The 72,089-nt window shown below is 41.9% G+C and overlaps 1 protein-coding gene across 3 annotated transcripts; it reads right to left on the reverse strand.

Annotated features, from left to right (window-relative positions):
- Positions 1-19,650: 19,650 nt before the first annotated feature.
- LOC106599998 (NLR family CARD domain-containing protein 3) lies at positions 19,651-55,939 on the reverse strand. 3 transcript variants are annotated; one of them, XM_082972446.1, is made up of 12 exons: positions 55,858-55,939; positions 53,676-53,774; positions 46,353-46,469; positions 44,615-44,668; positions 36,292-36,527; positions 34,352-36,140; positions 33,977-34,150; positions 32,100-32,273; positions 25,848-26,021; positions 24,603-24,776; positions 24,243-24,289; positions 19,651-23,857 (listed from the first exon to the last, which is right to left on the reverse strand). In XM_082972446.1, the coding sequence occupies exons 2-12, from the start codon at positions 53,756-53,758 to the stop codon at positions 23,307-23,309; spliced, it is 3,573 nt and encodes a 1,190-aa protein (XP_082828572.1). In that variant the 5' UTR covers positions 53,759-53,774; positions 55,858-55,939; the 3' UTR covers positions 19,651-23,306. The 3 variants fall into 3 exon arrangements, with proteins under 3 accessions (XP_082828572.1, XP_082828573.1, XP_082828574.1); XM_082972447.1 differs by lacking the exon at positions 44,615-44,668; XM_082972448.1 differs by lacking the exon at positions 32,100-32,273.
- Positions 55,940-72,089: the final 16,150 nt, after the last annotated feature.

The following is a 72,089-nucleotide window of genomic DNA, read 5'->3' on the forward strand; positions in this document are numbered from 1 at the left end:
GTGGATGATGTGTTGATGAGGATGATGTGTTGATGAGGATGATGAGGATGATGTGGATGATGTGTTGATGAGGATGACGTGTTGATGTATGATGCAGCTAAACAGCTTGATACAATCATTTCTGAGGTAGAGCCTCTACTGATTGAAGATATCATCAATGAGGACACTGATCAGGATACAGATCTTCAAGATAGGTTTCTCACAGATTCTCACAGGGCTCTAAAAGACAGAGAGGTCCAGTTACTAGATAGGTTTCTCACAGCCTTTTACAGGACTCTAAAAGACAGAGAGGTCCAGTTACTAGATAGGTTTCTCACAGCCTTTTACAGGACTCTAAAAGACAGAGGTCCAGTTACTAGATCGGTTTCTCACAGCATTTTACAGGACTCTAAAAGACAGAGGTCCAGTTACTAGATAGGTTTCTCACAGCCTTTTACAGGACTCTAAAAGACAGAGAGGTCCAGCTACACAAACAAACGGTTGCTTTACTAAGACGTCAGTACAGTCAAGACCTATCCATCTGGCATAAAAACATACCATGCTTGATAAGCATCAATCTGATTAAAAAACACCCAAACAAACGATAAAAGCCATATGTAACATGGATACTTCTAGAATAACGCCAGAACTGATCTCCTTAATTAACCAAATTAATGAGCTCACCCCTCCTTCAACACCACCCCCCCCACACACAACACCCCCATCCTATAACTCATACACATGATCACACATTATCACAGGTCCCCCCACAACTGATCTCCTTAATTAACCAAATTATTTAACCAAATGAATGAGCTCACCCCTCCTTCAACACCACCCCCCACACACATCCACATGGCCCCTACAACCCCAAATTAATGAGAGCACCCCGCCTTCAGCAGCCACACACACACATACACACCCAACTCCAATAACCCGTACACATGATCACACATTATCACAGATCCCCAATGAACTTATATCCTTAATTAACCAAATGATTGAGAGCACACTGTCTTCAGCCCCCCCCCACACTCCTATACCTATACCTATAACTCCTATACATGAGGACAATGAGCAACCACACACCTCCTATACATGAGGACAATGAGCAACCACACACCTCCTATACATGAGGACAATGAGCAACCACACACCTCCTATAACTCCTATACATGAAGACAATGAGCAACCACACACCTCCTATAACTCCTATACATGAGGACAATGAGCAACCACACACCTCCTATAAATGAGGACAATGAGCAACCACACACCTCCTATAACTCCTATACATGAGGACAATGAGCAACCACACACCTCCTATACATGAGGACAATGAGCAACCACACACCTCCTATAACTCCTATACATGAAGACAATGAGCAACCACACACCTCCTATAACTCCTATACATGAGGACAATGAGCAACCACACACCTATAACTCCTATACATGATGACAATGAGCAACCACACGTTGATTTTGATGAATTGGTAAATTGTGTAATCAATCAAATTGGGGACGGTCTTGATAGAAGTGTCCATGTTTTGTATCGCAATAAATTTAACAATACAGAGATTCGTCAGTTTTCTAATTTCACATGTATGAATCAGAGACATGATTTTGCAGTTTTTTTATGTGATGATTTTGGATAGTCTAGGATAACTTTTAGAAAGGACTACAGATTTAGCTGAACCTCAGGATGTCTTACAGCTTGAAATATGTGGTGATAGTCTGCAGAACACAGTATCACTTGTTTTACCTCACGTCTTGTTCAATCTAATTTATCCATCATAGCTGATAGGACCTTAGAACTTGTTATACAAATAATCTGCCGACCCCTAGGAGGAGGGGGTCAGAGAAGGAAACTAGATAGTCTCACGCAATCAGAAATCATTAAAAATATGAAGACATATCTCATAAACGTTAACAATCCTGGTAATCAGTTATGTTTTGCAATATGTCTATCACATTTACTCCTTCCTGGATGTACTGATCTAGAAGCTTTACAAAAGGCTAGTGACCTCCAAAAGGCTGTAGGTCTATCACATTTACTCCTTCCTGGATGTACTGCTCTAGAAGCTTTACAAAAGGCTAGTGACCTCCAAAAGGCTGTAGGTCTATCACATTTACTCCTTCCTGGATGTACTGATCTAGAAGCTTTACAAAAGGCTGTAGGTCTATCACATTTACTCCTTCCTGGATGTACTGCTCTAGAAGCTTTACAAAAGGCTAGTGACCTCCAAAAGGCTGTAGGTCTATCACATTTACTCCTTCCTGGATGTACTGCTCTAGAAGCTTTACAAAAGGCTAGTGACCTCCAAAAGGCTGTAGGTCTATCACATTTACTCCTTCCTGGATGTACTGCTCTAGAAGCTTTACAAAAGGCTAGTGACCTCCAAAAGGCTGTAGGTCTATCACATTTACTCCTTCCTGGATGTACTGCTCTAGAAGCTTTACAAAAGGCTAGTGACCTCCAAAAGGCTGTAGGTCTATGTATACAGGAGCCTGTGGCTTCTCTGACATAGTCACATTAGAACATTTGATGAACATCAAGATTGTGGTTTTATACCATAGTAGAGTTAATTCAGCTCGCTTGAAATCCCAGAACAACCCTCATCCTCATATTCTGTACTTTTATGTGAAAAACAACCATTTGTTGTATGGTATTACCAACATCAGAGCTTTCTAAGGAGCTCCCTGTGTTTGTCCAACATGTCATTCAGGCTACACCAGACAGTATAACTGTTCAGTTTGTCAGGATGAAACATGTCTGATGCAAACCGTACAACTAACACCTTGTGAGGATTCTCATCTGACATGTCGTTCCTGCTACTGCTACGAAAAACACAAACTTGAAACATGGCATCCCAAGGCATGTAAATCTGTCAGCAGTTTTGACATTAACAAGAAATGTCCAAAATATCATCGCAATTACAACGTTAAAATAGACAACCCCCAACCTCACGTATGTGGTATCCTACACTGCCCTGTCTGTAAAGGTATGTGGTATCCTACACTGCCCTGTCTGTAAAGGTATGTGGTATCCTACACTGCCCTGTCTGTAAAGGTATGTGGTATCCTACACTGCCCTGTCTGTAAAGGTATGTGGTATCCTACACTGCCCTGTCTGTAAAGGTATGTGGTATCCTACACTGCCCTGTCTGTAAAGGTATGTGGTATCCTACACTGCCCTGTCTGTAAAGGTATGTGGTATCCTACACTGCCCTGTCTGTAAAGGTATGTGGTATCCTACACTGCCCTGTCTGTAAAGGTATGTGGTATCCTACTCTGCCCTGTCTGTAAAGGTATGTGGTATCCTACACTGCCCTGTCTGTAAAGGTATGTGGTATCCTACACTGCCCTGTCTGTAAAGGTATGTGGTATCCTACACTGCCCTGTCTGTAAAGGTATGTGGTATCCTACACTGCCCTGTCTGTAAAGGTATGTGGTATCCTACACTGCCCTGTCTGTAAAGCTATGTGGTATCCTACACTGCCCTGTCTGTAAAGGTATGTGGTATCCTACACTGCCCTGTCTGTAAAGGTATGTGGTATCCTACACTGCCCTGTCTGTAAAGGTATGTGGTATCCTACACTGCCCTGTCTGTAAAGTTATGTGGTATCCTACACTGCCCTGTCTGTAAAGGTATGTGGTATCCTACACTGCCCTGTCTGTAAAGTTATGTGGTATCCTACACTGCCCTGTCTGTAAAGGTATGTGGAATCCTACACTGCCCTGTCTGTAAAGGTATGTGGTATCCTACACTGCCCTGTCTGTAAAGGTATGTGGTATCCTACACTGCCGTATCTGTAAAGGTATGTGGTATCCTACACTGCCCTGTCTGTAAAGGTATGTGGTATCCTACACTGCCCTGTCTGTAAAGGTATGTGGTATCCTACACTGCCCTGTCTGTAAAGGTATGTGGTATCCTACACTGCCCTGTCTGTAAAGGTATGTGGTATCCTACACTGCCCTGTCTGTAAAGGTATGTGGTATCCTACACTGCCCTGTCTGTCAAGGTATGTGGTATCCTACACTGCCCTGTCTGTCAAGGTATGTGGTATCCTACACTGCCCTGTCTGTCAAGGTATGTGGTATCCTACACTGCCCTGTCTGTAAAGGTATGTGGTATCCTACACTGCCCTGTCTGTAAAGGTATGTGGTATCCTACACTGCCCTGTCTGTAAAGGTATGTGGTATCCTAAACTGCCCTGTCTGTAAAGGTATGTGGTATCCTACACTGCCCTGTCTGTAAAGGTATGTGGTATCCTACACTGCCCTGTCTGTAAAGGTATGTGGTATCCTACACTGCCCTGTCTGTAAAGGTATGTGGTATCCTACACTGCCCTGTCTGTAAAGGTATGTGGTATCCTACACTGCCCTGTCTGTAAAGGTATGTGGTATCCTACACTGCCCTGTCTGTAAAGGTATGGGGTATCCTACACTGCCCTGTCTGTAAAGGTATGTGGTATCCTACACTGCCCTGTCTGTAAAGGTATGTGGTATCCTACACTGCCCTGTCTGTAAAGGTATGGGGTATCCTACACTGCCCTGTCTGTAAAGGGCCTTTGAAAAGCAGAGACACTGAAGTGGTTCAAGAAGTGGAACATGAGTGCTACCTTCAACCATTGGATGAAGATGAACATTCAGAGACATTTGTCTTTTATGACTTTGAGAGTAATCAACAATCAGGGGTTCATCTGCCTATTGTTGTTTCCACCATGACTTTAAGGCTGAAATGTGGTCAGCAGACGGCCTCAACTGTGCACTACTCTGTCTAAAACACTTCTAAAACACCAGTACTAAAACTTTTATTTTTAACCCAATTCTAGATCCTATGATTCCTATCTTCTTTTGAATCCCTTGATCAAATCAAATCATATTTGTCACATGCGCCGACTACAACAGGTGTCGAAATTACAGTGAAATGCTTACTTACAAAACCTTAATCAACAATGTATTTTTAAGAAAAAAGATTTTAAGAAAGTAAAAAAAAAAAAAATAGAAAACAAGTTAATAATTAAGGAGCAACAAAAATAACTGTTGTGCGGCAGTACAGAGTCAATGTGGAGGCTATATAGAGGGGGTACCAGTACAGTGTCAATGTGGAGGCTGTATACAGGGTATTACGGTACAGAGTCAATGTGGAGGCTATATACAGGGTATTACGGTACAGAGTCAATGTGGAGGCTATATACAGGGGGTACTGGTACAGAGTCAATGTGGAGGCTATATACAGGGGGTACCAGTACAGTGTCAATGTGGAGGCTGTATACAGGGTATTACGGTACAGAGTCAATGTGGAGGCTATATACAGGGTATTACGGTACAGAGTCAATGTGGAGGCTATATACAGAGGGTACCGGTACAGAGTCAATGTGGAGGCTATATACAGGGGGTACCAGTACAGTGTCAATGTGGAGGCTGTATACAGGGTATTACGGTACAGAGTCAATGTGGAGGCTATATACAGGGTATTACGGTACAGAGTCAATGTGGAGGCTATATACAGGGGGTACCGGTACAGAGTCAATGTGGAGGCTATATACAGGGGGTACTGGTACAGAGTCAATGTGGAGGCTATATACAGGGGGTACTGGTACAGAGTCAATGTGGAGGCTATATACAGGGGGTACTGGTACAGAGTCAATGTGGAGGCTATATACAGGGGGTACTGGTACAGAGTCAATGTGGAGACTATATACAGGGGGTACTGGTACAGAGTCAATGTGGAGGCTATATACAGGGGGTACCGGTACAGAGTCAATGTGGAGGCTGTATACAGGGTATTATGGTACAGAGTCAATGTGGAGGCTATATACAGGGGGTACTGGTACAGAGTCAATGTGGAGGCTATATACAGGGGGTACCGGTACAGAGTCAATGTGGAGGCTATATACAGGGGGTACCGGTACAGAGTCAATGTGGAGGCTATATACAGGGGGTACCGGTACAGAGTCAATGTGGAGGCTATATACAGGGGGTACCGGTACAGAGTCAATGTGGGGGCTATATACAGGGGGTACCGGTACAGAGTCAATGTGGAGGCTATATACAGGGGGTACCGGTACAGAGTCAGTGTGGAGGCTATATACAGGGGATACCGGTACAGAGTCAATGTGGAGGCTATATACAGGGGGTACCGGTACAGAGTCAATGTGGAGCCTATATACAGGGGGTACCGGTACAGAGTCAATGTGGAGGCTATATACAGGGGGTACCGGTACAGAGTCAATGTGGAGGCCTTATACAGGGTATTATGGTACAGAGTCAATGTGGAGGCTATATACAGGGTATTATGGTACAGAGTCAATGTGGAGGCTATATACAGGGGGTACCGGTACAGAGTCAATGTGGAGGCTATATACAGGGGGTACCGGTACAGAGTCAATGTGGAGGCTGTATACAGGGGGTACCGGTACAGAGTCAGTGTGGAGGCTATATACAGGGGGTACCGGTACAGAGTCAATGTGGAGGCTATATACAGGGGGTACCGGTACAGAGTCAGTGTGGAGGCTATATCAAATCAAATCAAATTTATTTTTATATAGCCCTTCGTACATCAGCTGATATTCTCAAAGTGCTGTACAGAAACCCAGCCTAAAACCCCAAACAGCAAGCAAAGCATGTGAAAGAAGCACGGTGGCTAGGAAAAACTCCCTAGGAAAAACTCCCTAGAAAGGCCAAAAACCTAGGAAGAAACCTAGAGAGGAACCAGGCTATGAGGGGTGGCCAGTCCTCTTCTGGCTGTGCAGGGTGGATATTATAACAGAACATGGTCAAAATGTTAAAATGTTAAAATGTTCATAAATGACCAGCATGGTCAAATAATAATAATCATAGTAGTTGTCGAGGGTGCAACAAGCACGTCCGGTGAACAGGTCAGGGTTCCATAGCCGCAGGCAGAACAGTTGAAACTGGAGCAGCAGCACGGCCAGGTGGACTGGGGACAGCAAGGAGTCATCATACCAGGTAGTCCTGAGGCATGGTCCTAGGGCTCAGGTCCTCCGAGAGAAAGACAGAAAGAGAGAAAGAGAGAATTAGAGAGAGCATATTTAAATACACACAGGACACCGGATAAGACAAGAGAAATACTCCAGATGTAACAGACTGACCCTAGCCCCCCGACACATAAACTACTGCAGCATAAATACTGGAGGCTGAGACAGGAGGGATCAGAAGACACTGTGGCCCCATCCGATGATACCCCCGGACAGGGCCAAACAGGCAGGATATAACCCCACCCACTTTGCCAAAGCACAGCCCCCACACCACTAGAGGGATGTCTCCAACCACCAACTTACCGTCCTAAGACAAGGCCGAGTATAGCCCACAACGATCTCCGCCATGGCACAACCCAAGGGGGGGGGGGGGGGGCGCCAACCCAGACAGGAAGACCACGTCAGTGACTCAACCCACTCAAGTGACGCACCCCTCCCATGGACGGCAATGGAAGAACACCAGTAGGCCAGTGACTCAGCCTCTGTAAAAGGGTTAGAGGCAGAGAATCCCAGTGGAAAGAGGGGAACCGGCAAGGCAGAGACAGCAAGGGCGGTTCGTTGCTCCAGCCTTTCCGTTCACCTTCACACTCCTGGGCCAGACTATACTTAATCATAGGACCTACTGAAGAGATAAGTCTTCAGTAAAGACTTAAAGGTTGAGACTGAGTCTGCGTCTCTCACATTGGTAGGCAGACCATTCCATAAAAATGGAGCTCTATAGGAGAAAGCCCTACCTCCAGCCGTTTGCTTAGAAATTCTAGGGACAATTAGGAGGCCTGCGTCTTGTGACCGTAGCGTACGTGTAGGTATGTACGGCAGGACCAAATCGGAAAGATAGGTAGGAGCAAGCCCATGTAATGCTTTGTAGGTTAGCAGTAAAACCTTGAAATCAGCCCTTGCCTTAACAGGAAGCCAGTGTAGGGAGGCTAACACTGGAGTAATATGATCAAATTTTTTGGTTCTAGTCAGGATTCTAGACAGCCGTATTTAGCACTAACTGAAGTTTATTTAGTGCTTTATCCGGGTAGCCGGAAAGTAGAGCATTGCAGTAGTCCAGCCTAGAAGTAACAAAAGCATGGATTAATTTTTCTGCGTCATTTTTGGACAGAACATTTCTGATTTTTGCAATGTTACGTAGATGGAAAAAAGCTGTCCTTGAAACAGTCTTGATATGTTCTTCAAAAGAGAGATCAGGGTCCAGAGTAACGCAGAGGTCCTTCACAGTTTTATTTGAGACGTACTGTACAACCATCCAGATTAATTGTCAGATTCAACAGAAGATCTCTTTGTTTCTTGGGACCTAGAACAAGCATCTCTGTTTTGTCCGAGTTTAAAAGTAGAAAGTTTGCAGCCATCCACTTCTTTATGTCTGAAACACAGGCTTCTAGCGAGGGCAATTTTGGGGCTTCACCATGTTTCATTGAAATGTACAGCTGTGTGTCGTCTGCATAGCAGTGAAATTTAACATTATGTTTTCGAATGACATCCCCAAGAGGTAAAATATATAGTGAAAACAATAGTGGTCCTAAAACGGAACCTTGAGGAACACCGAAATTTAGATTTCTATCTCACCCCTAACCTGCTAATGTGTACTCTAACCAAAGATGTCCACTACCTTTGTCCTAGCAAACCATTTGTCAGGGATAACACCGAGCGTCTTTGTGGTATTAAAGCTATCACCAGCGAAGAACGCTGTAGAGCCAAACTAACAGCCAGGGATGGGGCCACCACCACACAAGTGGAGGTGGTAGGGAACCGATGGTTGGTCAACACACCGTTCGCGTCCGCCACTATGACTTACGAACGCCATGACTCCATCACCCAATTGAACCTCCCCAACCAGACTGTTTTTGTTACGGTACCAGAGGGGGCGATTATTCACGTAGACGACCTCGCTCTATACCACCTTCCCGAAGACCGGATAGACACAGAGATTGAAATGCCGGACGCTTTTGCTAAACGTTCCCTTGAGTTACCACAAGCCATTCAATACCAAATCCAGTACGAGGGACCCATGACTGTTGATCTTAGCGTACTGGATGAGGCACTGTTAGTCGACCCGACTGACTACAGACCAAAAGATTGGTCTGTCGCCCGCTCTTGGACGGTGCCGGACAGTATCCTGACTGTTACTATGATCCTTGGTCTCATTTCCCTTGGCGTGTGTACCTACTACGTACACAGGCGCACACGTGCAATGGAAGACCTAATGAGGTCTTATACTAGGATCACCCGTGGGACGGAAGCGATCCCGATTTTTGGAAAGTTGGCAATGGACCCGGAAACCCTCTTACAGGGCCCAGTCCCAGCCTCCTCTCCCGAACTCGCTAGGTCAGCCCAGTAATGTCCCTGATGTAAGCTTTGGCCTTCAGGGGCCAAGTTTTTCCAAGTGCCTTAACTACCCACCTGCAAGTAGGATCACCCTAGACATGACATTAGAGACAATGCCATGATAGAGCTATTTAGCCTAGACCTTGGACATATATAGAACATAGTCCATATTAGATGATTAAGGTGTGGTAGACATATTTTGTATACTTTTATGTTTTTATTCCAATTTTTCGTTTCATTACCTTTGACACTTAGGAAGCCTTAGAGCCAAGACGCCGCTCGTTTGGGGAGGAAATGTAATGATGTATTGCCTGAGTGTTGTGCATTATTAACGTCTGCCAAGTTACTGCCTAGGTCCACTAGCCGGGATAACCGGACGACGGGCCGGAACACAGAGCCACTGCCAGACCTCCTAGGTCCATTCTGGTGGTGATCCACAGCTTGCGGAAAGCCTACCAGGGTGAACCACCAAAGGGGGGGGGGGCTGCTCTGATGATCCACAGACCAGGACATCCGATGGTCATTCTTATGGTGGGTTGCAACATGCAGAATCATTCCAAGTTGAACCTACCAGAGGGGGACTGTCATGACTGTCCTGATCAGGTCAGGGTACAGGAGACCACCACCCTACAGATTATCTCCCAAACCCCCAACAGAGGAGGAGAGATCTAGGGGTCTGAAGATGTGGGGGTTTTATGACCCCTCACGCCCATAATAAACCTTAGGCCACAGAGAAATTCCTTTGTCCTCACAATGGAAAACTGGCCTCAGAACATTAAACATGCAATAAAGGGACTTTGGAACAATGGTTTCCGTCAGCCACAATGGTGGTCAGGACGAGAGGTGCAATATGAAAATGTATGTAACTTTTGTATTGTTATTAAAGGTTAAGAGATTACGTTATTATGAAAACATTGTACCTTTAAGAGTTTTCCCAGTATATGCCTGATGTTTATACATTGTACGTTGTGTGGAAAATATCCAAAACAAAGAGAATGTTTTGGTAAAGATGAGATGTGAAGGTAGTGTCTAAAATAGGATTTTAGTCAAATCTAGGCCTTGCCCCTTAACTTGGTCCGCCCAGAGAATTGCCCTAAAGGCGGTTACGCCCACTTCTGACCTGAGGGTATAAGACAGGAGAGTGAAGAATTAACATATCAGACTAATTGACCCCAAGCTGCAGCGAAGGTCTAACAAAGTCAACGAACCCCAAAACGAAACACAAGGTTGAAGACAAAGAAATCTTTTCTACACGAGCTACGGACGAGTAGCTGTGTCTAAGCGGGTGAATTCAAGCCGAACCACCCAGCCTCCACTCTCCATTGAATCGTGGTATCTACACCGTTCGAGTCCGAAGTTGTGAGCTCTGAGCTACAGAGCTGTCTGTCCTCAGAAGACCCCTTTCAGATCAAGGGCGAGGGATCAGACCACTTAGCCAAGAAGGACACTGACATCGTGAGGACAACCAGAGAGTTGCGCCGGAGAAGTGCGTCATTGAGAAGCCTAAACGACACACGCGGAGCTTCCCACCTGAGACCTCCAACACGTAATTACATCATTATATTCTGACCCATAAGAGCGGCAGTTCGGGGCAAGGCTAGGTTTAAATAAGCATAGCTGACAAATGAACCCAAATGTATATTTCTCTCGTGTACTTCCTTTGTTTCTCTCTCTTTTAAATCCCCATTTTGGGTAACACGCGCCATAGTGTGTTGGCCCGTTATACTAAGTCCTAATCAATAGCTAGACTGTGTTTTGTGTATGTGTATTTTTATCATCATTTTAGCTTGCTAGTAAATAAATAATCAACTAAGATTGGTGTGGTAAACTCATTGGTGAAGCCCGGGTCCGTGCAGATTCCCGGATTATGCGACGTTCAGAATGAGACTGTAGAGGAAATTGATTAATTTAGCGACTGTTGTAAAATCGATATTCTGATATCCTTTGAGTTAATTTGGGAAATAGAAACTCAATCAAAATAATTTTCCCATGGTGCCCCAGGTTGATGAGTTAATATTTGCTTGATTCATTGCTTAATTCATTTAATCACGCAATTATAAACCGTTAATCATTCGATGAGCAACAGTCGTCACATTAACTAATACAACGTCACGACACCTGTCTTACTTTCTGTCATGTTGAGATTGGTTTCCCTGTCTTACTTTCTGTCATGTTGAGATGGGTTAGTTCTTCTTGAGAGAACTAACCCAAAATTAGTCCAATTAACCCAAAATTAGTCAAAAGGCTAAGGGATTCTCTAAATAGCTCAGTCTTATCACTCAATATGAGTCAAAATCTGTCACTTCCAGGAGTGCTCATTTTGTCAAAAATGAAAAAACGAAAAAAATAACAACTCACAGCTGTGTTAACCTGTTGGGGCTAGGGGGCAGTATTTGCACGGCTGGATAAAAAAATGTACCCGATTTAATCTGGTTACTAATCCTACCCAGTAACTAGAATATGCATATACTTATTATATATGGATAGAAAACACCCTAAAGTTTCTAAAACTGTTTGAATGGTGTCTGTGAGTATAACATAACTCATTTGGCAGGCAAAACCCTGAGACATTTTCTGACAGGAAGTGGATACCTGATGTGTTGTATTACCTTTAAACCTATGCCATTGAAAAACACAGGGGCTGAGGAATATTTTGGCACTTCCTATTGCTTCCACTAGATGTCACCAGCCTTTACAAAGTGTTTTGAGTCTTCTGGAGGGAGATCTGACCGAACAAGAGCCATGGAACGATGATGGCCCATTAGACACCTGGCGTGCGAGTTCATGTTGGGTACCCTCGTTCCAATACGTTATAAAAGAGAATGCATTCGTCCACCTTGAATATTATTCATGTTCTGGTTAAAAAAGGCCCTAATGATTTATGCTATACAACGTTTGACATGTTTGAACGAACTTAAATATATTTTTCCCCCTCGTTCATGAAGTGAAGTCCGGCGGGCTTAGATCATGTGCTAACAAGACGGAGATTTTTGGACATAAATGATGAGCTTTTTTGAACAAAACTACATTCGTTATGGACCTGTGATACCTGGAAGTGACATCTGATGAAGAGAATCAAAGGTAATGGATTATTTACATAGTATTTTCGATTTTAGATCTCCCCAACATGACGTCTAGTCTGTATCGCAACGCATATTTTTCTGGGCGCAGTGCTCAGATTATTGCAAAGTGTGATTTCCCAGTAAGGTTATTTTTAAATCTGGAGAGTTGATTGCGTTCAAGAGATGTAAATCTATAATTCTTTAAATGACAATATAATATTTTACCAATGTTTTCTAATTTTAATTATTTAATTTGTGGTGCTGACTTGAATGCCGGTTATTGGAGGGAAACGATTTCCTGAACATCAACGCCACAGTAAAACGCTGTTTTTGGATATAAATATGAACTTGATAGAACTAAAAATGCATGCATTGTCTAACACAATGTCCTAGGAGTGTCATCTGTTGGAGATTGTAAAAGGTTAGTGCATAATTTTAGCTGATTTATGGTTTTGGTGACGCCTGTCTTTGAATTGGCACAACATTACACACAACTCTTGTAAATGTACTGTCCTAACATACTCTAAATTTATGCTTTCGCCGTAAAACCTTTTTGAAATCGTAAAACGTGGTTAGATTAAGGAGATGTTTATCTTTCAAAGGGTGTAAAATAGTTGTATGTTTGAAAAATTTGAATTTTGACATTTATTTGGATTCAAATTTGCCGCTCTTGAAATGCACCTGCTGTTGATGGAGTGCACCACGGGTGGCACGCTAGCGTCCCACCTAGCCCATAGAGGTTAATGGAGCCAAAGGTCTAACGTTAAATTATAAACCTGATGAACTGGGAACCAGATCTCTCTGATCTGATTAACTGTCTGTTAATGAAGCCTAAGGTCTAACGTTAACTTACACAGCGACTCAACTTCCATAAAAGTTGTTCAGGAAAACTAAACCTGATGCTAAACCTGAAAACTTACTTGGACATGGACTGTTTCCTCACCTTATTCTCCTTGTGGTTATCCATGGTTGTTGGTTATTTACCAGGTAACAACAAGTGAAAATGAAACAAGGACTGAAGCACTCCTTATTTTAGTCAACTAGCGACTGAATAAAAATGGTGTTTCTTTGAAAAGATGGGCGTGTCTGATATGAAACATACATACAAGGGGAAAGAATCCACAGACACAGAGTCTGATATGAAACATACATACAAGGGGAAAGAATCCACAGACACAGAGTCTGATATGAAACATACATACAAGGGGAAAGAATCCACAGACACAGAGTCTGATATGAAACATACATACAAGGGTAAAGGATCCACAGACACAGAGGCTGATATGAAACATACATACAAGGGGAAAGGATCCACAGACACAGAGTCTGATATGAAACATACAAGGGGAAAGGATCCACAGACACAGAGTCTGATATGAAACATACATACAAGGGGAAAGGATCCACAGAGGCTGATATGAAACATACAAGGGGAAAGGATCCACAGACACAGAGTCTGATATGAAACATACATACAAGGGTAAAGGATCCACAGACACAGAGGCTGATATGAAACATACATACAAGGGGAAAGGATCCACAGACACAGAGGCTGATATGAAACATACATACAAGGGTAAAGGATCCACAGAGGCTGATATGAAACATACAAGGGGAAAGGATCCACAGACACAGAGGCTGATTATCTTTCTGCACATCTCTTTATTTACAACGCTGGTTGCCATGGTTAACACAAACACAGGACATTAAGTGCTACCTGAATTGACTCAGAATAGTAACATAAGTGTAGTCCTACAGTGAGGTCACAGAGAGGTCAAACAGGTGTGTGTGTTAGTCAGATTACCCAGTGTCCACAGCAACACTATTGATGATTCTCTACTCCCAGTGTAGTGGTGTACTGTGGTCTTAGTCCCCCCCTCATTACCATTATTTACCATGACGTCTCTATGAAAAGTCATCTGACCATAGAGTCTTGAAGTGTTAATACTTTCTGGGTCTTGTCAGAGCCTGCTGGACATTAAAACTGGTTCTTCCCTTATTGAAATGGTGAATAAAGAAACACACAGCTTTCATTTTGTCACGGCTGTCTGAAGGATTGGACCAAAATGCAGCGTGTTCGAAGTTCCACATATTTATTTATTCCGTATAACTAAATGCTATACACTAAATACTAGAAATACAACAAACAAAAAAAAACTTGACGCAGAGAGGAAAACACACTACTCAAAATGAATCACCCACAAAAACAGGTGGGACAAACATCAACTTAAATATGACCTCCAATTAGAGGTAGCGAGGATCAGCTGTCTCCAATTGGAGATCAACCCAAACAACACCAACATAGAAATACAAAACTAGAAACTGAACATAGAAATACAAAAACAGACAAACACCCCCTGTCATGTCCTGACCTACTCTACCATAGAAAATAACAACTTACTATGGTCAGGACGTGACACATTTTCAATGAAGACAAAATGAAGAAAAGTTAAGAGAGTTAATGTACGATTTAAGACGGCCTGTATCTCTGTATTACAGCAAGTCAAATAAAGATGAGTGGAAACAGGAAGTGTGACTTCTTTCCCTAATGTGGACATTGGAGACATGCCTCTGATCATTCTCCTGTATAGATACTGTTCCTGTTATAGTGGAGACACGACCCTGATCATTCTCCTGTATAGATACTGTTCCTGTAATAGTGGAGACATGACTCTGATCATTCTGCTGTATAGATACTGTTCCTGTAATAGTGGAGACATAACTCTGATCATTCTACTGTATAGATACTGTTACTGTAATAGTGGAGACATGACTCTGATCATTCTCCTGTATAGATACTGTTCCTGTTGTCACGTCCTGACCAGTATAAGGGTTAATTGTTATGGTAGTTTGGTCAGGACGTGGCAGAGGGTATTTGTTTTATGTGGTTCGGGGTGGTGTTTTTGTAGAAGGGCGTTTGACTTATTATTTCCGGGTTTTGGTTTATGTTCTATGTTTATGTATTTCTATGTTTAGTCTAGTGAGTGTATTTCTATGTTAGGTTAATGGGGGTTTGGGACTCTCAATTGGAGGCAGGTGCTTCCTCGTTGCCTCTGATTGAGAGTCCTATATATGGGTAATTGTTTGGTGTAGGTTTTGTGGGAGATTGTTTTGTTAGGGCTAGGGGGCAGCATTTGCACGTCTGGATAAAAAAAATGTACCCGATTTAATCTGGTTACTAATCCTACCCAGTAACTAGAATATGCATATACTTATTATATATGGATAGAAAACACTCTAAAGTTTCTAAAACTGTTTGAATGGTGTCTGTGAGTATAACAGAACTCATTTGGCAGGCAAAACCCTGAGACATTTTCTGACAGGAAGTGGAGACCTGATGTGTTGTATTGACTTTAAACCTATCCCATTGAAAAACACAGGGGCTGAGGAATATTTTGGCACTTCCTATTGCTTCCACTAGATGTCACCAGCCTTTACAAAGTGTTTTGAGTCTTCTGGAGGGAGATCTGACCGAACAAGAGCCATGGAACGATGATGTCCCATTAGACACCTGGCGCGCGAGTTCATGTTGGGTACCCTCGTTCCAATACGTTATAAAAGAGTATGCATTCGTCCACCTTGAATATTATTCATGTTCTGGTTAAAAAAGGCCCTAATGATTTATGCTATACAACGTTTGACATGTTTGAACGAACGTAAATATATTTTTTCCCCTCGTTCATGACGAGAAGTCCGGCTGGCTTAGATCATGTGCTAACAAGACGGAGATTTTTGGACATAAATGATGAGCTTTTTTGAACAAAACTACATTCGTTATGGACCTGTGATACCTGGAAGTGACATCTGATGAAGAGAATCAAAGGTAATGGATTATTTACATAGTATTTTCGATTTTAGATCTCCCCAACATGACGTCTAGTCTGTATCGCAACGCGTATTTTTCTGGGCGCAGTGCTCAGATTATTGCAAAGTGTGATTTCCCAGTAAGGTTATTTTTAAATCTGGCAAGTTGATTGCGTTCAAGAGATGTAAATCTATAATTCTTTAAATGACAATATAATATTTTACCAATGTTTTCTAATTTTAATTATTTAATTTGTGACGCTGACTTGACTGCCGGTTATTGGAGGGAAACGATTTCCTCAACATCAATGCCATAGTAAAACGCTGTTTTTGGATATAAATATGAACTTGATAGAACTAAAAATGCATGCATTGTCTAACATAATGTCCTAGGAGTGTCCTCTGATGGAGATTGTAAAAGGTTAGTGCATCATTTTAGCTGGTTTTATGGTTTTGGTGACCCTGTCTTTGACTTGACAAAACATTACACACAACTCTTGTAAATGTACTGTCCTAACATACTCTAAATTTATGCTTTCGCCGTAAAACCTTTTTGAAATCGTAAAACGTGGTTAGATTAAGGAGATGTTTATCTTTCAAATGGTGTAAAATAGTTGTATTTTTGAAAAATTAGAATTTTGACATTTATTTGGATTCAAATTTGCCGCTCTTGAAATGCACCTGCTGTTGATGGAGTGCACCACGGGTGGCACGCTAGCGTCCCACCTAGCCCATAGAGGTTAATCTAACCACGTTTTACGATTTCAAAAAGGTTTTACGGCGAAAGCATAAATTTAGAGTATGTTAGGACAGTACATTTACAAGAGTTGTGTGTAATGTTTTGTCAAGTCAAAGACAGGGTCACCTGTCTTTGTCTGGTTACCACTCCTACCCAGTAACTAGAATATGCATATACTTATTACATATGGATAGAAAACACCCTAAATTTTCTAAAACTGTTTGAATGGTGTCTGTGAGTATAACAGAACTCAAATGGCAGGTCAAAACCTGAGAGATTCCTTTACAGGAAGTGGCCTGTCTGACCATTTCTTGAACTTCTTTTCCATCTCTATCATTTACTAAGGATCTCTGCTCTAACGTGACACTTCCCACGTCGTCCATAGGCGCTCAGAGCCCGGGAAAAAACAGAATGTCGTCATTCCAGCCCCAGGCTGAAACACATTATCGCCTTTCTCAAGTGGCCGATCAAGGGACACTGGGCTTATATTACACTGGAATATTATCGCTTTTCTACGAGAAAAATGTCGTAAAAATTGATTTTAAACAGCGGTTGACATGCTTCGAAGTACGGTAATGGAATATTTAGAATTTTATTGTCACGAATTGCGCCATGCGCGCGACACTTCTTTACTATTTCGGATAGTGTCTGGAACGCACGAACAAAACGCCGCTATTCGGATATAACGATGGATTATTTTGGACCAAACCAACATTTGTTATTGAAGTAGCAGTCCTGGGTGTGCATTCTGACGAAGACAACAAAAGGTAATCAAACTTTTATAATAGTAAATATGATTATGGTGAGTGCTAAACTTGCCGGGTGTCTAAATAGCGAGCCCGTGATGCCTGGGCTATGTACTTAGAATATTGCAAAATGTGCTTTCACCAAAAAGCTATTTTAAAATCGGACATATCGAGTGCATAGAGGAGGTCTGTATCTATAATTCTTAAAATAATTGTTATGCTTTTTGTGAACGTTTATCGTGAGTAATTTAGTAAAATGTTAGCGAATTCCCCGGAAGTTTGCGGGGGGTATGCTAGTTCTGAACGTCACATGCTAATGTAAAAAGCTGGTGTTTGATATAAATATGAACTTGATTGAACAAAACATGCATGTATTGTATAACATAATGTCCTAGGGTTGTCATCTGATGAAGATCATCAAAGGTGAGTGCTGCATTTAGCTGTCTTCTGGGTTTTGGTGACATTATATGCTGGCTTGAAAAATGGGTGTCTGATTATTTCTGGCTTGGTACTCTGCTGACATAATCTAATGTTTTGCTTTCGTTGTAAAGCCTTTTTGAAATCGGACAGTGTGGTTAGATTAACGAGAGTCTTGTCTTTAAATAGCTGTAAAATAGTCATATGTTTGAGAAATTGAAGTAATAGGATTTTTAACGTTTTGAAAATCGCGCCACAGGCTGCCAGTGGCTGTTACGTAGGTGGGACGAATTCGTCCCGCCTAGCCCAGAGAGGTTAAATGGGTAATTGTTTGGTGTAGGTTTTGTGGGAGATTGTTTCTTGTCTAACGTGTGTGAGCCTGAGAAGACTGTTCGTTGATCGTGAGTTCGTTTTGTTATTTTGGTGTTCATTTTGAGTCTAATAAAAGTTCAAGATGAGCAACCACATACCTGCTGCATTTTTGTCCTCCTTTCCCAACGACAACCGTGACACCTGTAATAGTGGAGACATGACTCTGATCATTCTCCTGTATGAAACTAATTCCTCCAGTCTATGGGTCTGGTCCCCTGGCCAGGATGGAAACTAATACCTCCAGTCTATGGGTCTGGTCCCCTGGCCAGGATGTAAACTAATACCTCCAGTCTATGGGTCTGGTCCCCTGGACAGGATGTAAACTAATACCTCCAGTCTATGGGTCTGGTCCCCTGGCCAGGATGGAAACTAATACCTCCAGTCTATGGGTCTGGTCCCCTGGCCAGGATGGAAACTAATACCTCCAGTCTATGGGTCTGGTCCTCTGGCCAGGATGGAAACTAATACCTCCAGTCTATGGGTCTGGTCCCCTGGCCAGGATGGAAACTAATACCTCCAGTCTATGGGTCTGGTCCCCTGGCCAGGATGTAAACCAATACCTCCAGTCTATGGGTCTGGTCCCCTGGCCAGGATGTAAACCAATACCTCCAGTCTATGGGTCTGGTCCCCTGGCCAGGATGTAAACCAATACCTCCAGTCTATGGGTCTGGTCCCCTGGCTAGGATGGAAACTAATACCTCCAGTCTATGGGTCTGGTCCACTGGCCAGGATGGAAACCAATACCTCCACTCTATGGGTCTGGTCCCCTGGCCAGGATGTAAACTAATACCTCCAGTCTATGGGTCTGGTCCCCTGGCCAGGATGTAAACTAATACCTCCAGTCTATGGGTCTGGTCCCCTGGCCAGGATGTAAACTAATACCTCCAGTCTATGGGTCTGGTCCCCTGGCCAGGATGTAAACCAATACCTCCAGTCTATGGGTCTGGTCCCCTGGCCAGGATGGAAACTAATACCTCCAGTCTATGGGTCTGGTCCCCTGGCCAGAATGGAAACTAATACCTCCAGTCTATGGGTCTGGTCCACTGGCCAGGATGGAAACCAATACCTCCACTCTTTCAGGTTTTTGATGAGGTCACATGAAGAAGTACATGGTCCTAGCCTGCAAAGAGGACATCATCCAAGAGGTATTAGAAGTCTGTGATCAGAGATAAGAGAGGACAACATCCCAGAGGTATTAGAAGTAACTGTATTTATGATATATTTATTTATGGATCCCCATTAGCTACTGCAGGAGCTACTCTTCCTAGGGTTTGGCAACATTTTAAAACATTACAATACCTTCACAACATATTTCACAACACACAATGTGTGCCCTCAGGCCTCTACTCCACTACCACATACAGTTGAAGTCGGAAGTTTGCATACACTTCGGTTGGAGTCATTAAAACTCGTTTTTCAACCACTCCACAAATTTCTTGTTAACAAACTATAGTTTTGGCAAGTCGGTTAGGACATCTACTTTGTACATGACACAAGTCATTTTTCCAACAATTGTTTACAGACAGATTATTTCACTTATAATTCATTGTATCACAATTCCAGTGGGTCAGAAGTTTACATACACGAAGTTGACTGTGCCTTTAAACAGCTTGGAAAACTCCAGAAAATGATGTCATGGCTATAGAAGCTTCTGATAGGCTAATTGACATAATTTGAGTCAAATGGAGGTGTATCTGTGGATATATTTCAAGGCCTACCTTCAAACTCAGTGCCTCTTTGCTTGACATCATGGGAAAATCAAAAGAAATCAGCCAAGACCTCAGAAAAAAATTGTAGACCTCCACAAGTCTGGTTCATCCTTGGGAGCAATTTCCAAACACCTGAAGGTACCACGTTCATCTGTACAAACAATAGTATGCAAGTATAAACACCATGGGACCACGCAGCCATCATACCGCTCAGGAAGGAGACACGTTCTGTCTCCTAGAGATGAATGTACTTTGGTGCAAAAAGTGCAAATCAATCCCAGAACAACAGCAAAGGACATTGTGAAGATGCTGGAGGAAACAGGTACAAAAGTATCTATATCCACAGTAAAATGAGTCTAATATCGACATAACCTGAAAGGCCGCTCAGCAAGGAAGAAGCCACTCAGCAAGGAAGAAGCTCTAAAATTACCATAAAAAAGCCCGAGTACGGATTGCAACTGCACATGGGGACAAAGATCATACTTTTTGGAAAAATGTCCTCTGGTTTGATGAAACAAAGGACCATCATTATGTTTGGAGGAAAAAGGGCAAGGCTTGCAAGCCAAACACCATCCCAACCGTGAAGCACGGGGGTGGCAGCATCATGTTGTGGGGTGCTTTGCAGGAGGGACTGGTGCACTTCACAAAATAGATGGCATCATGAGGCAGGAAAATTATGTGGATATATTGAAGCAACATCTCAAGACATCAGTCAGGAAGTTAAAGCTTGGTCGCAAATGGGTCTTCCAAATGGACAATGACCCCAAGCATACTTCCAAAGTTTGACAACAAAGTCAAGGTATTGGAGCGACCATCACAAAGCACTGACCTCAATTCTATAGAAAATTTGTGGTCAGAACTGAAAAAGTGTGTGCGAGCAAGGAGGCCTACAAACCTGACTCAGTTACACCAGCTCTGTCAGGAGGAATGGGCCAAAATTCACCCAACTTATTGTGGGAAGCTTGATGAAGGCTACCCAAAATGTTTGACCCAAGTTAAAAATTTAAAGGCAATTCTACCAAATACTAATTGAGTGTATGTAAACTTCTGACCCACTGGGAATGTGATGAAAGAAATAAAAGCTGAAATAAATCATTCTCTCTACTATTATTCTGACATTTCACATTCATAAAATAAAGTGGTGATCCTAACTGACCTAAGACTAGGATTAAATGTGAGGAATTGTGAAAAGCTGAGTTTAAATGTATTTGGCTAAGGTGTATGTAAACTTCTGACTTCAACTGTATCTACAACACTAAATCCATGGGTACGTGTGTGTGTACAGCATCATACAGTAGTAGAAACAGAATAATTAGTGAGTGTGTGTACAGCATCATACAGTAGTAGTAACAGAATGATTAGTGAGTGTGTTTACAGCATCATACAGTAGTAGAAACAGAATAATTAGTGAGTGTGTGTACAGCATCATACAGTAGTAGTAACAGAATGATTAGTGAGTGTGTTTACAGCATCATACAGTAGTAGAAACAGAATTATTAGTGAGTGTGTGTGAGATAAAAGCTTCCTCCTTAACTGAATACGACCCATTTCTATGTACTGAACACAACCCCTATTACTGTACTGTCATATTGTGATCAGTATTAAAACATGTCCACCTCTCTTCTTCCATCTATTACTGTACTGTCATATTGTGATCAGTATTAAAACATGTCCACCTCTCTTCTTCCATCTATTACTGTACTGTCATATTGTGATCAGTATTAAAACATTTCCACCTCTCTTCTTCCATCTATTACTGTACTGTCATATTGTGATCAGTATTAAAACATGTCCACCTCTCTTCTTCCATCTATTACTGTACTGTCATATTGTGATCAGTATTAAAACATGTCCACCTCTCTTCTTCCATCTATTACTGTACTGTCATATTGTGATCAATATTAAAACATTTCCACCTCTCTTCTTCCATCTATTACTGTACTGTCATATTGTGATCAGTATTAAAACATGTCCACCTCTCTTCTTCCATCTATTACTGTACTGTCATATTGTGATCAGTATTAAAACATTTACACCTCTCTTCTTCCATCTATTACTGTACTGTCATATTGTGATCAGTATTAAAACATGTCCACCTCTCTTCTTCCATCTATTACTGTACTGTCATATTGTGATCAATATTAAAACATTTCCACCTCTCTTCTTCCATCTATTACTGTACTGTCATATTGTGATCAGTATTAAAACATTTCCACCTCTCTTCTTCCATCTATTACTGTACTGTCATATTGTGATCAGTATTAAAACATGTCCACCTCTCTTCTTCCATCTATTACTGTACTGTCATATTGTGATCAGTATTAAAACATTTCCACCTCTCTTCTTCCATCTATTACTGTACTGTCATATTGTGATCAGTATTAAAACATGTCCACCTCTCTTCTTCCATCTATTACTGTACTGTCATATTGTGATCAGTATTAAAACATGTCCACCTCTCTTCTTCCATCTATTACTGTACTGTCATATTGTGATCAGTATTAAAACATGTCCACCTCTCTTCTTCCATCTATTACTGTACTGTCATATTGTGATCAATATTAAAACATTTACACCTCTCTTCTTCCATCTATTACTGTACTGTCATATTGTGATCAATATTAAAACATGTCCACCTCTCTTCTTCCATCTGGTTGATGACCCTTTATTAGTCACATCTGTCACATCATTTCATTCAGTTGAATTAAGTTTATACACAACCCAGATTGTTGTGTCAAGAATTTGACAAATAAACATTCTACAATATTTACAAACACTAAGAAGCAAAATAACAACCAGATCAGTGATGTGTAATTGAAACCAGTTTAACAACACAGTGGGGTGATTGATTATATTAACCTGTCTGGGAACCTGGGACGCTACAATATTTACAAACCCAATAACAACCAGATCAGTGATGTGTAAATGAAACCAGTTTAACAACACAGTGGGGTAATTCATTCTATTAATGACTATTCACTTAGGTGGTGTATTGTCATGAATATTTAGATATAATAATAATATTATATCTCATGACTAGAGAGATATTCTACATTGTTACTCCAGTGTGTCTTATTGAACATGACTAGAGAGATATTCTACATTGTTGCTCCAGTGTGTCTTACTGAACATGACCCTGATTAGAGTGAAACATCATGTTGTGTTTGACACAGAGACACTGAGGTGTCATACCAAAGCCTAAACCCTGGATAGAGGGGCTCAGTGAATGTGGAGGTGAATGTGTATAGATGGGTCAGTGTGTCAGAGGAGGCTCTATAGAAGGACAGAGTGCCGGCTGGCCAGTCCAGATACACTCCTACTCTGTGGGAGCTGGAGGAGGGGACGTCTATGGTAGTGGGATTATTATTGTGCCAAACCGTGTAACTGTTGTCAGAGCAGTCCAGACTCCAGGACTTGTCATTGTATCCAAGACAACAGTCATTAACCCCTCCTCTCCTGCTGATTCCTTTATATGTCACTCCTATGTAAGCCCCTCTCCCACTCCACTCTACCTCCCAGTAACAGCGCCCAGTCAGACCCTCTCTACACAGCACCTGTTCACAGTCCTCAAATCTCTCTGGGTGATCAGGATACGGCTGCTCCTCTCTCCTACATGTCACCTTTCTGTTCTCCTCAGACAGAAAGAGGAGTCTGTTTACTGTGTTTGGGTCCAGTGTGAGATCACAGACATCTGATGGATGAAACCAGGTATATCACAAATCATCGTCATACTACATCAGAATGTTAATGTTTCTAGGTATTAAAAGACAAAGGAAAGGTTATCTAAGATGGTTATCTAGATGAAGCCATATATTATACAGTATAGTATATGGAGCCATACATTATATAGTAAATGGAGCCATATATTATACAGTATATAATAGGGGTTAATGACTGTTGTCTTGGATAAAACACAAACACACAGCAAAATATAACCACAACAGAGCGAAGTCTAATTAGTGTAACCACACATACATAGATCACTTAACAAGCTCTGAAAAATGATCTTTCTTTGAATCAACTTGAAATTAGACTGAGTAATAACAGGATAATTCTGAACATTAGTCAACACTCACATTTTCTAAGCCATGGTTTGATTGTTAACACTCCATCAGGTTTCACACTGTAAGGGGAGCAGGAGAACAGACAGTAAATGTACACACTGGTTCTCTCTCTCTCTCTCTCTCTCTCTCTCTCTCTCTCTCTCTCTCTCTCTCTCTCACACACACACACACACAGTCAGCATATCACATTTTCCATGTGGTGGTAAGTAAAATGTCTGGTTTACAGTACATTTAAATGAACATACAGTACCTAACCTGATAACTATCAATTATGATACCTAACCTGTTAACTATAAATGATCATAACAAACCCAAACGCAGAAAAATGTCTTACAGTATGTCACTCATCAACAGATCGACACATGTACATACTTGAGTTTCTCCAGTCTGCAGTGTGGATCCTCCAGTCCAGCAGAGAGCAGTCTGACTCCTGAGTCTCCTGGGTGATTGTAGCTCAGGTCCAGCTCTCTCAGGTGTGAGGGGTTTGACCTCAGAGCTGAGACCAGAGAAGCACAGCCTTCCTCTGTAACTAAACAGCCTGACAGCCTGCAAAGAGTACAATTATTTTGAAAAGAAAGAGTGGCAGCTGTATACTGTATATTTTGCAACTTTCAGAAATAGTTTCCTGTCCCCTGCCAAATCCATCCGTACATGGATTGATCTTCACAATATCTTATGTAGAGCTTGAGAACATTTTACACATTTTCAAAAAGTAAATGGCTTCATATACTACACTGTATAATGTATGGCTCCATACACTGTATAACGTATGGCTCCATATACTATACCGCTTAATGTATGGCTCCATATACTATACTGTATAATGTATGTCTCCATATACTATATAATGTATGGCTCCATATACTATACTGTATAATGTCTGGCTCCATACACTATATAATGTATGGTTCCATACACTATACTGTATAATGTATGGCTCCATATACTATATAATGTATGGCTCCATATAATATACTGTATAATGTATGGCTCCATATACTATACTGTATTATGTATGGCTCCATATACTATATAATGTATGGCTTCATATACTATATAGTGTATGGCTCCATACACTATACTGTATAATGTATGGCTCCATATACTATACTATATAATGTATGGCTCCATATAATATACTGTATAATGTATGGCTCCATATACTATACTGCATAATGTATGGCTCCATATACTATATAATGTATGGCTTCATATACTCTACTGAATAATGTATGGCTCCATATACTATATAATGTATGGCTTCATATACTCTACTGTATAATGTATGGCTCCATATACTATATAATGTATGGCTTCATATACTATACTGTATAATGTATGGCTCCATATACTATACTGCATAATGTATGGCTCCATATACTATACTGCATAATGTATGGCTCCATATACTATACTGCATAATGTATGGCTCCATATACTATACTGCATAATGTATGGCTCCATATACTTTACTGCATACTGTATGGCTCCATATACTGTCAGTCAAAGGTCAGATGGTGAGGTATCAAATTGTCATTGTATTGTGTATTTAGGCCCTTTCTTAACGTGGATCTGGTGAACAGTTATCACTTGTTGACCAACTACAGGAATACTGACCTCAGAGTCTTCAGTTTACAGTGGGGATTCCCCAGTCCAGCAGAGATCAGCTTCACTCCTGAATCCTTCAGGTCATTGTTACTCAGGTCCAGCTCTCTCAGGTGTGAGGGGTTTGACCTCAGAGCTGAGACCAGAGAAGCACAGCCTTCCTCTGTGACTCCACAGAGTGACAACCTGTAAAGAGTTTAACATGATATTAATCACACTGCAACTATTTGGCAGTGAATAGAGAGATTGGTAGCTATATATATTTATATTCAGTGGGGTCGTGAATTACTAATAAAGATGAGTAAAAAATACTATAAAATAAAAAACATACAAATACTGAACTACATAAACTACTTGACCAAAAGTATGTGGACACCTGCTCGTCAAACATCTCATTCTAAAGCATGGGCAATAATATGGAGTGCCCCCCCCCCCCCCTGCTGCTATAACAGCCTCCACTCTTCTGGGAAGGCTTTCCACTAGATGTTGGAACATGGCTGCGAGGACTTGCTTCCATTCAGCCACAAGAGCATTAGGGAGGTCGGGCACTGATGTTGGGTGATTAGGCCTGGCTCGCAGTTGACGTTCCAATTCATCCCAAAGGTGTTCAACGGGGTTGAGGTCAGGGCTCTGTGAAGGACAGTCAATTTCTTCCACACCAATCTCGACAAACAATTTCTGTGTGCACGGGGTCATTGTCGTACTGAAACAGGAAAGGGCCTTCCCCAAACTGTTGCCACAAAGTGGGAAGCACAGAATCGTCTAGAATGTCATTGTATACTTCAGCATTAAGATTTCCCTTCACTGGAACTAAGGGTCTAGCCTCAAACATGAAAAACAGTCCCAGACCATTGTTCCTCTTCCACCAAACTTTACAGATGTCATTGTCCATTCAGGGCGGGTAGCATTCTCCTGGCAACCACCAAAACCAGATTTGTCAGTCAGACTGCCAGATGGTGAAGCGTGATTCATCACTCCAGAGAATGCGTTTCCACTGCTCCAGAGTCCAATGCTGGCGAGCTTTACACCACTCCAGCCAACACGTGGCATTGTGCATGATGATCTTAGGCTTGTGTGCGGCTGCTTGGCCATGGAAACCCATTTCATAAAGCTCCTGACAAACAGTTCTTGTGCTGACGTTCCTTCCAGAGGAAGTTTGGAACTCGGTAGTGAGTGTTGCAACCGAGGACAGACGTTTTTAACATGCTATGCGCTTCAGCATTCGGCAGTTACGTTCTGTGAGCTTGTGTGGCCTACCACTTTGCGGCTGAGTCATTGTTGCATCTAGACGTTTCCACTTCACAACAACAGCACTTACAGTTGACCGGGGCAGCTTTCGCAGGGTAGAAATTTGACGAACTGACTTGTTGGAAAGGTGGCATCCTACGACGGTGCCATGTTGAAAATCACTGAGCTCTTCAGTAAGGCCATTCTACTGCCAATGTTTGTTTGTGGAGATTGCATGGCTGTGTGTTCGATTTTATACACCTGTCAGCAACGGGTGTGGCTGTAAAAGCCAAATCCACTAATTTGAAGTGGTGTCCATATACTTTTGTATATATAGTGTATATTGTATGCTACATATTTGTTTTACAAATGAGATTATTTTATACTAATACAGTTGCTCCGAGAAATATATTTAATTTAACAAGTAACAAAAAAAGATAGAGGTGAACGTTTTTGGATCCCCTGTTTTCATCCCACCAAAACAACTCTTACACTAAAAGGGCGTTATCATAATTTTAACAATTTCATCATTTCATTCCAACCTCATAGTGTGGAAATATATAGGAAATACAGGTAAATCATGTTTTTGACTGCATTGGGCCTTTAAAATGCATTCTCTCTACAAGCAATCTCTCATTCATATAAAATATTGTAATTGTCATGTAATCTAGTTTGTCTATATGTAAGAACAATCACAATGAACGGTTTAACTTAATAAAGGCATGTTTACTGCTAACTTGACATGGTTTCATATTACAAGAAACATATCAGAGAGGTGCCCACTGGCCCTCATTAGCATATGGCCAATCAGATAATGTTATGCAAATAACAAATAACACCAGAGTAATGATAATGAATACATGTACAGTGGAGCCCTGAATTATTGGATCCCTTGATAAAGACGAGCAAAAATTTTTACAAATAAATGATACAAATACTGAGCTTTTTAAAAATATATGTTACTTCATACTAATACAATTTGGTGTGATGGAGTTTTTCTTCCAAACGTCTCTGCCAATAACAGCTAGTTTTCAGTTTTTCCCTCCCCACTCAGACCACTCCCAGACAGTCCTAGCTAAATTATTCCTTGAGAAATTGCTCTTTGCGAACAAACAATTTTTTGTTTATTTTTACAATTTAAATTGAAAACAATCACAGTAAGGTACTTCTTACCCAGAGATTTGTATTTATTTATTTTTATTTAACCTGTGTTTAACTAGGTAAGTTAGTTAAGAACAAATTCTTATTTACAATGACGGCATAGGAACAGTGGGTTAACTGCCTTGTTCAGGGGCAGAACGGCAGATTTTTACCTTGTCAGCTCAGCGATTCGATCTATTGAGATAAAAATGGCTGCATTGGACCTTTAAAACGGTAGAGTTTAAGCACAGTCTACATATACTGAGGTGTCAGATTTACATTGTATTGAGTATAATACTGAGTTTGTTAACACTCAGATCAGGTGAACAGTTATCTCTTAATGACCAAACACAGGAACACTGATGTCATGACGTTGGCCTGTGGGTAAGGTTTATGACCCCCCCATAAATACCTTTCTCCCTTCCCTCTCTCTCTGACTCTACTGAAGGACTCTTGAATAGCCTTTGTTAAACATAGAGAGTCTGGGAACATCAAACAAGTGGGGAGAAAGGAACCATATTTCGACAATAGAACCAGTTGAAAATATGCGTTGGTACTTAACTTGTTATGGATAGGGGGCAGTATTTTCACGGCCGGATAAAAAAACGTACCCGATTTAATCTGGTTATTTCTCCTGCCCAGAAACTAGAATATGCATATAATTAGTAGCTTTGGATAGAAAACACTCCAAAGTTTCTAAAACTGTTTGAATGGTGTCTTTGAGTATAACAGAACTCAAATGGCAGGCCAAAACCTGAGAAGATTCTATACAGGAAGTACCCTGTCTGACCATTTCTTGGCCTTCTTTGTCATCTCTATCGAAAATAGAGGATCTCTGCTGTAACGTGACACTTTCTAAGGCTCCCATAGGCTCTCAGAAGGCACCAGAACGGGGAATGATGACTCTGCAGTCCCTGGGCGAAAACAGTAGCGCATTTGGATAGTGGTCGATCTGAGAACAATGAGACGGGTGCGCGTGCATGTGAAGAGTCCATTTTACATTTTCAGTGTTTGAACGAAAACAACGTCTCACGGTTGGAAAATTATCACTATTTTACTAGAAAAATCGCATAAAAATGTATTTTAAACAGCGTTTGACATGCTTCGAAGTACGGTAATGGAATATTTTAAAAAAATTTGTCACGATACGCGACGGCGCGTCACCCTTCAGATAGTGTCTTGAACGCAAGAACAAAACGCAGCTATTTGGATATAACTATGGATTATTTGCAACCAAAACAACATTTGTTGTTGAAGTAGAAGTCCTGGGAGTTCGTTCTGACAAAGAACAGCAAAGGTAATCCAATTTTTCTTATAGTAAATCTGAGTTTGGTGAGTGTCAAACTTGGTGGGTCTCAAAATAGCTAGCCTGTGATGGCCTGGCTATCTACTCAGAATATTGCAAAATGTGCTTTCACCGAAAAGCTATTTTAAAATGTGACATAGCGATTGCATAAAGGAGTTCTGTATATATAATTCTTTAAATAATTGTTATGTTTTTTGTGAACGTTTATCGTGAGTAATTTAGTAAATTCACCGGAAGTTTCGGTGGGTATGCTAGTTCTGAACGTCACATGCTAATGTAAAAAGCTGGTTTTTGATATAAATATGAACTTGATTGAACAAAACATGCATGTATTGTATAACATAATGTCCTAGGAGTGTCATCTGATGAAGATCATCAAAGGTTAGTGCTGCATTTAGCTGTGGTTTTGGTTTTTGTGACATTATATGCTAGCTTGAAAAATGGGTGTGTGATTATTTCTGGCTGGGTACTCCCCTGACATAATCTAATGTTTTGCTTTTGTTGTAAAGCCTTTTTGAAATCGGACAATGTGGTTAGATAAAGGAGAGTCTTGTCTTTAAAATGGTGTAAAATAGTCAGATATTCTAAGTACATAGCCCAGCCATCACGGGCTAGCTATTTAGACACCCAGCAAGTTTAGCCTTCACCAAAATCAGATTTACTATAACAAAAATGTTATTACCTTTGCTGTTCTTCGTCAGAATGCACTCCCAGGACTTCTACTTCAATAACAAATGTTGGTTTGGTCCCAAATAATCCATCGTTATATCCACACAGCGGCGTTTTGTTCGTGCGTTCTAGACACTATCCGAAATGGTAAATCAGGGTCGTGCGCATGGTGCATTTCGTGACAAAAAATGTCTAAATATTCCATTACCGTACTTCGAAGCATGTCAACCGCTATTTAAAATCAATTTTTATGCAATTTATCACGTAAAAAAGCGATAATATTCCGACCGGGAATCTGCGTTTCGGTAAATAGAGGGAAAAAAAGAAAGACGGGGGCGGCCAGTGCACGCGCCTAAGCCCACTGTCCCCTGATCGGCCGCTTGACAAAGGCGATAATGTGTTTCAGCCTGGGCCTGGAATGACGACATTCAGGTTTTTCCCGGGCTCTGAGAGCCTATGGGAGCCGTGGGAAGTGTCACGTTACCGCAGAGATCCTTTGTTTTGGAAAGAGATGTCAAAGAAAGCCAATAAATGGTCAGACAGGCCACTTCCTGTAAAGGAATCTCTCAGGTTTTTGCCTGCCATATGAGTTCTGTTATACTCACAGACACCATTCAAACAGTTTTAGAAGTTTTAGGGTGTTTTCTATCCATATCTAATAAGTATATGCATATTCTAGTTACTTGGTAGGATTAGTAACCAGATTCAATCGGGTACGTTTTTTATCCGGCGGTGTAAATACTGCCCCCTAGCCCTAACAGGATAAACTGTATCTGGGAAAGTCTACACATTATAGATTCACATGGAATTGTTGTGCAATTTAAATTCATTTTAAATGAAACTATTTGTGAAAAGATTAAATGTAATTATAGCTTCCAAATGAGAGAATTGGGTTTTCATAAGGTTAGAGCCCTGCTCAATCAGTGGCCCGCCCCTGTGAAGAGACATGGATTATAAACTATGAAACACACCCTTCTCCCCCTCCACTATATAAGCCCTTGACGAAAATGTAACCTCCTGTTCCGAGGACGATAGGACGACGGTCCATACGTTAAAAAGGACTAACATGTCAACTACAGAACCAAGCCAACCTCAGCATGAGCTTTGGTTGTGAATGGTATGAACTTTGAACTCTTATTCACTAAATAAGTGAGACATCCTAGCCGTTGAGTCAGCAACAGCAGCTGTAAACGTGGGCTAGGAAAGGACGGACGACGTATCCATTCTAACACACAACGAAGATACTACAACGTATCCAATTTACCAAGAGACATTCCTCTGAGGACAGGAAGATCTCTGTTGGCCAACACGGCCAGCATCTACGACCAACCTACCGAAGCGCAGCTCAGAGTAAATGTTTATTGCATTTTCCTTTTCCAAATGGGCGGTAATTTAGAATGCATAAGATACTGTATTTACGATAGCATAGCTTCTCCCTTTGTTCCTCAGTCTTCCCGCTCTTTCATTCAAGCCCAATCCCATCTCTTTGTGTAACCAGCCGTCATACAGGTTCCGTCCCCCAGGGAAGTTCTCTGTATGACATAATATGCATTCTGTGTATATGTAATTCTGTGTGATTAGTTAGGTATTTAGTAAATAAATAATTAAACCCAATTTTGTATTGCTGATTCAACTTGTTAGCCAGGGTTCGTGAAGATAACCAAGAATTTACAACTTTCAGATGAGACTGAAATAAGGTGACGATTAATATTGACTGCTATTGATGTAAAATATTACTAGGTCTTTAAGAGTTTATTCGGAAGATAACAGCTCTATAAACACTCTTTCGTGGTGCCCCAACTTTCTAGTTAATTACATTTACATGATTAGCTCAATCAGGTAATATTAATTGCAGAGAAAGGATTTTATAGAGTAGCATGTCATATCACTTAATCCGGCATAGCCAAAGACACGACACTGACCTGAGAGTCTCCAGTTTACAGTGGGGATTCCCTAGTCCTGCAGAGAGCAGCTCCACTCCTGAATCCTTCAGGTCATTGTTACTCAGATCCAGCTCTCTCAGATATGAGGAGTTTGAGCTGAGAACTGAGGCCAAAACTTCACAGGATGTGTCTGTGAGTTTACAACCAGTGAGTCTGACAACACAGAGTTAATACCATGAGAGACAGGTTGTGTTATAATCCATGATGTAGTTGTAAAAAAGTGGTGGGTGTTGTGTAAACGCTGATTGCTGTTAACAGAGAATAAAGTAAAGCTGCCCATATACTTCAATACATTTTCCCACAAAAGATGCATAAATGCTCATGCAAAATGAAAAAGATGTGTAAACTGCATTTACTTGCGTTTACCCTCCACTGATTATAATGCTATGCTTAGCTTACACTATTACCCAGACACAACTAATGTGTACACTGTGCATACATGGCTCATTGTTTTCTCTAATTGTTTTTTATATAAACATTTCTTCAAGAGTTTTCAGCTGATAGAAAATCAAGTCAGCCAATAACCTTGTTTCTATCCAACCATTTGTATTCAAGTAAAGTACATTTCTGATAAAACAGTAATGAAATGCTAGATGGAAATAGCATCCCACTGGGTAAAAACTGATTGATCAATGGGATGACATTGAATCAACGTGGAAAACTGAATGGATTCGCAAAAAGTCATCAAAGTAAGGGCATTTTGTATTTTTTTAACCCAACGTTTAACCTAAATCCAATGACATGGTGACATTTGCTATTCATTTCATGTTGAATTTACGGTTAGTTGAGAATTCAGCTAAATGTAAATCAAAACTAGACATTGAACTGGCGCCAATGCCCAGTGGGATATTTGTCGTAAATTTTCCTAAATGTCGACAAAATAATTTACTCTAGACAGGGGTGGATAATGTTTGCCAGTAAAATAGCACATGGGACCAATGGCAGTGGACACGCTTTGTTGCGCAAATGTTGCTAGAATCAGGGGTGCAATTTTCACTGGGGACGGGGGGACATGTCCCACCCACATTCTGAAATTGCATTTTTGTACCCCCCCAGTTTTATCATTGGAATGGGGTTAAAAACGAGGCAACAGTGTGCTTTAGGACCATGTGGACGCCTCCGAGTTGTCGGGTAGGCTGTTTGGAGTGTTTATCCAACTGGATTATACCCCTCCCCCCACCACTTCCAAAACCAAAGTTGCGCCCCTGGCTAGAATAACCATCATGTCGAAATAAACTGCAGCCACATTAACTCACACTAGGACTTGGAAAATCATGCAGTTTATTAGGCTACAGATTTAATAAATTATGATTAACTTCACAGGTTTGTGAAAGTGCACAGTGATGAACTTGATCTTAAAAAATAATCTCATGAACCCTCTGCACTGTATCTGCCAGTCGTTGGCTAGAGTGCATGTGACCAGACAAGTGGGAAAATGTTCTGATATCGCTAGACTTTGTGGCAAAACCATCGACAGAATAAAACATTTCATAGAAACTCAAATAACTTCTGTTTTTTATTTGGTAAATGAAAAATTATAGGTGCATTTTTCTAGGGAAAGCAAATTGGTCGACTAGATTGTGAAGAAAATATTATTCCCAATAGTACCAAACTCTAAACTAAAGAGCTATCCCAGCAACCCCTGCTGTTTAAACCCAAAGCCACAGCACCCGCTATCCGCTAGTCATTAAATTAAGGTGACAAACTCTTATTAGAAACACATGGATTTGCTCACCAAATTAAAAACCGTAAGCTTCACTGTCTAAACACATATGGTGTGGACTATGTGTGCCTGGTAAACACATGTGGATCTGGTGAACAGTTATCACTTGTTGACCAACTACAGGAATACTGACCTCAGAGTCTCCAGTTTACAGTGGGGATTCCCCAGTCCAGCAGAGAGCAGCTTCACTCCTGAATCCTTCAGGTCATTGTTACTCAGATCCAGCTCTCTCAGATATGAGGAGTTTGAGCTGAGAACTATGGCCAAAACTTCACAGGTTGTGTCTGTGAGTTTACAGCCATTGAGTCTGTCAACATAGAATAAATACCATGAGAGACAGGTTGTAATAAAATGTTATGCTTAGCTTCCCCTGCTTACACTGTTACACCTGCCCGACTAATATGTCCCCAGTGCATTGCTTTCTGATCAGTTTGTATTATATTATGTTCAAGAGTTTCAGCTAATAAAAATACTGCTCTTCCCACATACAGTAAGTTTGAGTACTTACAGAGCCTTTCTGCGGCACCTCACAGCTGGGAGCAGTCTCCTACGACCCTCCTGTGTTGTCTTGTATTCTTTTAGGTCAAACACATCCATAACCTCCTCTGATATCTGCAGCATGTAGGCCAGCGCTGAACACTGAGCAAGTGTGAGGTTTATCGATCTTTTCTCTGACCTCAAGTACTCTTGGATTTCCTCCTGTACTGAATGGTCTTTCATCTCTATCAGACAGTGGAAGAGATTAATCCACCTCTCAGGGGAGATGTTCTTCCTCTGCATCACCTTAAGGGATCGGATTGTTTTCTGGACGCTCTCTGGACTGCTTTCTGTCTGTGTTACCAGACCTTGTAGGAGTTTCTGATTGGACTCCACTGACATGCCATGAAGGAAGCGAACAAAAAGGTCCAGGTGTCCATTCTTACTCTCCAAGGCTTTATCCACGGTACTCTTCAGCAGCTCATGCAAGGTTAGCTCTTCAGACTTTCTCTTGAAGAAGGGCTTCAGTGCATCCATGTTCTTGCTTGTGTAACAATGGTACATGTAGACAGCTGAGAGAAACTCCTGAATGCTTAGATGTACAAAGCAGTACACCACTCTCTGAAATAACACAGACTCTTCTTTAAAGATGTGTGTGCACACTCCTGAGTACAGTGATGCTTCTTTGACATCAATGCCGCAAATGTTCAGGTCTTCTTCATAGAACATGAGATTACCCTTCTCCAGATTTTCAAACGCCAGCCTCCCCAGCTTCAGAAGAATTTCCTTATCTGACTCCATGAGCTCCTCTTGTTCCATCTCATCTCTTCCATGATGCTTCTGGTTCTTCAGGCTGGTCTGAATGAGCACGAAGTGTGTGAACATCTCAGTCAGAGTCGTGGGCATCTCTATTCTTTTGTCTGTACTCAACATGTGTTCAAGGACTATTGCAGAAATCCAACAGAACACCGGCATGTGGCACATGATGTGGAGGCTCCTTGATGTCTTTATGTGTGAGATGATTCTGTTGGCCAGGTCCTCATCACTGAATCTCTTCCTGAAGTACTCCTCCTTCTGTGGGTCACTGAATCCTCGTACTTCTGTCACCTGGTCAACACACTGAGGGGGGATCTGATTGGTTGCTGCTGGTCGGGAGGTTATCCATAGGAGAGCAGAGGGAAGCAGATTCCCCTTGATGAGGTTTGTCAGCAGAACATCAACAGATGATGTCTGGGTGACATCAGACACCTTTTCATTGTGCTGGAAATCCAATGGAAGTCTGCTTTCATCCAAACCATCAAAGATGAACATAGCTTTACAGGCAGTGAGTTTCTTTGCATTGCCTATGTCTAGTTCTGTGTGGAAGTCATTTAAAAGTCTGAGAAGACTGTACTGACGATCTTTGATCAAGTTCAGCTCCCGGAAAGGAAGCACAAATATGATATCCACATCTTGGTTTGCCTTCCCTTCAGCCCAGTCTAGGATGAACTTCTGCACAGAGACTGTTTTTCCGATGCCAGCGATGCCCTTCGTCAGCACAGTTCTGATGCTTCTCTCTTGGCCAGGTAAGGGTTTAAAGATGTCATTGCAGTGGATTACTGTGTCATGTGAGGTTGGTGTCCTGGGTGCTGTCTCTAGCTGCCACACCTCATGTTCATTGTTAACCCCTTCACTCTCGCCTTCTGTGATGTAGAGCTCTGTGTAAATCCTGTTGAGGGGAGTTTGGTTCCCTGCTGTTTCGATGCCTTCTATTACACATTCATACCTCCTTATCAGACTGTCTTTATGATTTACTATAGCTTTCTGCAGGCTGTCATCCACTACAAGGGAAGAGGAAATAGGGTGTTATCAGACACATTCATTGACAGGATGAAATGTGGGCCTTCCACAACTACAGTAACTTATATTATTGTAGTTAACACTTAATCAAATTGAGGTATTGACTTAGCACAGGTCTGCAAGTGGTCTTACTTTTTTCAAAGCCTCTTGCATCATTGGGTTCCCTCAGGTGCTGTAGTACAGGAAGTGTTCTGGATCTCTTTCTACACTGAGGACAGTCATAGTCTCCTGAAGGAGCAGGTTTCTCCCAGTATCTGGTGATGCACTGTCTGCAGAACCTGTGTCCACAGGTGGTAGAGACTGGATCCCTCAGAACCTGCTGACACACTGCACACCTGGACTGATCCTCTAACATAGTAGACCATCCACTACAGAGATAAAGGAGAGAGTGTAGATGTTACTACTCATCCTCTAACAGAGTAGACCATCCCCTACAGAGATAAAGGAGAGAGAGATACTGATCCTCTAACAGAGTAGACCATCCACTACAGAGATAAAGGAGAGAGAGAGACTTCTAGATGTTACTACTGATCCTCTAACAGAGTAGACCATCCCCTACAGAGATAAAGGAGAGAGAGATACTGATCCTCTAACAGAGTAGACCATCCCCTACAGAGATAAAAGAGAGAGAGAGACTTCTAGATGTTACTACTGATCCTCTAACAGAGTAGACCATCCCCTACAGAGATAAAGGAGAGAGAGATACTGATCCTCTAACAGAGTAGACCATCCCCTACAGAGATAAAAGAGGGGGCAGTAATTCCTCTAATAAACTTAGTTCAAACAAACTACACATTACAAAACATATCTATATGACATCTTGAAGATTCTCCTCTTCACTATTAATATTATTCTGACTAGTGACAGGTCAAAGGTAACTGATCCACCACCATTGGAGTTGACAGGATGATCCATGGAGAAATCACTGTTCATAGACAGACAGACAGCTGGGAACAGTATACTGTGTTCATAGACAGACAGACAGCTGGGAACAGTATACTGTGTTCATAGACAGACAGCTGGGAACAGTATACTGTGTTCATAGACAGACAGCTGGGAACAGTATACTGTGTTCATAGACAGACAGCTGGGAACATTATACTGTGTTCATAGACAGACAGACAGCTGGGAACAGTATACTGTGTTCATAGACAGACAGCTGGGAACAGTATACTGTGTTCATAGACAGACAGACAGCTGGGAACAGTATACTGTGTTCATAGACAGACAGCTGGGAACAGTATACTCTGTTCATAGACAGACAGACAGCTGGGAACAGTATACTCTGTTCATAGACAGACAGCTGGGAACAGTATACTGTGTTCATAGACAGACAGCTGGGAACAATATACTCTGTTCATAGACAGACAGGCAGCTGGGAACAGTATACTGTGTTCATAGACAGACAGCTGGGAACAGTATACTGTGTTCATAGACAGACAGCTGGGAACATTATACTGTGTTCATAGACAGACAGCTGGGAACAGTATACTCTGTTCATAGACAGACAGACAGCTGGGAACAGAATACTGTGTTCATAGACAGACAGCTGGGAACAGTATACTGTGTTCATAGACAGACAGACAGCTGGGAACAGTATACTCTGTTCATAGACAGACAGACAGCTGGGAACAGTATACTCTGTTCATAGACAGACAGCTGGGAACATTATACTGTGTTCATAGACAGACAGCTGGGAACAGTATACTCTGTTCATAGACAGACAGCTGGGAACAGTATACTGTGTTCATAGACAGACAGACAGCTGGGAACAGTATACTGTGTTCATAGACAGACAGACAGCTGGGAACAGTATACTGTGTTCATAGACAGACAGCTGGGAACAGTATACTCTGTTCATAGACAGACAGCTGGGAACAGTATACTCTGTTCATAGACAGACAGCTGGGAACAGTATACTCTGTTCATAGACAGACAGCTGGGAACAGTATACTGTGTTCATAGACAGACAGCTGGGAACAGTATACTGTGTTCATAGACAGACAGCTGGGAACAGTATACTGTGTTCATAGACAGACAGCTGGGAACAGTATACTGTGTTCATAGACAGACAGACAGCTGGGAACAGCATACTCTGTTCATAGACAGACAGACAGCTGGGAACAGTATACTGTGTTCATAGACAGACAGCTGGGAACAGTATAATGTGTTCATAGACAGACAGACAGCTGGGAACAGTATACTGTGTTCATAGACAGACAGCTGGGAACAGTATACTCTGTTCATAGACAGACAGACAGCTGGGAACAGTATACTGTGTTCATAGACAGACAGCTGGGAACAGTATACTCTGTTCATAGACAGACAGACAGCTGGGAACAGTATACTCTGTTCATAGACAGACAGCTGGGAACAGTATACTGTGTTCATAGACAGACAGACAGCTGGGAACAGTATACTCTGTTCATAGACAGACAGCTGGGAACAGTATACTGTGTTCATAGACAGACAGCTGGGAACAGTATACTGTGTTCATAGACAGACAGCTGGGAACAGTATACTGTGTTCATAGACAGACAGACAGCTGGGAACAGTATACTCTGTTCATAGACAGACAGACAGCTGGGAACAGTATACTCTGTTCATAGACAGACAGACAGCTGGGAACAGAATACTGTGTTCATAGACAGACAGCTGGGAACAGTATACTGTGTTCATAGACAGACAGACAGCTGGGAACAGTATACTCTGTTCATAGACAGACAGACAGCTGGGAACAGTATACTCTGTTCATAGACAGACAGCTGGGAACATTATACTGTGTTCATAGACAGACAGCTGGGAACAGTATACTCTGTTCATAGACAGACAGCTGGGAACAGTATACTGTGTTCATAGACAGACAGACAGCTGGGAACAGTATACTGTGTTCATAGACAGACAGACAGCTGGGAACAGTATACTGTGTTCATAGACAGACAGCTGGGAACAGTATACACTGTTCATAGACAGACAGCTGGGAACAGTATACTCTGTTCATAGACAGACAGCTGGGAACAGTATACTCTGTTCATAGACAGACAGCTGGGAACAGTATACTGTGTTCATAGACAGACAGCTGGGAACAGTATACTGTGTTCATAGACAGACAGCTGGGAACAGTATACTGTGTTCATAGACAGACAGCTGGGAACAGTATACTGTGTTCATAGACAGACAGACAGCTGGGAACAGCATACTCTGTTCATAGACAGACAGACAGCTGGGAACAGTATACTGTGTTCATAGACAGACAGCTGGGAACAGTATAATGTGTTCATAGACAGACAGACAGCTGGGAACAGTATACTGTGTTCATAGACAGACAGCTGGGAACAGTATACTCTGTTCATAGACAGACAGACAGCTGGGAACAGTATACTGTGTTCATAGACAGACAGCTGGGAACAGTATACTCTGTTCATAGACAGACAGACAGCTGGGAACAGTATACTCTGTTCATAGACAGACAGCTGGGAACAGTATACTGTGTTCATAGACAGACAGACAGCTGGGAACAGTATACTCTGTTCATAGACAGACAGCTGGGAACAGTATACTGTGTTCATAGACAGACAGCTGGGAACAGTATACTGTGTTCATAGACAGACAGCTGGGAACAGTATACTCTGTTCATAGACAGACAGACAGCTGGGAACAGTATACTCTGTTCATAGACAGACAGACAGCTGGGAACAGTATACTGTGTTCATAGACAGACAGACAGCTGGGAACAGTATACTGTGTTCATAGACAGACAGCTGGGAACAATATACTCTGTTCATAGACAGACAGCTGGGAACAGTATACTGTGTTCATAGACAGACAGCTGGGAACAGTATACTCTGTTCATAGACAGACAGACAGCTGGGAACAGAATACTGTGTTCATAGACAGACAGCTGGGAACAGTATACTGTGTTCATAGACAGACAGACAGCTGGGAACAGTATACTCTGTTCATAGACAGACAGACAGCTGGGAACAGAATACTGTGTTCATAGACAGACAGCTGGGAACAGTATACTCTGTTCATAGACAGACAGACAGCTGGGAACAGAATACTGTGTTCATAGACAGACAGCTGGGAACAGTATACTGTGTTCATAGACAGACAGACAGCTGGGAACAGTATACTGTGTTCATAGACAGACAGCTGGGAACAGAATACTGTGTTCATAGACAGACAGCTGGGAACAGTATACTGTGTTCATAGACAGACAGACAGCTGGGAACAGTATACTGTGTTCATAGACAGACAGACAGCTGGGAACAGTATACTGTGTTCATAGACAGACAGCTGGGAACAGTATACTGTGTTCATAGACAGACAGCTGGGAACAGTATACTCTGTTCATAGACAGACAGACAGCTGGGAACAGTATACTGTGTTCATAGACAGACAGACAGCTGGGAACAGTATACTGTGTTCATAGACAGACAGCTGGGAACAGTATACTGTGTTCATAGACAGACAGACAGCTGGGAACAGTATACTCTGTTCATAGACAGACAGCTGGGAACAGTATACTGTGTTCATAGACAGACAGACAGCTGGGAACAGTATACTCTGTTCATAGACAGACAGCTGGGAACAGTATACTGTGTTCATAGACAGACAGCTGGGAACAGAATACTGTGTTCATAGACAGACAGCTGGGAACAGTATACTGTGTTCATAGACAGACAGACAGCTGGGAACAGTATACTGTGTTCATAGACAGACAGACAGCTGGGAACAGTATACTGTGTTCATAGACAGACAGCTGGGAACAGTATACTGTGTTCATAGACAGACAGCTGGGAACAGTATACTGTGTTCATAGACAGACAGACAGCTGGGAACAGTATACTGTGTTCATAGACAGACAGCTGGGAACAGTATACTCTGTTCATAGACAGACAGACAGCTGGGAACAGTATACTGTGTTCATAGACAGACAGCTGGGAACAGTATACTGTGTTCATAGACAGACAGACAGCTGGGAACAGTATACTGTGTTCATAGACAGACAGCTTGGAACAGTATACTCTGTTCATAGACAGACAGACAGCTGGGAACAGAATACTGTGTTCATAGACAGACAGCTGGGAACAGTATACTGTGTTCATAGACAGACAGCTGGGAACAGTATAATGTGTTCATAGACAGACAGACAGCTGGGAACAGTATACTGTGTTCATAGACAGACAGCTGGGAACAGTATAATGTGTTTATAGACAGACAGACAGCTGGGAACAGTATACTCTGTTCATAGACAGACAGCTGGGAACAGTATACTGTGTTCATAGACAGACAGACAGCTGGGAACAGTATAATGTGTTCATAGACAGACAGACAGCTGGGAACAGTATAATGTGTTCATAGACAGACAGACAGCTGGGAACAGTATACTGTGTTCATAGACAGACAGACAGCTGGGAACAGTATAATGTGTTCATAGACAGACAGACAGCTGGGAACAGTATACTGTGTTCATAGACAGACAGCTGGGAACAGTATAATGTGTTCATAGACAGACAGCTGGGAACAGTATACTGTGTTCATAGACAGACAGACAGCTGGGAACAGTATACTCTGTTCATAGACAGACAGCTGGGAACAGTATACTGTGTTCATAGACAGACAGCTGGGAACAGTATACTGTGTTCATAGACAGACAGCTGGGAACAGTATACTGTGTTCATAGACAGACAGACAGCTGGGAACAGTATAATGTGTTCATAGACAGACAGACAGCTGGGAACAGTATAATGTGTTCATAGACAGACAGACAGCTGGGAACAGTATACTGTGTTCATAGACAGACAGACAGCTGGGAACAGTATAATGTGTTCATAGACAGACAGACAGCTGGGAACAGTATACTGTGTTCATAGACAGACAGCTGGGAACAGTATAATGTGTTCATAGACAGACAGCTGGGAACAGTATACTGTGTTCATAGACAGACAGACAGCTGGGAACAGTATACTCTGTTCATAGACAGACAGCTGGGAACAGTATACTGTGTTCATAGACAGACAGCTGGGAACAGTATACTGTGTTCATAGACAGACAGACAGATGGGAACAGTATACTGTGTTCATAGACAGACAGCTGGGAACAGTATACTCTGTTCATAGACAGACAGCTGGGAACAGTATACTGTGTTCATAGACAGACAGACAGCTGGGAACAGTATACTGTGTTCATAGACAGACAGCTGGGAACAGCATACTCTGTTCACAGACAGAGTTTTGATGAAATCTATGGACAAAAAAATACCTCTATCTGATAATCACACTCTGCTATTTATTGCTGCCCAGAAGATATAACTAATGTGCATTGTGTACGAATAATGAAGCTCTGAGTAATAAACCTATTTGACACAGTTGGCTGGAAAGCCTCAATGCTTCAGGAAGTGTCACGACTTCTGCCGAAGTCGATGCCTCTCCTTGTTCGGCGGTCGACGTCGCCGGTCTTCTAGCCATCGCCGATCCATTTTTCATTTGTTTTGTCTCGTTTTCCCACACACCTGGTTCTCATTTCCCTCATTATGTGTTGTGTATTTAACCCTCTGTTTCCCCCATGTCTTTGTGTGGTATTGTTTATCTGTTCATGTACGTGCACGTTAGGCTGGTTGCGCTGGGTTATGTTCAACCCATATTTGTATTTTCCTGTTCGTTTGTGCCGTGTGCTTTTGGTTCGCCAAATAAAAGGCTCCGTTTTGCCACCAACTATCTGCTCTCCTGCGCCTGACTTCCTACAGCCCTTCACGCATACCTTGACAGGAAGCTTTGTTTCAACATCACTGCAGTGACCCCCAGCAGTTTGAGAGCTAGCACATCTGATTCATCTCGTCACGGCAGGTAGCCTAGAGTTAAGAGCATTGGGGCAGTAACTGAAAGGTCGCTGGTTTAAATCCCCGAGCTGACTAGATGACAAATCTTTTGATGTGCCCTTGAGCAATGCACTTAACCCTAGTTGCTATGGATCAGAGTGTCTGCTAAATGACTAAAATGTTACATTTAAACACGATAATAACACCTATGGAATGTTAACAATATATTATGGCTAACCAGAATGCAAAACAAATGTCAGGTTCTTCAAAATAATCTATAAAGAACCTTTGAGATTGACCTCCATAAAGGTTCTATAAAGAACCATAACAAAGGGATGTTTATAGAACTATCCTCCATAAAGGTTCTATAAAGAACCATAACAAAGGGATGTTTATAGAACTATCCTCCATAAAGGTTCTATAAAGAACCATAACAAAGGGATGTTTATAGAACTATCCTCCATAAAGGTTCTATAAAGAACCATAACAAAGGGATGTTTATAGAACTATCCTCCATAAAGGTTCTATAAAGAACCATAACAAAGGGATGTTTATAGAACTATCCTCCATAAAGGTTCTATAAAGAACCATAACAAAGGGATGTTTATAGAACTATCCTCCATAAAGGTTCTATAAAGAACCATAACAAAGGGATGTTTATAGCCACAAAAAGGGTTGTAACTTTAATTGTGTGATTGCAGTAATTACATTTATTGTGTAATTGCTGTATTCATTTTATTGTGTGATTGCTGTAATTACTTTTGTGTAACTGCTGTAATTACTTGTACTGTGTAATTGCTGTAAGTACTTTTATTGTCTAGAAGCTGATCCTTCATCAGTATTGTGAAATAATTATAATGTTAAGTAAAGATTTGAATGGAGAAAACTGATCTGAGAGCAGCGCTCCCTTTCTTTCCATCCTATCAGAATTGATACATGCTCCACCAGACGTGATACCTTGTAGTGCTGCTGATCCAGTTTCTACTGGTCTGACTGAGGATATGAACTCTGACCTGTCCACCAGACATGATAACTTGTAGTGCTGCTGATCCAGTTTCTACTGGTCTGACTGAGGATATGAACTCTGACCTGTTCACCAGATGTGATACCTTGTAGTGCTGCTGATCCAGTTTCTACTGGTCTGACTGAGGATATGAACTCTGACCTGTTCACCAGACGTGATACCTTGTTGTGCTGCTGATCCAGTTTCTACTGGTCTGACTGAGGATATGAACTCTGACTGAGGTTATCAGTATCGACACATGCTCCAACGACGCACATAGCGACCATTCTCTGTTTTAGGAAACTCATGTTATTTCTTCGGCCATTGTAGGAAAGATACATCTTTAAAACACCTGTAAGCCTAAATGCCATCACTTTCAGGAAACCGTCCCCAGAGAGACTTACAGTAAAGTTGCCGTATATTAATTTGATAATCTATTGTGTCAGAAATGTTCCTGCACAGCAGAAAATGCAAAATGGTAGTGTATTTGAGGTTTAAAAAGGCTTCTAAAGTTTGTAATTTCCAGGTTAAAATGTCACACTTGATATTGAAAAAACACAAATGTGATAAAAATTGTGGAAATATTGGAAATAAACGTAATACATTCTGAAACAGTATTGTTGTCTCACCTCTTAGCTTTGGTCTCATGTTCCCCAGAGAGACTCATTTTAGAACACTGACCCCTAAACAGAGATCCAGCATGTTGGTTGTGGTTAACACAGTGACAACTAAACAGAGATCCAGCATGTTGGTTGTGGTTAACACAGTAACAACTAAACAGAGATCCAGCATGTTGGTTGTGGTTAACACAGTGACAACTAAACAGAGATCCAGCATGTTGGTTAACACAGTGACAACTAAACAGAGATCCAGCATGTTGGTTGTGGTTAACACAGTGACAACTAAACAGAGATCCAACATGTTGGTTGTGGTCAACACAGTGACAACTAAACAGAGATCCAGCATGTTGGTTGTGGTTAACACAGTGACAACTAAACAGAGATCCAGCATGTTGGTTAACACAGTGACAACTAAACAGAGATCCAGCATGTTGGTTAACACAGTGACAACTAAACAGAGATCCAGCATGTTGGTTGTGGTTAACACAGTGACAACTAAACAGAGATCCAGCATGTTGGTTGTGGTTAACACAGTGACAACTAAACAGAGATCCAGCATGTTGGTTGTGGTTAACACAGTGACAACTAAACAGAGATCCAGCATGTTGGTTGTGGTTAACACAGTGACAACTAAACAGAGATCCAGCATGTTGGTTGTGGTTAACACAGTGACAACTAAACAGAGATCCAGCATGTTGGTTGTGGTTTACACAGTGACAACTAAACAGAGATCCAGCATGTTGGTTGTGGTTAACACAGTGACAACTAAACAGAGATCTAACATGTTGGTTGTGGTTAACACAGTGACAACTAAACATTGATCTAACATGTTGGTTGTGGTTAACACAGTAACAACTAAACAGAGATCCAGCATGTTGGTTGTGGTTAACACAGTGACAACTAAACAGAGATCCAGCATGTTGGTTGTGGTTAACACAGTGACAACTAAACAGCGATCCAGCATGTTGGTTGTGGTTAACACAGTGACAACTAAACAGAGATCCAGCATGTTGGTTGTGGTCAACACAGTGACAACTAAACAGAGATCCAGCATGTTGGTTGTGGTCAACACAGTGACAACTAAACAGAGATCCAGCATGTTGGTTGTGGTTAACACAGTGACAACTAAACAGAGATCCAGCATGTTGGTTGGGGTTAACACAGTGACAACTAAACAGAGATCCAGCATGTTGGTTGTGGTTAACACAGTGACAACTAAACAGAGATCCAGCATGTTGGTTGTGGTCAACACAGTGACAACTAAACAGAGATCCAGCATATTGGTTGTGGTTAACACAGTAACAACTAAACAGAGATCCAGCATGTTGGTTGTGGTTAACACAGTGACAACTAAACAGAGATCCAGCATGTTGGTTGTGGTTAACACAGTAATTCTTTAATGTCAATTGTTCTCATGTGTTCATTATCTCTTTGAGAAATAAAATATTTACTAACAGACATAGAAACTGTCAGGTGATTTAATGCATCACATGAACATGTAGTTGTGACATTTCATCTCCATGGTAACTGTCAATAATAATAATAATAAAATGTGTCACTGTTTGTCTCACACACACACACAGGGAGGGAATGTTGTGTTTGTTTAATATTGTTTTAGGACTATGAAAATGGACAAAAGGATTAGCCGATGGATTATGAAAACAACAAAAATAATGGGAGAAATGGGAGAAATGACTAGAGAGAGTGTTTTTTAACTCACTGACCATGACCCATGAGTTCTTCTTACCTTTGTTCAGTAGAAAAGTCTCCCTCTCTAAACGCTATAGGTTGCAGCATAGACCGGTCACTCTTCATGGACACACAGCTGGGTACAGGGGAGGCTGGTCTCTCCTGCTTGATTGGGCTTCAACACAACAGAGACAAACATCACATCTCTCATCTACTCTGAGCTCAGATGGGGAAACATAAGAAGAGGTTCATTCCAAAACGCTATATATCCATTTTCAGAAATGTTCTTTAATTAGCTTTTATTGTTTAAAGAAATTATGAAAGAGATTGGTGTGTTTTTTCACTATCTATGTCACGTCCTGACCAGCAGAGGGTGTTGTGTAGTTTTGGTTAGGACGTGGCAGAGTATGTCTGTGTATGTGTGTTCTGGGTGTTGTATTTCTATGTGGGTCTGTATGGCTCCCGATCAGGGACAGCTGGTGATCGTTGTTCCTGATTGGGAGTCATATAATTAGGAGTATGTTTGTCACTTGGGTTTGTGGGTGGTTGTGCTGACACTGCTAGTCTTTTGGGATGTACGTAGCATGTTATTAGTCATTCTGTTTATTGTTTTTTCCCCGTGGATACTTTGCTCTTATATATTAAAAAGATGAGTATCTACATTTCACTTACTGCAGTTTGGTCTCTTCAACATGGCTGTAATTATGACAGAACCACCCACCACAACAAGACCAAGCAGCGGAAAAGGGAGCAGGACGCTGAATATATGGACTATTCTGAGGAAATAGACTTCGACATGGACACTTGTGAGAAATGGACTTGGGAACAGATTCTGGCCGGAGAGGGCCCGTGGCGAAAGGCTGGTGAGGACCGGGAACGCTACCGGGGTACATGACTGGCGAGGAAGCCGGAGATGCACCCCCAATAATTTTTTTGGGGGGGGCACACGGGTAGTTTGGCTAGGCCTAGGAAGAGCCATAAGCCAGCTACCCGTGAGTACATGGAGGAGCGTATGGAGTGGAGGGCGCCGTGTTTCGCTGAGGTGCGCACTCTCTCGCCCATACGCACGCACAGTCCGGTGCGCGCCATTCCAGCCCCTCGCAGATGCCGTGCTAGAGTGGGCATCCAGCCTGGTAGGAGGATGCCTGCGCAGCGCGTCTGGTCGCCGGTACGCCTCCTAGGACCAGGCTACCCTACTCCCGCTCTATGCACGGCAACCATCAGGCCCCTGCACAGCCCAGTTCGCCCTGTACCAGCACCCCGCTCGTACAGGGCTGTTAGTTCCATCCAGCCAGGATGGGTTGTGCAGGTGGTGCGGTCACGGCCACCTGTGCGCCTCCATGGCCCAGTCTATCCGGTTCCTGCCTCTCGTGCTATCTCAGAAGTGAGTTCCTCCAGTCTGGCACAACCAGTACCAGCAACCCGGACCAAGCTTCCCATGAGTTGGCCTAGTCCTATTCAGCCTGTTCCCGCTCCTCGCACTAGCCCTAGGGTGCGTGTCTTCAGCCTGGTACCACCTCTACCAGCCCCACGCACCAGGCTTCCAGTGCGTCGGCCCAGCCTCAAGAGCCCGGCACCAGTGTGCAGTCCAGAGTATCCGGCACCAGTGTGCAGTCCAGAGTATCCGGCACCAGTGTGCAGTCCAGAGTATCCGGCACCAGTGTGCAGTCCAGAGTATCCGGCACCAGTGTGCAGTCCAGAGTATCCGGCACCAGTGTCTAGTCCGGAACCGAGGGAGACTGCCTGCGACCCGGAACCGAGGGAGTCTGCCTGCGACCCGGAACCGAGGGAGTCTGCCTGCGACCCGGAACCGAGGGAGTCTGCCTGCGACCCGGAACTGAAGGAGTCTACCTGCGACTCAGAACTGAATGTGACTAACTGTGTATTGAATGAGTCTGCCTACAGCGTGGAAATGAAGGAACCTGCCCACGATCCACAACGGATTGAGCCTGTCTACAACCCGGACCCCAATGAGTCTGCCTACAACCTGGAGGGCAGGAGGCCGGAACCAGAGCCACCTCCAGGATAGTTGGGGAGGGAGGGTGTAGCACAGTGCCGTTGTTGACGGCAGCCACCCTCCCTTCCCTCCCTTATTGTTTAGGGGGTATTTGTATTTGTTTTTCTTGTGGTTTTGGGGGATTTTGTGGTTTCTTTTTTTAGGTGCATTCGGGGTATGCACCTTTAGGGGGGGTACTGTCACGTCCTGACCAGCAGAGGGTGTTGTGTAGTTTTGGTCAGGACGTGGCAGAGTATGTCTGTATGTGTGTTCTGGGTGTTGTATTTCTATGTGGGTCTGTGTGGCTCCCGAACAGGGACAGCTGGTGATCATTGTTCCTGATTGGGAGTCATATAATTAGGAGTATGTTTGTCACTTGGGTTTGTGGGTGGTTGTGCTAACACCGCTAGTCTTTTGTTTGTATGTAGCCTGTTAGCCTGTAGTTAGTAGTTATTGTTTTTCCTGTGGATGCTTTGCTCGTATATATTAAAAAGATGAGTATCCACATTCCGTCTGCAGTTTGGTCCATTCAACACAGCAACAACCGTTACTAATATGCTGCTGTAAATAGGCATACTAGGTTATTGTACTTCATCAGCCAGTTAGCTTCAACAGGACACATGTCCTACCATCAGCCAGTAAGCTTCAACAGGACACATGTCCTACCATCAGCCAGTAAGCTTCAACAGGACACATGTCCTACCATCAGCCAGTAAGGTTCAACAGGACACATGTCCTACCATCAGCCAGTTAGCTTTAACAGGACACATGTCCTACCATCAGCCAGTTTACTTCAACAGGACACATGTCCTACCATCAGCCAGTAAGCTTCAACAGGACACATGTCCTACCATCAGCCAGTAAGCTTCAACAGGACACATGTCCTACCATCAGCCAGTTAGCTTCAACAGGACACATGTCCTACCATCAGCCAGTTAGCTTCAACAGGGCACATGTCCTACCATCAGCCAGTTAGCTTCAACAGGACACATGTCCTACCATTTGAAATGATGGTGTGAGGAACACTTCCCTGCTGAAATATATGGGTTGGTCAACAGTACATTCCACTCTGTATCAGATTTTCATTGATACACCGTTAACTGATTTAAAGTTAAACATAAAAACGAGTGATAGGTTACTGTTAGATAGTGATAGGCTCCTGTTAGATAGTGATAGGCTCCTGTTAGATAGTGATAGGCTACTGCTAGATAGTGATAGGCTCCTGTTAGATAGTGATAGGCTACTGCTAGATAGTGATAGGCTCCTGTTAGATAGTGCTAGGCTACTGCTAGATAGTGATAGGCTCCTGTTAGATAGTGATAGGCTACTGCTAGATAGTGATAGGCTCCTGTTAGATAGTGATAGGCTACTGTTAGATAGTGATAGTCTACTGTTAGATAGTGATAGGCTACTGCTAGATAGTGATAGGCTCCTGTTAGATAGTGATAGGCTACTGCTAGATAGTGATAGGCTCCTGTTAGATAGTGCTAGGCTACTGCTAGATAGTGATAGGCTCCTGTTAGATAGTGATAGGCTACTGCTAGATAGTGATAGGCTCCTGTTAGATAGTGATAGGCTACTGCTAGATAGTGATAGGCTCCTGTTAGATAGTGATAGGCTACTGCTAGATAGTGATAGGCTCCTGTTAGATAGTGATAGTCTTTTGGTACGTAGCCTGTTAGTCGTTTTTTTTTGTTGTTGTTTATTGTTTTTTCCCGTGGATACTTTGCTCTTATATATTAAAAAGATGAGTATCTACATTTCACCTGCTGCAGTTTGGTCTCTTCAACACGGCTGTAATTATGACAATCTAATCATGGCATGGGGTTGTTCAATGACAGACATGTATTTGTTTAAAATCTATCACTTGATGGTTTCATTTCAGAGACAAATAATCATGTTTTTTTTCTAAATGCTACATACACAGTAATAATATATCTCTGCCTCACTGTCAGAGAAATCAGTAGTACTGCTAGGTTTTACAGTCAAATGTGACCGACCGTCTCAATTCGGTCGTATGTAGCAACATTTGAAATAGTGTTTTTTACATTAGATAATTTTACCTTTATTTAACTAGGCAAGTCAGTTAAGAACAAATTCTTATTTACAATGATGGCCTAGGAACAGTGGGTTAACTGCCTTGTTCAGTGGCAGAAAGACAGATTTTTTTTTTTCCTTGTCAGCTCAGGGATTCAATCTACCAACCTTTCCTTTCGGTTACAAGTCCAGCGCTCTAACCTGCGGTAGCCTAGAAAAGTAGAGAATCTCAGCCCCGCCAAAAAGCTTGTGTCAGCACTATGCCTTCTTGTGGATGGAATGAACTACTTACTAGGGACATAAGGTAATGTTATGAAATTGGGCTCCATGTAATTAACTAGTTTTCATCAGAAAAAAAACATTGTTAAAAATGGAATATGTCCAGCCTACTTGAGGCGCCCTGAAAATAATATTCAAAAGTTTGGTCCTTGGACACAGAGGGGTTAAACATTAAAGTTACTGTCCATCTAGTGAAGAGAGGAGAACCGGACAGAGGTAGCCAGCATCCGTCAACGAGAGAGGGAGGATAGGATAACTAGGATGCTGCTGGTAGAGTAGCTAGCTAGTTTACCTGCTGTACCGACTAGCTAGGATAACTAGGATGCTGCTGGTAGAGTAGCTAGCTAGCTTACCTAGCTGTACCGACTAGCGAGGATAACTGGGATGCTGCTGGTAGAGTAGCTAGCTAGCTTACCTAGCTAGGATAACTAGGATGCTGCTGGTAGAGTAGCTAGCTAGCTTACCGAGCTGTACCGACTAGCTTGGATAACTAGGATGCTGCTGGTAGAGTAGCTAGCTAACTTACCTAGCTGTAAAGACTAGCTACGATAACTAGGATGCTGCTGGTAGAGTATCTAGCTAGCTTACCTAGCTGTACCGACTAGCTAGGATAACTAGGATGCTGCTGGTAGAGTAGCTAGCTAGCTTACCTAGCTGTACCGACTAGCTAGGATGCTGCTGGTAGAGTATCTAGCTAGCTTACCGAGCTGTACCGACTAGCTAGGATAACTAGGATGCTGCTGGTAGAGTAGCTAGCTAGCTTACCTAGCTGTACCGACTAGCTAGGATAACTAGGATGCTACTGGTAGAGTAGCTAGCTAGCTTACCTAGCTGTACCGACTAGCTAGGATAACTAGGATGCTGCTGGTAGAGTAGCTAGCTAGCTTACCTAGCTAGGATAACTAGGATGCTGCTGGTAGAGTAGCTAGCTAGCTTACCTAGCTGTACCGACTAGATAGGATAACTAGGATGCTGCTGGTAGAGTAGCTAGCTAGCTTACCTAGCTGTACCGACTAGCTAGGATATCTAGGATGCTGCTGGTCGAGTAGCTAGCTAGCTAGCTTACCTAGCTGTACCGACTAGCTAGGATAACTAGGATGCTGCTGGTAGAGTAGCTAGCTAGCTTACCTAGCTGTACCGACTAGCTAGGATAACTAGGATGCTGCTGGTAGAGTAGCTAGCTAGCTTACCTAACTGTACCAACAAGCTAGGATAACTAGGATCCTGCTGGTAGAGTAGCTAGCTAGCTTACCTAGCTGTACCGACTAGCTTGGCTAGCTAGCAGGACGTTCGTCTGTCCCTCATCTCGATGATGACGACGAATCCAGTGAACCACAAAATGAAACAAGGATAGAGAGTGAAAAGGATCTGGCTACACTCATACGGTCCCTGACCGTAAAGCAAAAAGGAAATTGAACAATAAAACTTCGGCGTTTCAACACTGTAACAAACTCTGTCGTTATTCCCCAAGATCACCTCAGCCCACTCTGCGCGTAACCGGTACAATATGCTTTGCGCCACACTGTACGTGGACGCGGACAGATCTGTTTCTGTACAGGGATGCGGGCAGTTTCAGAACGTTGACATGAGCAGTGCAACACAATCAACTAAACCCAATGTTTACAGTGGGTTAAATTAGTAATATTCATTTTTTATTATTATGTTAAACAAACATTCTACGTTTTTTTATAACAATATTTTCAGATCTAGGCCCATGTCCACAAAGCGTCTCAGAGTAGAAAATTGGTCGTATAAGTACTGAGAATAAAGACATTTTACACTTATGTTACACTTATGGGTATAAATTAAAGCTATGCATGAAGTCTCTAGTCCCACCTAGTCGGCAGATATTTAGAACACCTCGTGAGCTGTCCTAAGTAGTTAAGAGTTAACAGCAGGTGTCTTGATAATACAATAGAATAATGCAGCGAGTCAGTGGTTCCTGAGCCACATGTAATTGCTTTGCAGTAGTTAAAAATAATGTTTTATATCTCTATATGGTCAATCCATAAATAATATATGTCTTGTGCTTTTGGCAATGATTTATGTATAATACTTATGTATAACAAGTGATACCATGTATGTCTCCAAAGCGTTTTGTCTTCATTTTGGCAGATTAATTTATGCTAATTTCTCAAGATTAACTCAGGTTTTCGTCCAGCGGCTAAGGAGTTGGAGCTGTGGCAGGAGTTGGACCTGTGGTCCAAAGGTGGCTGGTTTATATCCCGGGCCGGGCGCTGGAAAAAACGTGAGGAATTGATCTGACCCCTGGAGGTCTGCTGGGTTCACATCCTCAAAACGTTCACCTTTCGTTGATCAGAACTCTAGAGGTTCTTCTTCACTGAACCTAAATATATATAACTTTTAGTAATTCCATATATTAAGGAAGTGATAGAAGCCTTTTTGGTTCAATAAGGAACCTTCTTTTCTAAGAGTGTAAAATTAACACGTTTATCTTTTGATTATTTAATTATCTACATCATGTTATTTCAAGTTATCCCTTTGGAGCGCAACATCACATTGTTAAAAAAAATTATCCTAAATTTGGCATGGCTATAAATTGGGCAATTGAAGACATCTAGGGCGTAATCTGTGTTCGATGAAAATGAACATTGTATGCAACGTTGCAGGCAACATTATTGGCAAGGGACTTGATGCCTACTATGCCAAAGCTATTTAGAGTTGTTAAACGGGTGTGAAGAGTGTGTTGATATAACGGGAATATTGTCAAAATTCTTCTTGTAACAACGATCAGAATTGGTAAAGAAAATATGCATTCCATTATATTAGGCAATAATTAAGAGTAGGCAAAGTGGTCGTGTCATGTGAAAATTCTATCAAATGTGTTACATTGCAACGAGTACAGTCAGGGTGCCGTGGAGCCCCTGCAGTACCTCCACAGACCCCGGATTGAGAACCCCTGCAGTACCTCCACAGACCCCGGATTGAGAACCCCTGATTTAGCAGATGCTCTTATCCAGAGAGATTTACAGTAACTGCATTCATCTTAAGATAGCTATTTATTTTGGAAATAAAGTTAATAAATTCTTCATAAAATTGTCATCTTACCTCTTAGCTTTGGTGTCATGTCCCCCAGAGAGATGCATTTTAGAGGCAGGGCCCCCCTCCTCTCTCTCCCCAGAGAGACTCATTTTAGAGCACTGACCCCTAAACAGAGATCCAACATGTTGATTGTGGTCAACACAGGGACAACTAAACAGAGATCCAGCATGTTGGTTGTGGTCAACACAGGGACAACTAAACAGAGATCCAGCATGTTGGTTGTGGTTAACACAGTGACAACTAAACAGAGATCCAGCATGTTGGTTGTGGTTAACACAGTGACAACTAAACAGAGATCCAACATGTTGGTTGTGGTTAACACAGTGACAACTAAACAGAGATCCAACATGTTGATTGTGGTCAACACAGGGACAACTAAACAGAGATCCAGCATGTTGGTTGTGGTTAACACAGTGACAACTAAACAGAGATCCAACATGTTGGTTGTGGTTAACACAGTGACAACTAAACAGAGATCCAGCATGTTGGTTGTGGTCAACACAGTGACAACTAAACAGAGATCCAGCATGTTGGTTGTGGTCAACACAGTGACTAATTCTTGAATGTCAATTGTTCTCATTCATTCATTATCTCTTTGAGAAATATATTTTTAACAACTTTCTCTTTTACTTCTCTACATTCATGAAGAAAAAGATGTACTATTTACTCCATACATTTTCCCTGACACCCAAAAGTACTCGTTACATGTTGAATGCTTAGCAGGACAGAAAACGGTCCAATTTGAACACTTATCAAGAGAACATCCCTACTGCCTCTGATCTGGAGGACTAACTAAACAGAGAACATCCCTGGTCATCCCTACTGCCTCTGATCTGGAGGACTAACTAAACAGAGAACATCCCTGGTCATCCCTACTGCGGACTCACTAAACAGAGAACATCCCTGGTCATCCCTACTGCCTCTGATCTGGAGGACTCACTAAACAGAGAACATCCCTGGTCATCCCTACTGTCTCTGATCTGGAGGACTCACTAAACAGAGAACATCCCTGGTCATCCCTACTGCCTCTGATCTGAAGGACTCACTAAACAGAGAACATCCCTGGTCATCCCTGCCTCTGATCTGGAGGACTCACTAAACACAAATGCTTCATTTTTAAATGATGTCTGAGTGTTGGAGTGTGACCCTGGCTATCCGTAAATTAAAATAACAAGAAAATTGTGCCGTCTGGTTTGCTTAATAAAAGGAATTTTAAATTATCACTACTTTACTTTTACTTTTGATGCTTAAGTATATTTTAGCAATTACATTTACTTTTGATACTTAATTATATTTGAAACCAAATACTTTGACTTTTACTGAAGAAGTATTTTACTGGGTGACTTTCACTTTTAATTGAGTCATTTTCTATTAAGGTGTCTTTACTTTTACTCCAGTATGAGAATTGAGTACTTTTTCCACCACTGTTCTAACGTTCTAGAGACATATGAGCCACAGTTTCAACAGACATTTTGTAACTGCGTGGGCTACAAAGTTACTTTCAGTTTCATATAAGGAAATAAAACAACGGTCACAGGGTGAATTTGTTTTGCATTGCCCGGCTCCCCGGGTGCGCAGAGTTTACGCATTTTAGACCATTCCATTGGTCCTTAAAGAAAAACTCCACTCACCTGTAGCACCGGGCCATGCAAAACTAACTTTCCACTGTCGCAGGGCACTGAGACACAGAGTTCTAAACCCAGATGCGTTTCTTCAAGACATCTCTCTTACATTATTTTAGCTAAACATATAATTTACTGGAAACCAAGTTTAGCTGTGTTTTTTCCTCCAGAATGTGAGTTACTGTAGGACTATAATAATTGTTAACAGGCCTACAAACCCAAAAGGTTTTAATTATTTGAGAATGTTAATTTGTATGCCTCAAATATTAAACTGTCATAAAATATTTAATGATTAGTTGAATCAGGTGTGTACGTGCTGGTAAGAACAAAAGGATTGAGAAACCCTGAGATAAACATAAAACCATATAATGTAAAAGCTCCTCCGCCATCTTTACCAGACGTTTTACTGATAACATGTAGACCTACTGATTAGTTTCCACTTTGAAAACTGCTGTCTGTCAGCAACTCAGCTCAAGTAGCAGTTCTACTAACTAGTAATATCTCATTCCTAGTATTCATTCTCTTACTCTGTCCATTAGAATAGATTATTGTTCAGAAATACTTACTTTATTTTTCAATAATCTCCATGTAGTGTTTTCTGCTCTGTCGTCTCAAAATGGATCCTGAACAAAAGAACAACTTTACTTTCGGTTTCAATCAGCCGTCTCCCCACCCTGAAAATAAAGTGTTTTATTGGTATCTTCCACTAGATGGCAGTAAATACCTGCTGTAACTACACTTTATAACTATGTGTTCTGTTTCATACAGGCAGTGTCCCAGAGTTGGATTGCTGATCTAGGATCAGGTCCCCCTCTCCATGTAATCTGATTCATTATGATCTAGGATCAGGTCCCTCCTCTCCATGTAATCTGATTCATTATGATCTAGGATCAGGTCCCCCTCTCCATGTAATCTGATTCATTATGATCTAGGATCAGGTCCCCCCTCTCCATGTAATCTGATTCATTATGATCTAGGATCAGGTCCCCCCTCTCCATGTAATCTGATTCATTATGATATAGGATCAGGTCCCCCCTCTCCATGTAATCTGATTCATGATGATCTAGGATCAGGTCCCCCCTCTCCATGTTATCTGATTCATTATGATCTAGGATCAGGTCCCCCCTCTCCATGTTATCTGATTCATTATGATCTAGGATCAGGTCCCCCCCCTCCATGTAATCTGATTCATTATGGTCTAGGATCAGGTCCCCCTCTCCATGTAATCTGATTCATTATGATTGTTTTGTCTCATGTCTTTATATTCATATAGCCTGGGGGCTATGTAGCTGTATTGAAATGACCTTGTTTTATAACCTTCTTTGTTGCTCAGTGGTACTTCAGTTGTCCAATTCTTTCACACAGTAATGCTCCAGCATCACTCAGAGCTTATGCATCTAATGCATTCCTCAAATACTGCAGAGTTGTTAAGAAAGTCCCTGAGATCATCCTGTTCGACAACATTTATTTGCTTATTTGTCAGATGAAACCTGCGGGGATCACTGTAGTGGGTCATAAATGCATCCAAAATGGTTCTGAGGTCCTCAACAATGTTATTCTGTACCGTAGCTGGGATGCAGTGTTCTTTCCTGATTTACTAAATAAAAAGACAGATATTGTTTTAGAGATCTTCAATTAGCTGCTCAGTGTTGATCTCTGTGGCTTGAACATATTCAGCCTCTGGCAGACTCTCTACATCACTCATGTCATCTTCAATGGGATCAGTCCCAGTCTCAAATTCATCATGAGGGCAATTCTCATCTAAGTTGGCTCTTAAAAGCTCTGTGTGGTTTTGGTAGATGTGTGACTGATAGACACTGAAACATCTATTTGTTTTCCCACACCCATTAACTCCACAGGTAATTACAACATGTGGTTCATGCTGGTGATAGAGGACAATATGTGTGAGTAGTCTGGACACAGAGAAAGGAGGCTCGTTGCAAAGTGGACAGTTGAATAGAGTTGGCATTCTGCAGACAGATTGTGAACCTTGGAATGATGGGATGGAATCATGGAGATCATTGGTACTCAGCCACTTGCAGACATCATCAAGGGACCAGTCTTCCACAGCCACACTCTAATTCAAGTTGACACTAAAAGCAGAAGTGAAATGTATCAGTGTTGAGGCTAAAACAAAACCTCTCCTACTCTTTCCAGACAACCACCTTTCCTCCTAATGTGTATTCATGGTTGTTCTATAACGAAGCAGAGCTTGTCAGGAAAGGTGAAGATGTCTGTCTCTTATTTATCTGACTCCATATTTCTTAGTTTGGGACATGATGGGATTCTGCAGTCCCACATTTAAGTGTTCAGATAATATGATGGTCCAAATGGGGCATTAAGTTCTTCCATGTCGACCCAAGTTGTCCTATTAGAGTTGTATATAAAGAGCCTATCAGGGCAGTTATAAAGTCTTCTTGATATAATTACATGTTAGGGAGCTTTAATCCTCCCTTCTAAGTCTTTGTCTGTAAACTAGCTTGGTTCATCCTGGTCCTTTTAATAGTCCAGATTAATAATTTTGTCTCTGGTGTTAAAGGTGTAGTCAGGTATGGACAGTGGAAACATGCTGATGACGTCATTCAGTTAAGGAGCTGTAACCATCTTTATAACATGTGGTCATCATTCAGTTTAGGAGCTGTAACCATCTTTATAACATGTGGTCATCATTCAGTTTAGGAGCTTTAACCATCTGTATAACATGTGGTCATCATTCAGTTTAGGAGCTTTAACCATCTGTATAACATGTGTCCGTCATTCAGTTTAGGAGCTTTAACCATCTTTATAACATGTGTCCGTCATTCAGTTTAGGAGCTGTAACCATCTTTGTAACATGTGTCCGTCATTCAGTTTAGGAGCTTTAACCATCTTTATAACATGTGTCCGTCATTCAGTTTAGGAGCTGTAACCATCTTTGTAACATGTGTCCGTCATTCAGTTTAGGAGCTTTAACCATCTTTATAACATGTGTCCGTCATTCAGTTTAGGAGCTGTAACCATCTTTATAACATGTGTCCGTCATTCAGTTTAGGAGCTGTAACCATCTTTATAACATGTGTCCTTCATTCAGTTTAGGAGCTTTAACCATCTTTATAACATGTGGTCGTCATTCAGTTTAGGAGTTTTAACCATCTTTATAACATGTGTCCGTCATTCAGTTTAGGAGCTGTAACCATCTTTATAACATGTGTCCGTCATTCAGTTAAGGAGCTTTAACCATCTTTATAACATGTGTCCGTCATTCAGTTTAGGAGCTTTAACCATATTTATAACATGTGTCCGTCATTCAGTTTAGGAGCTTTAACCATCTTTATAACATGTGTCCGTCATTCAGTTTAGGAGCTTTAACCATATTTATAACATGTGTCCGTCATTCAGTTTAGGAGTTGTAACCATCTTTATAACATGTGTCCGTCATTCAGTTTAGGAGCTTTAACCATCTTTATAACATGTGTCCGTCATTCAGTTTAGGAGCTTTAACCATATTTATAACATGTGTCCGTCATTCAGTTTAGGAGCTTTAACCATATTTATAACATGTGTCCGTCATTCAGTTTAGGAGCTTTAACCATCTTTATAACATGTGTCCGTCATTCAGTTTAGGAGTTTTAACCATCTTTATAACATGTGTCCGTCATTCAGTTTAGGAGCTTTAACCATCTTTATAACATGTGGCCATCATTCAGTTAAGGAGCTTTAACCATCTTTATAACATGTGGTCTTCATTCAGTTTAGGAGCTTTAACCATCTTTATAACATGTGGTCGTCATTCAGTTTAGGAGCTTTAACCATCTTTATAACATGTGTCCTACCCCACAATGAGATTTGTAGCTCATCCCAGTTCTTCAACTGAAGTTGAATTTTGTTCCAATATACAGAATAAAAAATAAACAGTTCCCTTCCCCTAAGAAACAACTTCTATTCTCACATACAACAAGAAGACAAAATGACACCAGACAATCACCATTCAGTTAGTATTGGAAAAGAGGAAGGAATTACACAGAACACACAATAATCCCACTGGATTGATTGATTCACTGTAAATACATTCATTCACCATTCAGTTGGTATTGGATAGACAAAGAAGTAACACAGAACACACTTCAAATGCTTTAAAGAAGCTAACCTGTTTGTAGATCCATAGTGAACTAGGCAAGTCAGTTAAGAACAAATTCTTATTTACAATGACGGCCTACCCCGGCCAAACCCGGACGATGCTGGGCCAATTGTGCACCACCCTTATGGGACTCCCAATCACGACCGGTTTTGATACAGCCTGGAATTGAACCAGGGTTTGTAGTGACGCCTCTTGCACTGAGATGTAGTGCCTTAGGCCACTCGGGGCCCCCAAAAAGATCAAATGTATAAAAAACCACTATACAGTTATTGGAAGAATCCAAAATGGCGGTTTGACAATGAATATCTAGTATGTACAGAGCACCTCCAGTTGACCGGGGCAGCTCTAGCAGGGCAGACATTTGATAATGAACTGACTGGTTGGAAAGGTGGCATACTATGGACAGGTGCCATGTTGAAACCCACTGAGCTCTTCAGTAAGGCCATTCTACTACCAATGTGTTTGTCTATGGAGATTGCATGGCACTCTGCTCGATTTTACACACATATCATCAACGGATGTGGCTGAAATAGCCAAATCCACTCATTTGAAGGGATGTCCACATACTTTAGGATATATAGTGCATCACATGTCTCCAGGTTTATTTCCATATGGTGATTATTATATCAATATATGTGCATAAAGTCCTTTCCACCTCCATTTCTGCCATCATTTATTTTACAGAATGATCCCACGTTGTCTAAGGTATTTTGTTTTGTCCACATTTTGTAAAGTTACCCAAAATAACTTTTTGGTGTCTAACCAGGTTTCCATCCAAACTTTTTATGCAAGTTAAGACAGTCCTTCTATCTGAGAAGTCAGAGAGAAGTGAAAAATTCTTCCTTGGTTGTTAATTTTCTCAAAATCGAAAAGGCACAATCTTGGATTCGAGCCGATGTCTTCAGTAGCTGAACATGTTATTACTCCAATAGATTAGAGCCGATGTCTTCAGTAGCTGAACATGTTATTACTCCACTAGATTAGAGCCGATGTCTTCAGTAGTAGAACATGTTATTACTCCACTAGATTAGAGCCGATGTCTTCAGTAGCTGAACATGTTATTAGTCCACTAGATTAGAGCCGATGTCATCAGTAGCTGAACATGTTATTAGTCCACTAGATTAGAGCCGATGTCTTCAGTAGCTGAACATGTTATTAGTCCAACATCGGGACACGTTTAATTTTCGTCGGAGTGCCTTTGTTTTAATGGCGTGCACGTGCACAGGTCGGCGCGAGGCAACCGTTAGACCCGATGACGTGTTTCTACGCATGAGCTTAGCTAGCCAACGTCGCCATGACATCACCTGCAAGTGTGATCAGGGATTTCTATTGGAGAAGCAGTCATTCTGTCTATCGTCATACTGTACTGTCTTTAATCATGACCTGCTGCAGTCATTCTGTCTATCGTCATACTGTACTGTCTTTAATCATGACCTGCTGCAGTCATTCTGTCTATCGTCATACTGTACTGTCCTTAATCATGACCTGCTGCAGTCATTCTGTCTATCGTCATACTGTACTGTCTTAAATCATGACCTGCTGCAGTCATTCTGTCTATTGTCATACTGTACTGTCTTTAATCATGACCTGCTGCAGTCATTCTGTCTATCGTCATACTGTACTGTCTCTAATCATGACCTGCTGCAGTCATTCTGTCTATCGTCATACTGTACTGTCTATAATCATGACCTGCTGCAGTCATTCTGTCTATCGTCATACTGTACTGTCTCTAATCATGACCTGCTGCAGTCATTCTGTCTATCGTCATACTGTACTGTCCTTAATCATGACCTGCTGCAGTCATTCTGTCTATCGTCATACTGTACTGTCCTTAATCATTACCTGCTGCAGTCATTCTGTCTATCGTCATACTGTACTGTCTTTAATCATGACCTGCTGCAGTCATTCTGTCTATCGTCATACTGTACTGTCCTTAATCATGACCTGCTGCAGTCATTCTGTCTATCGTCATACTGTACTGTCTCTAATCATGACCTGCTGCAGTCATTCTGTCTATTGTCATATTGTACTGTCTTTAATCATGACCTGCTGCAGTCATTCTGTCTATCGTCATACTGTACTGTCTTAAATCATGACCTGCTGCAGTCATTCTGTCTATTGTCATACTGTACTGTCTTTAATAATTACCTGCTGCAGTCATTCTGTCTATCGTCATACTGTACTGTCTCTAATCATGACCTGCTGCAGTCATTCTGTCTATCGTCATACTGTACTGTCTTAAATCATTACCTGCTGCAGTCATTCTGTCTATCGTCATACTGTACTGTCCTTAATCATTACCTGCTGCAGTCATTCTGTCTATCGTCATACTGTACTGTCTTTAATCATGACCTGCTGCAGTCATTCTGTCTATCGTCATACTGTACTGTCTTTAATCATGACCTGCTGCAGTCATTCTGTCTATCGTCATACTGTACTGTCTTTAATCATGACCTGCTGCAGTCATTCTGTCTATCGTCATACTGTACTGTCTCTAATCATGACCTGCTGCAGTCATTCTGTCTATCGTCATACTGTACTGTCTTAAATCATGACCTGCTGCAGTCATTCTGTCTATCGTCATACTGTACTGTCTTTAATCATGACCTGCTGCAGTCATTCTGTCTATCGTCATACTGTACTGTCTATAATCATGACCTGCTGCAGTCATTCTGTCTATCGTCATACTGTACTGTCTCTAATCATGACCTGCTGCAGTCATTCTGTCTATCGTCATACTGTACTGTCTTAAATCATGACCTGCTGCAGTCATTCTGTCTATTGTCATACTGTACTGTCTTTAATCATGACCTGCTGCAGTCATTCTGTCTATCGTCATACTGTACTGTCTATAATCATGACCTGCTGCAGTCATTCTGTCTATCGTCATACTGTACTGTCTATAATCATGACCTGCTGCAGTCATTCTGTCTATCGTCATACTGTACTGTCTCTAATCATGACCTGCTGCAGTCATTCTGTCTATCGTCATACTGTACTGTCTTTAATCATTACCTGCTGCAGTCATTCTGTCTATCGTCATACTGTACTGTCTCTAATCATGACCTGCTGCAGTCATTCTGTCTATCGTCATACTGTACTGTCTATAATCATGACCTGCTGCAGTCATTCTGTCTATCGTCATACTGTACTGTCTTTAATAATTACCTGCTGCAGTCATTCTGTCTATCGTCATACTGTACTGTCTCTAATCATGACCTGCTGCAGTCATTCTGTCTATCGTCATACTGTACTGTCTTTAATCATGACCTGCTGCAGTCATTGTGTCTATCGTCATACTGTACTGTCTTTAATCATGACCTGCTGCAGTCATTCTGTCTATCGTCATACTGTACTGTCTTTAATCATGACCTGCTGCAGTCATTCTGTCTATCGTCATACTGTACTGTCTTTAATCATGACCTGCTGCAGTCATTCTGTCTATCGTCATACTGTACTGTCTTTAATCATGACCTGCTGCAGTCATTCTGTCTATCGTCATACTGTACTGTCTTTAATCATGACCTGCTGCAGTCATTCTGTCTATCGTCATACTGTACTGTCTTTAATCATGACCTGCTGCAGTCATTCTGTCTATCGTCATACTGTACTGTCTCTAATCATGACCTGCTGCAGTCATTCTGTCTATCGTCATACTGTACTGTCTATAATCATGACCTGCTGCAGTCATTCTGTCTATCGTCATACTGTACTGTCTTTAATCATGACCTGCTGCAGTCATTCTGTCTATCGTCATACTGTACTGTCTATAATCATGACCTGCTGCAGTCATTCTGTCTATCGTCATACTGTACTGTCTTTAATCATGACCTGCTGCAGTCATTCTGTCTATCGTCATACTGTACTGTCTATAATCATGACCTGCTGCAGTCATTCTGTCTATCGTCATACTGTACTGTCTATAATCATGACCTGCTGCAGTCATTCTTTCTATCGTCATACTGTACTGTCTTTAATAATGACCTGCTGCAGTCATTCTGTCTATCGTCATACTGTACTGTCTATAATCATGACCTGCTGCAGTCATTCTGTCTATCGTCATACTGTACTGTCTTTAATCATGACCTGCTGCAGTCATTCTGTCTATCGTCATACTGTACTGTCTTTAATCATGACCTGCTGCAGTCATTCTGTCTATCGTCATACTGTACTGTCCTTAATCATGACCTGCTGCAGTCATTCTGTCTATCGTCATACTGTACTGTCTTTAATAATTACCTGCTGCAGTCATTCTGTCTATCGTCATACTGTACTGTCTTAAATCATGACCTGCTGCAGTCATTCTGTCTATCGTCATACTGTACTGTCTCTAATCATGACCTGCTCCAGTCATTCTGTCTATCGTCATACTGTACTGTCTTTAATAGTATATACTACCTCAATTGGGCCGACCAACCAGTGCTCCCTGCACATTGGCTAACCGGGCTACCTGCATTGTGTCCCACCACCCGCCAACCCCTCTTTTTATGCTGCTGCTACTCTCTGTTCATCATATACTATGCATAGTCACTTTAACCATACCTACATGTACATACTACCTCAAAAAGCCTGACTAACCGGTGTCTGTATATAGCCTCGCTACTTTTATTTTCAAATGTATTTTTACTGGTGTTTTATTTCTTTACTTACCTACACACACACACACACACACACACACACACACACACACACACACACACACACACACACACACACACATTTTTTTTCTCGCACTATTGGTTAGATCCTGTAAGTCAGCATTTCACTGTAAGGTCTACACCTGTTGTATTCGGCACACGTGACAAATAAACTTTGATTTGATTTGAAAGAGGGTGGTGGGGGTGGGGGCAATGCAAATAGTCTGGGTAGCCATTTGATTAGATGTACAGGAGTCTTATGGCTTGGGGGTAGAAGGTGTTTAGAAGCCTCTTGGATCTAGACTTGGCGCTCCGGTACCGCTTGCCGTGCGGTAGCAGAGAGAACAGTCTGAATAGGGTGCCTGGAGTCTTGGACCATTTTTAGGGCCTTCCTCTGACACCGCCTGGTGTAGAGATCCTGGATGGCAGGAAGCTTGGCCCCGGTGATGTACTGGGCCGTTCGCACTACCCTCTGTAGTGCCTTGCGGTCGGAGGTCCGAACAGTTGCCATACCAGGCAGTGATGCAACCCGTCAGGATGCTCTCGATGGTGCAGCTGTAGAACCTTTTGAGGATCTGAGGGCCCATGCCAAATATTTTCCTCTTCACAACTGTCTAGGTCGTGAAGATCTTCCACTTAAGTATGCTGGAGGAGCGCTTCTCTCGCCTGTCGACAGTGTCAACGCTGTCAAGGCTCTCTCCATGAGGATGTGCTCTGTACCAGGTACACACATATATATATACACACACACCCCCAAATGCATACAATTAGTATACAGATATGTGTGTTTGAAAGTTACTTTGCCGGTACATCGTTAGTGTGACTCTCTCGAAGGGTGATGTCAAGCTCCAAGTTTGTTTAAAATCTAAAGATAACTTAGGTAAATAAATACATAGGTGACATTTCTGAAATGGGAGATACTCTATTCACTTCTGAAATAGGAGATACTCTATATTCACTTCTGAAATAGGAGATACTCTATATTCACTTCTGAAATAGGAGATACTCTATTCACTTCTGAAATAGGAGATACTCTATTTTCACTTCTGAAATAGGAGATACTCTATTCACTTCTGAAATAGGAGATACTCTATATTCACTTCTGAAATGGGAGATACTCTATATTCACTTCTGAAATAGGAGATACTCTATTCACTTCTGAAATAGGAGATACTCTATTCACTTCTGAAATAGGAGATACTCTATATTCACTTCTGAAATAGGAGATACTCTATTCACTTCTTAAATATGCAGTGCAGGGAAACATTAACATATATGTTAACATAGACTCACTCTGAACTATCCATCAACATATATGTTAACATAGACTCACTCTGAACTACCCATCAACATATATGTTAACATAGACTCACTCTGAACTACCCATCAACATATATGTTACACATAGACTCACTCTGAACTACCCATCAACATATATGTTACACATAGACCCACTCTGAACTACCCATCAACATATATGTTAACATAGACCCACTCTGAACTACCCATCAACATATATGTTAACATAGACTCACTCTGAACTACCCATCAACATATATGTTACACATAGACTCACTCTGAACTATCCATCAACATATATGTTACACATAGACCCACTCTGAACTACCCATCAACATATATGTTAACATAGACCCACTCTGAACTACCCATCAACATATATGTTAACATAGACCCACTCTGAACTACCCATCAACATATATGCTAACATAGACCCACTCTGAAATACCCATCAACATATATGTTAACATAGACTCACTCTGAACTACCCATCAACATATATGTTACACATAGACTCACTCTGAACTATCCATCAACATATATGTTAACATAGACCCACTCTGAACTACCCATCAACATATATGTTAACATAGACCCACTCTGAACTACCCATCAACATATATGTTAACATAGACCCACTCTGAACTACCCATCAACATATATGCTAACATAGACCCACTCTGAACTACCCATCAACATATATGCTAACATAGACCCACTCTGAAATACCCATCAACATATATGTTAACATAGACTCACTCTGAACTACCCATCAACATATATGTTACACATAGACCCACTCTGAACTACACAACATATATGTTAACATAGACCCACTCTGAACTACACATCAACATATATGTTAACATAGACCCACTCTGAACTACCCATCAACATATATGTTAACATAGACCCACTCTGAAATACCCATCAACATATATGCTACACACACTACACACTAACACACACAAACTAGATGTTGCCAGTTCAATGCCCCAGTAACCAAGCTGTCAGAGCAGAAGTCTCTTAAAAAGCATGGGCTGAGGCACACCGCTAAATGTTTGTAGAGTTGCTGAGCAACGGAGGGTAAACAGTATCCCAAGAAAGAAAGGAAGTCTCTCAACAATGGTTGTATTAAATATTTGGAATCATGTGACATGTGACTTCCTTCCTTTATGTTTAGAACATCTGTCTGAAAACATATCCCTTCAGATAGCTGCTGTTTCTTGAACATTTTACTTGCAATGATTGTGATGTGTGGTTGTTTTTGCCTACTTTAGTTGAATGCAAAGTCAGTGTGTAGTTGAATGGAAACATTTAGTTGAATGGAAGTTGCTAAATGTAGTTCAGTTTGTAGAGCGTGGCGCTTGCAATGCCAGGATAGTGGGTTTGATTCCCGGGACCACCCGTACGTAAAATGTATGTTTTGGATAAAAGCATCTTCTAAATGGCAGATGATTATTATTATTAAGTTAATGTACATGTTTCTGTCCCTCTGTCTCATATTCTACATGAGGAAGAAGGTGCAGAAAGACCTGGATGATCAGGAGAAGCTGGTGTCCCGCTTTGGATTGTGAGAGACAAAACCAACAGAGACTCCATATTCACCGACTCCCCTCTCCTTTTTTGAAAGTTAAACTTTATTTAACTAGGCAAGTTAGTTAAGAACAAATCCTTATTTACAATGACAGCCTACCAGGGAACAGTGGGGTGAACTGCCTAGTTCAGGGGCAGAACAACAGATTCTTACTTTGTCAGCTCAGGGATTCAATCCATCAACATTTTGGTTACTGGCCCAACTCTTTAACCACTAGGCTACCTCCTCTACTTATCTTTCTCCCTCTGCTGGAAAGGATTTGTACTGTATTTTCTTCTGGTAAAAATGCTAAATGTTACACATATTTTCTTGAAATATGAATAAATAAATGTCATCTTTTTGTAGAAATGTGTCTTGTCGTTGTTGTCTGTCTTCAGTCTAGAAGACCTCAGTTGCATTGAACCATAAGTGGTTGTGGTTTTGTACTATTTTGAGTACCAAACGTTGTGCTCATTTTGTGATAACCGATGTGTTACTGTTGTCTGTGGTAAAGCAGTAGGTCATTTGTTTTACTCTACTTCACTTCTAACAGGCTACATTTCAGGCTCCTATGGAGCAAAACATAATCCAAAACACAACCAAAACAAACTGCAAATGCATCTTTGTAGAGTTTGTAGAGTCACCAACTTCATGTAGTCACTGCGTGTAAGGAATATCGGACTAAATATTAAAGATTTGACGACTTCAATACACTCCAAGACAGTGTTTCCCAACTCCGGTCCTCGAGTACCTCCGGGGCTACAACAAAACGTGTGCTGTTGGGAGTAGACTACTCTGGGACCGGAGTTGGGAAACACTGCTCTAAGTGAATTGGTCAGAATACTTATGACTTCTTCAAATGGGGGGACTAGATACATAACGTGCTTTCATTTCTAAACTGTGAAACAGACATGCATGAAAATACCTTCAAATAAAAGGTGACATTATATACTGTCTCCTCATATTAAATATTTGATCTCAAATCCAAAATGTTGGAGTTTAGAACCAAATGTACAATTGTAGCTTTATTGTCAAAATACATATGAGGACTGTATATGCATTTATATTCCCTCTGCTCAGTCTCCCTGCTTCTGCTCCTAACCTGTCATGTATATAAATAATCAATAGGAATTAAGGTTGTGTGTTTATACCTCTATCTGGTCTAGAAGGTTGTGTGTTTATACCTTTATCTGGTCTAGAAGGTTGTGTGTTTATACCTTTATCTGGTCTAGAAGGTTGTGTGTTTATACCTCTATCTGGTCTAGAAGGTTGTGTGTTTATACCTTTATCTGGTCTAGAAGGTTGTGTGTTTATACCTCTATCTGGTCCAGAAGGTTGTGTGTTTATACCTCTATCTGGTCTAGAAGGTTGTGTGTTTATACCTCTATCTGGTCTAGAAGGTTGTGTGTTTGTACCTTTATCTGGTCCAGAAGGTTGTGTGTTTATACCTCCTTCTGGTCTAGAAGGTTGTGTGTTTATACCTCTATCTGGTCTAGAAGGTTGTGTGTTTGTACCTTTATCTGGTCCAGAAGGTTGTGTGTTTTACCTCTATCTGGTCTAGAAGGTTGTGTGTTTATACCTCTATCTGGTCTAGAAGGTTGTGTGTTTATACCTCTATCTGGTCCAGAAGGTTGTGTGTTTATACCTTTATCTGGTCCAGAAGGTTGTGTGTTTATACCTCTATCTGGTCTAGAAGGTTGTGTGTTTATACCTCTATCTGGTCTAGAAGGTTGTGTGTTTATACCTCTATCTGGTCTAGAAGGTTGTGTGTTTATACCTCTATCTGGTCTAGAAGGTTGTGTGTTTGTACCTCTATCTGGTCTAGAAGGTTGTGTGTTTATACCTCTATCTGGTCTAAAAGGTTGTGTGTTTATACCTCTATCTGGTCTAGAAGGTTGTGTGTTTATACCTTTATCTGGTCTAGAAGGTTGTGTGTTTATACCTCTATCTGGTCTAGAAGGTTGTGTGTTTATACCTTTATCTGGTCTAGAAGGTTGTGTGTTTATACCTCTATCTGATCTAGAAGGTTGTGTGTTTATACCTTTATCTGGTCTACAAGGTTGTGTGTTTATACCTTTATCTGGTCCAGAAGGTTGTGTGTTTATACCTCTATCTGGTCTAGAAGGTTGTGTGTTTATACCTTTATCTGGTCTAGAAGGTTGTGTGTTTATACCTCTATCTGGTCTAGAAGGTTGTGTGTTTGTACCTCTATCTGGTATAGAAGGTTGTGTGTTTGTACCTCTATCTGGTCTAGAAGGTTGTGTGTTTGTACCCCTATCTGGCAATCCACCAAATTCACTTCAATATTCACCACCAACATTGACCAATATCAGTCAATACTAAAATTAAATGAGTGTCTAAACCAAAGCTTTATTTTTCTTGAGAAATACTGTACACAGACAGAGACGTGTGTGTTGTGTTTACTGTATGATGCAACACATGTTTAACAAACAAATATTTACAAATGATTTGATCACACTTAACAAACTAACCGAAGGGTGTGTGTGTGACTGTTGTCATGGAGACCCAGGTGTTCCTCCAGGACCGAGAAGGCTACTCTACCTGGCACAAAGACACTGAGCAAGGGTAACAGCCGGCTAGTCCAAAAGCTGGATAGAGGGGCTCAGTGAATGTGGTGTGGAATGTGTACATGTGGGTCAATGTGTCAGAGAAGACCGTGTAGAAGGACAGGGTGCTGGCCGGCCAGTCCAGATACACTCCTATTCTGTGCTTGGAGGGGTCACTAAAGGGGGGGAATTTAATAACAGTGCCATTATGATGAAAATGCATTTGGTGCTGTATACACCAGGACTTGTCATTGCTTCCAATGCCATAGTCATGGCTGGCGCTGCCTTTTCTTTTGATCCCTTTGTATGTCACTCTGAGAACAGAGTGGGGGGGGGGGGTTAGAAGGATTACTATATCCTATCCCAGGTATTCCTTGAAGAGGTGGGGTTTCAGGTGTCTCTGGAAGGTGGTGATTGACTCCGCTGTCCTGGCGTCGTGAGGGAGCTTGTTCCACCATTGGGGTGCCAGAGCAGCGAACAGTTTTGACTGGGCTGAGCGGGAACTGTGCTTCCGCAGAGGTAGGGAGGCGAGCAGGCCAGAGGTGGATGAACGCAGTGCCCTTGTTTGGGTGTAGGGCCTGATCAGAGCCTGAAGGTACGGAGGTGCCGTTCCCCTCACAGCTCCGTAGGCAAGCACCATGGTCTTGTAGCAGATGCGAGCTTCAACTGGAAGCCAGTGGAGTGTGCGGAGGAGCGGGGTGACGTGAGAGAACTTGGGATGGTTGAACACCAGACGGGCTGCGGCGTTCTGGATGAGTTGTAGGGGTTTGATGGCACAGGCAGGGAGCCCAGCCAACAGCGAGTTGCAGTAACCCAGACGGGAGATGACAAGTGCCTGGATTAGGACCTGCGCATCTTCCTGTGTGAGGCAGGGTCGTACTCTGCGAATGTTGTAAAGCATGAACCTACAGGATCGGGTCACCGCCTTGATGTTAGAGGAGAACGACTGGGTGTTGTCCAGGGTCAAGCCAAGGCTCTTAGCACTCTGGGAGGAGGACACAATGGAGTTGTCAACCGTGATGGCGAGATCATGGAACGGGCAGTCCTTCCCTGGGAGGAAGAGCAGCTCTGTCTTGCCAAGGTTCAGCTTGAGGTGGTGATCCGTCATCCACACTGATATGTCTGCCAGACATGCAGAGATGCGATTCGCTACTTGGTTATCAGAAGGGGGAAAGGAGAAGATTAATTGTGTGTCGTATGCGTATGGTAACACCTCCTATTGTAACACCTCCTATAGTAACATCTCCTATGGTAACACCTCCTATGGTAACAACTCCTATGGTAACACATCCTATGGTAACACATCCTATAGTAACACCTCCTATGGTAACACATCCTATAGCAACACCTCCTATAGTAACACCTCCTATGGTAACACCTCCTATGGTAACACCTCCTATGGTAACACCTCCTATGGTAACACCTCCTACGGTAACACCTCCTATGGCTATGGTAACACCTCCTATGGCTATAGTAACACCTCCTATAGTAACACCTCCTATTGTAACACCTCCTATGGTAACAACTCCTATGGTAACACCTCCTATGGAAACAACTCCTATGGCTATGGTAACACCTCCTATGGTAACACCTCCTATGGTAACACCTCCTATGGCTATGGTAACACCTCCTATGGTAACACCTCCTATGGTAACACCTCCTATGGTAACACCTCCTATGGCTATGGTAACACCTCCTATGGTAACACCTCCTATGGTAACACCTCCTATGCTAACACCTCCTATAGTAACACCTCCTATGGTAACACCTCCTATGGTAACACCTCCTATGGTAACACCTCCTATGCTAACACCTCCTATAGTAACACCTCCTATGGTAACACCTCCTATGGTAACACCTCCTATGGTAACACCTCCTATGGCTATGGTAACACCTCCTATGGTAACACCTCCTATGGTAACACCTCCTATGCTAACACCTCCTATAGTAACACCTCCTATGGTAACACCTCCTATGGTAACAACACCTATGGTAACACCTCATATGGTAACACCTCCTATAGCTATGGTAACACCTCCTATGGTAACACCTCCTATGGTAACACCTCCTGTGGTAACACCTCCTCTGGTAACGCCACCTATGGTAACACCTCCTATGGTAACACCTCCTATGGTAACACCTCCTATGTTAACAACTCCTATGGTAACAGCTCCTATGGTAACACCTCCTATGGTAACACCTCCTTTGAATACCCTCTTCATAATGCATTATATGTGCATTCATCTGCATAATACGCAATGCAAAATAACCTGTTAGCTCCTATGTCATGCATCATAATAATGCATTAAGCAGATGTATTTATCATTCATTATGTATTGTGTCTTCTTTGTGTTGTCTTTCTCTTCATATTGTGGTGGTAGTGTGTGTTCCTTGATGCGCTCTGGGTCTCTCTGGATACTGGAGACAGACCACCACGCAACTCACTGTGGAAAAAGAGAGATGGTTTAACCAAAAACACTATTCATTTACACCCACAACACATCACACGCGCACAAAGTAAAACGTTTGACAACTTACCCTTTTAGCGTGGCACTGCATTGTGCAACCTGGGAGGAGTCATCTAGAAATTGAACAAAATAGG

This window comes from Salmo salar, unplaced genomic scaffold (assembly GCF_965601325.2).
Source record: "Salmo salar unplaced genomic scaffold, fSalSal1 ptg000691l, whole genome shotgun sequence".
Classification (NCBI taxonomy): Eukaryota; Metazoa; Chordata; class Actinopteri; order Salmoniformes; family Salmonidae; genus Salmo; species Salmo salar.

Coding starts and splice junctions, on each gene's coding strand:
- LOC106599998 (XM_082972446.1), bottom strand. CDS start 53,758: ATGAGTCTCTCTGGGGAGAGAGAGGAGGGGGGCCCTGCCTCTAAAATG. Junction 26,022..32,099: donor TGTAAACTGGAGACTCTCAG/GTCAGTGTCGTG, acceptor AACTCTTTACAG/GTTGTCACTCTGTGGAGTCA. Junction 24,290..24,602: donor TGCAGACTGGAGAAACTCAA/GTATGTACATGT, acceptor CTCCCCTTACAG/TGTGAAACCTGATGGAGTGT.